We start from the raw sequence: 72,089 nt of genomic DNA on the forward strand, positions 1-72,089 counted from the left end.
CCATCCCACCTTGACGCTCCATAACTTGACTACCTTGGAGGCGTCCGCTGCAGATAGCCGAACCAATGCTACCTGCGTCCCTGCCGGACCTTTCCGTAGCTGAACGGCTGCGGTGGGCGTCTCCACTTCACACTGTCGCCGCAGTGCCGTGACGAGCTCTTCGACTTCAGTGATCTCGTCCAGGTCTTTAACCCTTAGATTCACCTCCGTCGTGAGTGCCCTCACCTTGACCGTCTCGCCTAGGACCTCCTCCGCCAACTTCTTGTAGGCGGCGCCCTTTTGCGAGACGCCCCGCTTCAGCTCGAGTATCATCTCGCCCATCCGGGTACGTCGGCGCCGAGTTCACCGAGCTTGACGTCACTCCTCATCGCCTTCAAAACATCCGAGTACTTAGCCTCGTCCGCCGTGATGACTAGGGCATCGCCCCTGGAGCGATTGGCGCCTACCCTAGACTTCTTGCTACCCTCATTCGCCTGGGCCTTCTTTTCGGCCCTTGACGTCTTCGGTTTCCTCTTGTTCTTGACCAGGGTCCAGGAGGCGTCATTCCTCTCTATTTCCCTGGTCTGGTGCGGCTGAGAACTTTCAGCCTGCCGTAACCCCTTACCACCGTCTTGCCTGAGTGGACGGACCTTTCCAGGTCCTTCCTCCCCCGGTTTTGGAGGTACCTGACCGGGGTTCAGCTTCCCAGCCCCACTACCCTTGTTCGGGGTAGTAACCCTCCGCGTTTTGGAGCGGCCCCCAGGTAGCTCATCCCCTGGAGACTGTCTCCCCCGTTTTTGTGTCTGCTCCGTTGGAGTAGTCACCCCCGACGTACCCGCAAATACTTGAGCCTCAGTCTGGGTAGACTTTGGCACCACCGTCTTAGCTGGCACGCCTTCGGTCGACTCGACCTTGCCCGAGTCCGCGAATCCTTGGGCCTCAGTCTGGGTAGACCTCGACTCCACCGATTTCACGGGTTTACACTTGGCCGTCCCGACCGCCCTCTCCAGCTTGGCGTCCAGCATCGACTTTCGAAGTTTCTGCAAGCTCCTCTTGAGGTCCTTGCTGATATTATGCTTCAATGACGCAAAGTCGATGATGGCGTCCAGCTGTTCCGTCGCCACCTCGAAGGCCGAAAGCCCATCGCGTTTGCGGTTCATCGCCTTCACAAGCCATGGGCCGTCAATAACCCCTTCCGGCGTTTTTATAGCCGAGAGGAAGGTTGAGTGACCCACGCTGGCGCTGCGCACTGAGCTGCCGACTATTGCCTCTGGCCTCCTAGGCGGAGACCTGAACAACCCACCTCTTGCGAAGGGGTTGTCGCCTACACTACTACCACTAATTGAAGAATTGACTTGGTTTTCCATTTTGGTCCCACGAGTTGCTCGGGAAAAGAGGTCCACCACGCCAGAGCCCAGCATAACGCGGTAAGGGACAATTACTGTGGAGGGTGCCCAGGTACCCCACAGGCTCCGTTAAAGGCCTAGCTTATGATTTCACCCCCCTGGCCATGCATCCCCTCGGCACGGGTCGCTTGACGCCTTGGGATTAGGGGTTAGGGACGATGGTCCCGGTCTAACTCGCAGTGGCCATGGGGAGGGGTCGTCAAGCCCTTGGACAAAGTCCCTGCTGCCCCATGTCTGTGTGTATGTGTGTGTGTGTATGTGTGTGCACAAAAGCTAACATTAGACAACTTTTCGCACAGTAATCCTTAACCGATTTTCTCGCAAGTTTCATTCGACAGAGGACAAAGCCTTGTTATTCACTATTGAATTTTATAACGATCGGTCATTGCGTTTAAAAGTTATGAAGAAAATGGTACATCGGACCATATAAACCCCATATAAGGTTTGTGTCTTAACTAAATGCGAGAAAGGCACCACCAACGCTAGGGGGATCAATCTGGGTTTTTTTAATAACTCAATTGTTTCAAAAGCTACAATCGTGATTATTGATTCTGGTACAAGATACAATCATCCTTTATCACACCAAACCATTACATCATTGACAAACTAGCGCAATTCAGTACAATAATAAAAAGAAGACATCAACAAAGAGAAATCGATCAATACAGTTACGCCCCTATGAAACTAAGCGCGATATATAGACTGCAAAGAAGTTAATAGAAATTCTAGTGTACATCACCTTTAAATGAGAGCCAGATAAACGGAATTTAAGTAATCAGAACGAACTTACAACTTTAGATGTCAAGAGACACGGAACCATCCTTATTGAGCTGCATGCCAGGCTGCCTTATAGGTGACAAACACAGAGTACATTGTAAACAAAAAACGCATAATGCGAATCCATATAGGTGACAATTTGTTGAAAAACTAAGAAACCAAATTTCAAAGACGAAACACAGAGTACACTGTGTTTTTTGTTTTTTTTTTTCGCATAATGCGAATCCATATAGGTGACAATTTGTTGAAAACTAAGTAAACACATATTCATAACCCCACCCTTATTTAACCTCAAGTTGAGATTGAATAAGAGTAGCCGATTATCTCGGAGAAGCAAAAGTTCAACTACGCCATAGCTCCGGTTAGCGTAGCGAGGGCTCAATACTGTGAAGGGTACTTTACAGGCTCCGTTTGCGGTAAGGTTCTTATTAGACCCCCCTAACCATTCATTCGTAGGCACGGTAGGCATAAAGCCGCATCACACCGAGAATTAAGGATCACCTGTATGGTGGACTTTTACCACTGGAACAGGCAATCCGTAATGTTATTCTTAGCCAGATAATCAGCTGCCGACACCGCACGGCTATCTAGGCTGTTCGTGGAGAGAAGTTGACATTGACTTTACATCAACTCGCAATGTGGCCGAACAGCCAATTCTAAGAGTAAATAAGGGCTAAGTATGTATTTAATTATTAGTTTTATTTCCAGAAGTTTTAAATAAGGGGTCGTTCAAAAATGATGTCACAGGTTTTAGGGGGGAGGGGTCTAAGATTTTGTGACAGTACATGTACCAGGTATACAAAAAAGCGTGACAGAGGGGGGGAGGCTGTCTACAAATCCCAAAAAGTAGTGGACGTAATACTTGAATCGCCCCTACATAAATTGCACAACTTTACATATGGTCAGTCATATGTCATGACTCGTACCCATCCTGGGATCATGTGGATTATGAAACCAATCACTTTTCGTGGATGAGCAGGCCAAATTTCTCTAATTTTATTCTTCTTCATCCATCACCGCTGCCCTCGCTGCCTCAGCCATCATCCGCCTCTAGCCGTGAACTCAGAACAATGCAATGGGCGAATGCATCCATCGCAACCGACACCACTGTATCCGACCATCATCAAGCACAGAATGACAAAAAAAAAGCGTGCACTTCTTTCGTACATATTCGCAGACCCACCAGCAGTTCTTTCTACCGCATACTGTGTAGGTTAACACAGCGAACGAACGAACGAAACGAAAAATGCGCGAGCAATAAGCACGTCAGTACGCGCTGCTGTCACAAATTGTAATGACTTGCATATGGCAAGCACTGCTTTTTTTTTATACATAAACAAAATCTTGCGGTGGACCCGAAGGACCGCAATTCTGATGTCCGTGTTAGGAATGCACGGGATTGGTTACATATGAAATTTTTGCTGGCTTTGACAAGAATTGAAATTTTCAATAGCTTATCGTTAATAATCTTATGTGTCAATAAAAATTGCTAGAGAGTGTCCGAGTCGATTGATATATAAATCTTCAAAATCCATAGAAAGATAAAGGCGCTAGAAACATTCGAAATCTTCCCTTTCAGCGTAACGCTCTCGATTTCCAAAAATCTCAATGACACCCAGTATAGTAAATAAAGAAGTAAGTCCTACGTAAAAAAAATGTACGCAGTTATTGATGCAAACTCTAACGTAAAATTAACCTCAAATCATCTATGTCTCGGGCATAACTTGATCATGGAAGGCGAAATGAATAAGAACTCGAGGGTGTATGCGGTAGTACAAAAATCATGTAAGATTTTTGGAGCACTGCGATATCGAGGTCCAGAATTGGAGACGGAAATGGATATAATCCAAAGACAAATTTTAACAGATATTGAGGAAGCAGGAGACTGTTTGGAAATGGACGAACAGTAGCCGCTACCTAGTATGGCTGCAGAGTTAGATATTCAGTCAGAAGATGCGTCTGAAGCGGAGTGCGTCCAACACTCAAAACACTGATTAACACGCTTAGGATCATTTTATTTTATTTGTAATGAAGCAAATTTCTTAACCTAAATAAGAGACCTCTTTTCCATCATCCCTAGTTTCATTTGCCTCTTTACGCCAATGAAACTAGGAATGATGGAGCAACTTAACCGTCGATTTCCTGTTACTGATCTAATTCTAACTTCAGCTCTTATTAATCCCCGGTTCAAGCATCAAAAGTGCACTGAATGGTCGTTCAATAACCAAAATTGAGTTCAATCAAAGTTAATTGCCTATATTCCGGGGATTAAACCACCCGACTTGGACAATTTACAATGTTGTGAAAACTTATATGTGAATATGTACATTATGTGGAAGATATTGATTTGAAAAATGTATTGGAGGTAACCACTTTCCCTTCGATGGGACCCGATCCTACGAACCTCAGTACGCTAGACTGGTGCTTTAACCCTTGAAGGCGCAAGGCGATTTTTTTTTGAAATCGTTGAAAATATTTCTAACGTAAACAACCATCAAAATCACTAACATTAAACGTATTTTCGGTTTGTTGTTTTAAAACAACTTTGTGCATTTATGGGTTAACCTTAACCAACTAAGCTACGAAGGACCTGAGGGTCGTGGGTTCGAGTCCCATCGAAGGGAAAGTGGTTACCGTAATCCCGGGGAACATTGATCATTTTTTAAATTGATTTGTAAATATTTTCCCCGTAAGCGAAATCATAGCCTTTTCCATATTTTTCAAACGAGTTCTGGATTACGAGTTTGGATTATATTTGATTATTTTAAACTTTTTAAAAATGTTTTTCGCCGAGTTCTTTAATTTTTCAATTTGGGGTAACTTTGATCAATCATTTCTCGCTTAACTTTTCAAAAGGTCCTAAGTAACATTTTTTCATGAATTAATTTGAATATTGCAATTAATAGCTTTCATGTTGTTCTGATGATTGCGCTATTCAAATTAATTCATGAAAAAAATGTTACTTAGGTCCTTTTGAAAAGTTATGCGAAATTTATCTATACACGCAAAAAAATATTCCAGTCGAAACTACCATTCCGAGGGTTATTTTAAAAACATGCACCGACGATTTTCAGCAGATAACAAACCCGTTTGATTTTACCATGCGCGCAGTAAAAATCAACTGTGGCCCATGCGGTATGTTGTCACATGAACTGAAACAGTGGTGAATTTCTCTGAAACCATGGTAAAATTTACTGAAATTTCATGGTAGTTTTAAAAAACAAGCGTAGTCTACAAAATAGTAGTTTTTACCACGGATTTTTTTTCTGTGTAGAGAAAGCGTATGCAAACGCCTTAAGGTAGGCAATTCTAGTTGGAATCTCTTACGCTGAAGAGATGTGCATTGATTGTTTCGAGAAAGATGACCGAGATGGCCGTCGCGTCGGTTTAAGGTCTGAGGGAAGGGTTTTCCGTTAAAAAAGCACGTGGTAGCACTCTCTAAGAGAGAAAATTGCCCATTTCAGCCCGCCAGAATGACGCTGTCAGTGTCGCCAAAATTATTTCGTCATTATGCAGTTAACAATTGCTTGAGAATTTGCCGTAAACGGAGAACAAAAGGAATTGGCAACAATGGGGAAGAAATTTATCACTCATGCAGTGGTTCGGCGAGAGAACAGCAACAGTGCCGACCGATCACGCAATGAAGAAATCAAAATAAACAAACTTCAGCTGGTTTTGGAAAATGAAAACATGAGCCGTTTCTAGAACTTACGCTATCAGCGAAGATATAGCGGAACGCAGTCTTGTTATTCGTGCTCCTGCTCCTCTTGTTAAGATAAGTCGTCATCATCCAGCGCTTCATGTTCTGCTCAGCGAATGTCAACCATATGTTTACGAAAAAATCACTGAAACCCTAACCTACATATATTGGAAGACTGATTTCGATGGAATGAATCATTTCTTATCTCGTGTTAAATGGAGCGAGATACTCGACGATTCGGATGCCAATGCTGCCGCAATGACTGTGTCAAATGTGTTGGTTTATGCCATTGATCAGTTCACTCCCAAAAGAGTACATCGTGCCCCGACTTTCCCTCCATGGTCTACGCGACACCTCAAACGTCTAAAAGCAGCTAAACGATCTGCTCTTAAGAAGTACTCGAAGTACCGAACAAATCTGCTAAAATGCCATTACATCTCTCTAAATAATAGCATAGCATAGCATAGCATAGTTACGGTGTACTTCGTAGATTGGACACTAGTGATACTCATGTTTTTCTTTTGAAATCCTTATTCAGATTGCTATCAGAAATCAAGGTGGGTTTGGTCCTTGATTTCAATCTAGGATAAAAATCACAAAAGCATGAGGATTACTACTCCTGGCCACGCCCATCTTCATCGTAACTTGGGAGGGGAAGGAAGTGTTGATGTAGTACTTACTTAACGAGAGGCCCCCGACTCAGCGACACTCTCATAAGTACCACGGAATGGGATATTGGGGAAGGTATTCGTTGGGTCAGGATTTGCCTGTAGCTGACAATGTGACCGTGGTAGATCTTACACCGTAACACACCACGCAAAGGTGTCTACCCAGCGTTACGGGGGGGCCATTACATCTCTCTAAATAATCGCTACAAACAGCTGAACGAATCGCTTTTTAGTTCTTATCGGCATCGCATCCAACGCTGTCTTAAAAACAACCCAAAACAGTTCTGGAATTACGTTAACGAGCAAAAACGTGAATCTGGTTTGCCCTCGTCTATGTCGCTCGGTGATGCTGAGGCTTCTTCTACGAAGGACATTTGTGAACTTTTCCGCAGGCAGTTCAGCAGTGTTTTTACTAACGAGATTCTTGATGAACAACAAGTATCTGCTGCAGCACTAAATGTACCCACTCTATCTACTTTTGGATCTCACCCTTTCATTGATGCCGAGACTGTTATGAATGCTTGTACGAAACTGAAACGCTCGACAAATCCTGGACCAGACGGAGTGCCTTCGCTGATCATTAAGAAGTGCTCAACTGCCCTATCTTCACCATTGGCTGCCATTTTCAACACATCTCTACGCTCTGGAGTTTTTCCAGCTGTTTGGAAAACATCCTACATCTTTCCAGTCTATAAAAAGGGAGACAAACGCGAAGTTTCAAATTACCGTGGGATCTCTTCTCTCTGCGCAATGGCGAAACTGCTCGAGGTTATTGTTCTAGCATTTTTAACACACAGCTGCAGTAATTATATTACTGAATCTCAACATGGATTCATCCCTAAGAGGTCCACATCCACAAACCTCGTATCGTACGTATCGTTTATAGCTCGCTCGCTACAGAATCGTCTTCAGGTTGACGCAGTATACACTGATCTATCAGCTGCCTTTGATAAAATTAATCATCAGATTGCGGTGTTCAAACTGCAGCGACTTGGTTTTCAGGGAAAAATCTTAGATTGGCTCAGTAGTTGGTCGTAAAATGTCTGTCAAAATCGGAAATAATATATCAACATCTTTCAACGTTACATCAGGCGTACCTCAAGGAAGCCATCTTGGACCATACCTTTTCTTATTATATCTAAACGATGTAAACTTCTCCATCGACTGCTTCAAAGTTTCGTATGCAGATGATTTCAAACTCTATTGTGTAATTCGTACCGTAACCGATGCTTTATACCTGCAATCTCAGTTGAACGCATTCGCCGAATGGTGTGTTGCCAACCGGATGGGTTTGAATGCCTCTAAATGTTCTGTTATAAGTTTTGCTCGTAAGCATTCAATCATAAATTTTGACTACAAAATCTTTGACATAACTTTAAGGAAGGATACAACCGTGAAAGACTTAGGGGTTATGCTTGACTGTAAGCTCTCATTCAAGGACCACATAGCGTACATTTCTTCAAAAGCGTCGAAAAGTCTTGGATTTCTATTTAGAGTTACAAAAAATTTCACAAGTGTGTACTGTTTAAAAGCGCTATACTGCTCCTTAGTTAGACCAATATTGGAATACGCAGCTGTAGTGTGGTCCCCGTATTACCAAAATGGCATCCAACGCATTGAGTCTATCCAGCACAAGTTTGTGCGTTTTGCGCTTCGTCTCTTGCCTTGGAACGATCCTCAAAACCTCCCAAGATACGAGGATCGTTGCCATTTCATTGGACTTGAACCGCTGTATTTACGACGTGATGTCGCTAAAGCTTCATTTATATCTGACCTTCTGCTCTCAAACATTGACTGTGGTTGTTTAGTCCGTCTTATAGATATTGATATTCGTCGTCGTGATCTTCGTTCCCACAATTTTATTCGTCTTCCTATGTCCCGTACAAATTATGGCCAAAATAAACCGATTAGTAGTATGTGTAGAATTTTCAATCAATGTTATAGTGTATTCGATTTTAATTTGTCGCGTTCTGCATTGAAAAAAAAATATTGTCGATATTTGTCCAACACTATGTAAGTCAAGTTTTTTGTTATGTTAGTCGTAGTGAAAATGTTCCAAAATTGTATCGTTAAAGTTAAGTTAGTTCTAAAAAAAACACCAAGAATGTATCATTTGGTTTGTAAACTGTTGATATGAAAAAACAAGAGGTTTTATGCCTACGGGAGAAGGAGTGAAATTCATTCTTAACTGCACTCCCGCTGGCTTTTCCCTCTCAATAAAAGATAAAAGATAAAAGAACAACATTAGAAAACATCATGAGAGAATTTCTGTACAAGGTTTCCACACAAGCTTTGAAAAGTATTTGGGTGATAACAGTAGTGCTGGTGTAAATAAGACAAATAGGGTAACCAACTTGATTTGGACCCCTACACATTTTGGACCCTCCTGGCGACATTTTTCTGATTTCTGAACTAAGAGAAATGCCGCTGCTAAATTCTCCCATTGGCTTCAGGAAATTACTATTGTTCAGCATCAGTTTCACTGGTTTCCCGTGCAAAAAAGCGATATTCAGATGAAATTTCGAGGAAATTAGATTGTTCAAGAAGGCGAGCGTTACAATGCGTTACGCTTAAAAGATACATCACTGAAAATCTCAGAACGTACACAATAAGTTTTTGTCGAAATTGTGAATATAAAACGCAGGAAGCTTCTCATTGATGCATGCCAATCAAAATATAAGACTTGGCTTCAACTCAATTGACTTGGGTAAATTAGAAATTCGACTTTGAAGAGATTAAATTGGGGGTGTCCAAAATGTGTACATTTGGGGGTCCAAAATATGTTGCACTGTCCAAAACGAAGAATATTTTCATTTCAGAAAATGGCAAATTTCAGTTATTTATCAATAACTGAAGCCCATTTCGAATTTCTATTTCATAAATAAGACTTTCATCTTTGAAATGGTGTCGTTTCCGCCCATATCGAACCTGTATTTCAATAGATATAAGCATATATTGGGATGCACTTCCTCTAGGGGTCCAAAATAGGACAGACAAATAAGATAAATAAGACAAATGAGACAAAGATGAAAAATAAAATAAAATCCTCCGGAAGTTCCTCCAGGAACTCCTCCGGAAGTTCCTTCAGAATTCCTGGAGGAACTGAAGGAAATTTCCCGGAGGAACTTCCGGAGGATTTCCTGGAGGAACTTCAGGAGTAACTCCTGAAGGAACTTCCGAAGGATGTCCTGGAGGAACTTCCGGAGGATTTCTTGGAGGAACTTCCGGAGGAATTCCTGCAGGACCTTCCGGAGGAATTCCTGGAGGAATTCCTGGAGGAACTTTCTTAGGAATTCCTGGAGGAACTTGCGGAGGAATTCCTGGAGGAACTTGCGGAGGAATTCCTGGAGGAACTTGCGGAGGAATTCCTGAAGGAACTTTCGGAGGAATTCCTGGAGGAACTTCCGGGAGGAATTGCTGGAGGAACTTCCGGGAGGAATTCCTGGAGGAACTTCCGGGAGGAATTGCTGGAAGAACTTTCGGGAGGAATTCCTGGAGGAACTTTCGGAGGAATTCCTGTGGAAACTTTTGTACGAACTTTCGATGGAATTCCTCGAGTAACTTCCGGAGGAATTCCTGGAGTATCTTCTTGTTTTATTTACCATCAATTATTTATCTCGTCCCATTCCTACATTTGATTTATATTTATTTATCTGGTATCTTCGTGTTTACAAATGGGAATACGCTTTTTTCCAGTGTCACGCTACATACAAAGTTGACGGACTTTCTATCGCTCTCATAGCTCCTTTCCTGCCGTGCGCCACAAGAAAATATGGTGTTGACTACTCTCCCAAAATGGTAATTTTTCTATGGACTTTGGAAAATTTGGTTGAAATAAAAAGAGCTTCCTGCAAAATTTATTGCGGTCACATATACTTTTTATTACATCAAAATGATCGTTGAAAAATTTCAAAACTTTTGTCAGTTGGGTTTTGCGAAATTCGGTTCCTTTATGCGTCAAATCATCGGAGAGAGGTACTGAGAAGCGAAAATTTTAGTTGTACAATAGTTTAGTATTTAGAGCTTAATTCAAATTAGGAAAATAGTTGGTCCACAAAATTTTCAAGGAACATTCCTTGATAAATTCCAAAGAGATTGTCAGTTGGGATAATCGTTCCCAATTCCGAGTTACAGACATTTTAGTATGAAAATAGCGCTCTACCGCGAGAAAGCTTCCCTCAGACCTTAACCTGAGACGAGACCTGCAAAGACAGCTTCTTTTTCCTTGTTTTGACCTATGTTCTTTTTTTCATCACAGTTGATCATCGATTCTCATCAGTTTCCTTGAGTGTTTCACATAAATCCCGGGTAGAATCTTCTGAGCACAATTAAAGTGTTTGCAATTTACGGATTTGTAAACTTACTTTTATTAAGATTTTGCTATCGGGAATAAAACACGTATTCATAACTGTTCAATATTAATGACCTGCCGGGGTCGACGCTCCCGGCATGTTGACGGCCGGTGATTACTCAATTGAGGATATCCTCAATGAAGCAGAGTCGCGATGGCGGTTGCTCACTGCTTCACCGGTAGTTTGTCAAACCGGCTGGTAGACTTCGTCCACGTACAGGTCCCCTGCCCCCCAATTTTGATTCAGAAATAATAACTACAAAAAAATATAAGAACTTTGAGCATGTTTGGGTGAAATCTAACATTGCAGGAGAAACCCATGTTTTCTCCTCTGTGTATTTCCCACCGGATCATGCGCAAACAACATCTTATGAAAGTTTTTTAAAAACTGCAGAAGAAATTTTATCGGGACTTCCACCTGAAGTCAAAGTACATATTTACGGAGACTTTAACCAACTTGACTTTATTCCGGATTCAGAGAACGAACAAATTCTACCTCCAGTCGCTGGGGAAAATGATACACTTATGTTTATATTTGACAGAACTGCTAGCTTAGGACTTAACCAAATCAATCACATTAAAAATCAACAGAACTGTTACCTTGATCTCCTACTTGACCAATATTCAAGAAGATTTCTGTGTGACTAAATCATTGAATCCCTTATGGAAAAACGAAACATTCCACACGGCAATCGAATACTCTGTGTTCGTTCATGAATATAAAAAACCTAGCGACTGTGACTTTGAAGAAGTCCTTGAATACAACAAAGCAAACTATGACAATATAAGACATAAGCTAAGTAGATTTAACTGGAAGCTAATTTTAGAGAATGAAGGTAATATTGAATCTTCCGTTGATGTCTTTTATAACATTGTTTTTGATATTATTATTGACGAGGTCCCAAAAAGAAGAAAACGACGGAGCGGAAATTCAAAATATCCAATTTGGTACAATAGGCAAATAAAAAATTTAAAGAATCGCAAACAAAAATTACATAAAACTTACAAGCTAGACAAGACGAATGAAAATTTGGAAAAATATTTGAACATCTGCGATCAATTAAAATTAGCAATTGATGTAGCATTTGAAGAACACAACACGAAAACAGAAAACGAAATAAAGTCATGTCCAAAGAACTTCTTCAATTACGTAAAATCAAAATTAAAATCAGACAATTTTCCGTCAACCATGTATTTAGACGAACGCGTCGGTAATTGCTCGGAAGATATCTGTAATCTTTTTGGAGATTTCTTCCAAGAAATATACTCCAACTTTTCGGAACAAGATCGCGACCTAGATTTTTTTTGCGCCTATCCCAGAATTCGCTAGGGATATCGGTGTTAATCAGATCATGGTGAACGATATTCTAAACGCTTTAAAAAACTTAGATGCATCTAAAGGCCCTGGTCCTGATGGTATTCCACCGATATTTATGAAGAGTCTGGCTAAAGAGCTGACTGCACCTTTGTTTTGGCTCTTCAGTTTGTCATTGGAATCCGGAAATTTTCCCAGGGTATGGAAAAGCTCCTATCTTGTGCCTATCTTCAAATCAGGCAAAAAATCTGACATTCGTAATTACCGTGGAATAGCCATTATCTCTTGCATTCCCAAACTTTTTGAATCCATTATCAATGAAAAATTATTTTCACAACTTAAAAACAGAATTACGAATAAGCAGCATGGATTTTTCAAAGGTCGCTCTACCGCTACAAATTTAATAGAATTCATTGACTATTCTCTTAATGCAATGGATAATGGTAACTACGTGGAAGCTCTATACACTGACTTTAGCAAGGCGTTTGATCGTATTGACATTCCAATGTTACTCTTCAAATTGCAAAAATTGGAATTGAGCCAGGACTCCTTAGATGGCTTGAATCTTATCTCACAGACCGGCAACAAATAATAAAATTTAACGGAAAGAAATCCAATCCCATTCAAGTCACTTCAGGAGTTCCACAAGGCTCTCATCTTGGCCCTCTTTTATTTATATTATATGTAAATGACATTACCTTCATTCTCAAAATATAAAGATTTTAATTTATGCCGATGACATAAAGCTATTTATGGAAATAAAAAATGAAGACGACATAATCATATTCCAGAATGAAATTCTCATGTTCTATACATGGTGCAGTAAAAGCCTATTGCAACTGAATGTTAAGAAATGCAACATAATATCATTCAGCAGAAAAAGAATAACACCAAATACACAAATTGTATTAGGGAACAATACTGTAGAAAGACACGAAAGAGTTAGGGATTTAGGAGTGATTTTAGATTCAAAACTAACTCTTGTTGATCACTATAACACAATCATCCACAAAGCTAATAATATGCTAGGCTTTATCAAGCGTTTTTGCTTCAACTTTCAGGATCCCTACACAATCAAAACACTATATATTTCATATGTACGATCTATACTGGAATATTGTAGCATTGTATGGTCGCCTTATACAACCACACATGAAGAAAGAATAGAGTCAGTACAAAAACAATTTCTATTATACGCTCTTCGTAAATTAGGTTGGACGTCATTTCCTCTTCCATCTTATGAAGCACGTTGCATGCTTATAAATATACAAACTTTGAAAGAGCGTCGAGAATGTGCAACGGTTTCATTTGTTAACGATATAGTTTCTCAACGTGTTGATTCAACTGAAATTTTATCGAAATTTAACTTTTACATACCTTCTCGGCTACTTCGACATAGAACATTATTTTTAACCAAACACTGCCGAACTAATTACGCCAAATTTGGGCCTCTCAACCGAATGATGGTTGTTTACAATCAACACTGCGAAACTATTGACTTAACAATGTCTCGGCATAACATTAGACAGTATTTCCAAAGAACAAACATTACAAATTCAGCAATATAAATTCAAAATCAAAATTATACATCACTTTACTAAAAAAAACCTATTATTTAATTATACTATAGCATTACAAAAACAAACATGTATATGTATATGTACTAGTCTACGTTGGTTGACGAAATAAAATAAATAAATAGACAGTGAACCGGTTTGTAGGCGGACCAATTCGCTTCCGACCTGGTGACGTTCCTCCATTGAGGATAAGCATCGTGCTTGGGTGAGGAAAGAAATCTGCGGGCGACTCAAGCCAACTTGTCTACACAAAACACATAAGCCCAATCGCAGTCACGTTTAGCACAAGTGGGCCCTCCTTAGCCGTGCGATAAGACGCACGGCTACAAAGCAAGACCATGCTGAGGGTGGCTGGGTTCGATTCTGTCAAGATCTGGATCGCCTTTGCGCACTACTGATCACTTCTCGTGCTTTTGTGTTCACCGATTAATCGATGGGATCCTATAGATTGTTGATGTTGTCGCCCATGTTGAATGCACTCAGCAGATACCAGTTTTCATAATTTGGGTATTCTCAGGTTGATGTTCAATTCATATTATTAATTTTGCTCGAAATACAGTGGTTCCAAATAACGATAGCTGAATTAACAGCCTCTCCCTCAAATTACCGTTTTACACATTTTTGTATTTTATAAAACCTTTGCCTTTATCGTTCAGTAATCAGATTTCAATTGCTATTAATCTTCAGTCATGTCTAATTGTGTCCTCAGCGACGCGAACCAATATATCTGTGAAGCCGACATGTGCATCAAGTTTTTGTCAGGAAACCCTATTTACACACAGCTCGTTTTTGCTGTCTACTCCGCGAGCCACAACGAACGAACTAATCGCGTATGTAAATTAATTGATCATTCAGTCACTCCGGCGATGCGACGGTTGCGAACCCATATCAGCCCTCATCTGGACTAGTAGTAACTGGGGCTCTCGGGTCCGCAAGGTTCCATTCCATTACAGATAGCATGTCGTAAATTCAATTACAAAAACCGTTGATAGATTTATGGCTCTCAGTACGATTGATACTGCCGGTACTCATATCATAACTCTCGCAATAATCATGAATTATTAAATGTTTGAAATTCTCCGTTCAGCAGAACAGGTACACGCATCATTGAGCGTGAGCGGATGGATGGACACTGCTGGGCTATGGCAGAATGCACTCCGGACCAGCAACTAGTAGGACCTATCGATAATACACGTAAGCCGATTAAGGAGTGGTGATAAATCATGCCCGAGCAGTAGTTCAATATTACAATGTCCAGCGGGGAATGTTTTGCTTAACCTTCGGAAAATTAGCATGATGGATTTCATTCGGGTGGTCACAGTTTTTAAAATGAAGAAAAAAAAGTTATACCTAAGGTCCATTTGTTAAAATATCATATCAAACCTAACAATCAAACAAAGCTATTTACCTCCCCATCTATCTATCCTTCTATCTTCCATATTTGTCTGTATGTACGAATTTAATTTTCATCTCTCTGTTTTAAAAATTCGGAAATGAGTTTTGTATGATACTTGTTATCCCACACCACACACCAATAATGACTATTTTATTGTTAGTCACGATAATTATTGCTAAGAATTCAGGAATTCAGTTGTGTAAAAAATGTAATTTCTGTGCATATTGAATGGAATCTGGTGCTGGAAGAATCGGCATCCAACAACACTTCCCACAATCGCAACACTACTGGTAGGGCTTCACTGCTCAAAAATAGAATAAAAGATAGATTTAAGAAAAAATGCCAAAATCGTAGGATCTGTACAAACGGTTTCTTGTATAACCAATACGGGTCCGTCTTTCTGAAGAACTCTTATACTCAACAAAAGCTTTTGAATGTTGAAAATTTTTGGCATTTTACAGATGTTCGAAGACTGATCTCAGCAATGTTATTTTTTATCATATGATCAGATTTAGAGATTCCCTGCTAGCTATTCAGGTTAACATTTAAATAGATTTTGCGGAAGCCCTCCTTAATATGCAACTATTTCTTTTAAAAGCATTTTGAACAGCATGAGTCGTACGTTACTGATTTTATTTAAAAAACAGTTGATGATTTTTTTAACAGTAGTGGATTCATCAATGACGACAGTATGTTGATCCGAACGAAAATATTTGAATATAGCGATTATTAGCAACTTTATCAGATTCAAGAAAGTCACAGACCTTCAACTTTATTGACACATGTTTTCCAAACTTATGTCCACATAATTATTAACAAGTTTTGTTACTTGTGCTGCTGAATGAGCAATTGTGCGTGACACCATGATGGAATATTTCGACATAAACCAACCAGAACTTTGTCCGACGACAAACTTTATCGTAACAACTTGGTTAGATTTCAACAACTTTTTAATTATAGTTGACAATTAAAAGCAATAAAAGTGAACTCTATAAATTTATTCGGTTTACCCTTTTACTGTCAACAACTGCTCGTTTATTTTGTTTGCTGCCTAGTTGTTTTATAGGCCGTTGCCTTTTCGCTTTTTTTCGATGTCGCACCAAGGGGCCCTCTCCCGCTCTGCATTGCCTTTAAAAACTATCTTTGTTCGTACAAGTCGAAGCAGCTTTAGATTCCGTGTCGGTTGGCATAGATGGAACTTTCAAATCGCGTGGGGGTGCTACTGCTTCATGTTCGCGGGGCAAGTTTAGATATTGTTGTCATTTAACTCGCATCACCCCTTCGTCCCCATACGCCTGACTTCCACGCTACCGATCGATTCTAAATTCGGCTTTTCTCAACGAGCCGGCCTGTAGAGACGTAGGTTTTGATTTTCCATTATAGATTTATGGTTGTTTATTCATTATAACTGTGGTAACAGGAGACACTTAATGTAATTTAGGAAGGCGACCGAATCGCGGAGGAAACAAGAGTTTTCCTCTCTTCGGGGCATTGCGTGACTGGGAACCACCGTGAAATTACGATTATTGTCATTGGTATTAAAAGGCGAAAGGGTTTCGGCGGTGCCTTTCGGTGCTGTATTAGAACAGATAAATGGTGGACGAGGTACAGGACCAACAAACTAGCAGTTTCGGGAGCTGCAAGAGTTTACTTCTTTATAGACACCGAGCGTGTGCAAGTGGAACCACGCAAGGCTTCCGTTCGGACCGTTGAAAAAATACAGTGATAATATGGCACGAAATGGTGGCAGTTTGTGGAAACGCGGGTGTCATCAAAGTTCCTTGACTCGAATCGGCTTTGACGTGGTATAAACTTTTAGCATACTAATAAGGTAGAAAGAGTGGAAAAGAGCAGTCAATTTTATGAACCTAATATATCATTGCAAGATGGTTATTTAAGTTATGGATTGTGATGTGGAAATAAACGCATTTATTCGAAATGGACTAAATATTTAGATGGAAGTGACATGCTTGAATAGTTTGGCGAAAGAAATATGGATAGAATTTTCTGATCTCACTTTTTTTAAAACAATTTTGTGTTCTTATGAAATTCATTCCCAACAAACAATTATACTGAATAAGCTAGACTATTTTTGGATTCAACTGCTATTGCTTGTTGGGTTGTCTATTTTCAAAGGAATTCCATTAGCATAAAGGTTTTCTATTTCTAATGAATTTGTTGTGTAGCTCTTCAACTTCGAAGCAATAATTAATTTATTTAAATTATCCAAATTTATTGATCAACCGTTAATCCATGGGGCTTTGATTCGTTTGAATATTAATCAGTTATGGGTAACCATACTCAGAGGGTAGGTATGTAGTAGGTAATTGTTATCAACTTTACCCTCAGAGTAATGAAAAAGTAATGAAAATAATTATTTTCTTTGTTATTTTTTGACGATAAGCAGGGTTCGGATTTCTTACTCACTCACGCGACAACAAATCACTCCATCATGCATTTTATCCGGATAAATTACAGTGCGAAAAACTCCGGCACAAGCGATGGTGCGAAAAATTGTTATCCTTATTCCCATGTTTCGCGAAAATCAAATTCTGCTTACTTTGCCTTTCCAAGCAGATTGGATCTGACGATGTGCCACGATAAGCAGAAGGTTAAATACAGCAGTTTTTTCCTTCGCTTTCAATCAATTCATGTGGTAGCGTGGTTATAGTGGGCGCTCTAAACATTTTAAAATTGGTTTGGGTTCGAATCCCGTTGCGGTTCTAAATTTTTGTAAAATATGTTTGTAAAATTTATCTGGTGAGGCGACGAGAAGAAAAATTTGTGGATTAAAATTAAATTATCCGGCGAGCCGGCGCTCACGAATTTATCACCCGCCATTCTATCCGGATAAAAATGTTGTGTGAGAATACTTTCTCACAGGGCAACATTAAAAATCACACTCCGCTTAATGGATTAATCGCAGGTTTTTATTCATATGAGTGAGAATTCCGAAGCCTGACGATAAGGATTACGTTCGTTTAGGAAGATAGGGGGGGAGGGGGGCATTCTACAGATTCAAATATGAGACCGTTACGGAAAGTTGTCAGGAAGAATGGGCCCATATCTCAGACATCTTTCAACCAAGATATCAGTATCAGTCGATCGTCGAACTCTTTAATATTTTGCCCAACTGTTCAAAACAATAATGGTTTAAAAGCGATAATCTATAGGAATATTGCATTTTGTCAGGCACTGTTACAAATCGGTAAACCAACCATTCGCGTATGTCCATCGCAACCACGGGCATCAAAATCGTGCAACTCGTTGGCTGAGCTCTAATCCTCGGTTCAATTAAGATTTCACGGAGAGCGGACATGAGGACTGCACAGTACTGCCGCAATCAGGACCATTTCGTTTGGTTGCTATTAGTGATTAGATAGGCTTATTGTGAAAAGAAATTATGTTCTTTTTAGGACCAACATTTTATGAGAAGAAAGGGTTAATTGCAAAATTGGCGTCGGGAAATCAGTGGAGGTACTGAAAATGTATTAAAATTTCCTTCAAGGTGCAAATCATAACCGGTTGGCGACGTCATAAAGAGACGCAGCAAACATGTATTCGCATTAGGGTGGTCTAACCGGTAATACCGAAACCGGTTAGCCCGGTATTACCGGCGAATGTTGGGTACCGAAAATACCGGTATTAGAGGCGAGAATACCGGTATTTTCGGTATTTAAAATTTTGCGGTCAGTATAAAAAATCTCAAATAATTTAAACCTACATATCTCTATATAGTTTACCTGCATCAGCTCAACTGTCTGTAATCGAATATCTGTCCCATATAAACAGGAAATCTAGCATAGATGGGACAAATATTCGGTTTCAAGCAGTAAAGGCTCATTGAGCAAAAAATACAACGAATTAATGCGCGCATGGGTAACTTTGTCTAAGTAAGCATCATTGGTTCACGCTACAACAAAAATCGATCAACATCGTCATTAATCATTCCTGTTGCTTCACTCTTCTAGCCATCTGTCGAACTGAGAATGACTTTGTCTTCAATGAACATTGTTGACATCAACGAGAATTTTCCTGCAATACATGAAATTGTGAAAAAGGTACGAGGCGTAGTAGTTCTTTTCCGGAGATAAATTGTGAAAAACGATTTTCTGTTCTTAATTCAGAATAAGTGGCTGATGCCAAGGCACGCTTGAATAACATGTTATCTAAGCTTAAACGCATCCATGGCTTTTTTTTCCAAATTCAACTTCAGTGGTGATTGTTTGGCGATTGGTGAAATAATTCAAGCCCTCGAACCTGCTCAAGCTGCTGTGGAACTACTGCTCTGAGAGTTTTGCACTCTATATGAAGCCGACGTGGCACTCCAATTTATTTTGGAACAATTATAATGCTTTGCAACAAAATGACAACTTTTGTAATAATTTTCAAAGGCTCTCATAGAAGAACAACTTGTGAATAGACTGTAGCTAACAAAACACTTGCGTTGCTGGTGGCAAATACGTTGACGCCAGGATCCTTGCATGCAATCCGTAAGGAATGCTCCTACTATTAATTGGAAGGTATTAAGGGCAAGTATTTGACACTGATTTTTGACCGTCTTGGAATCATTCATCCATCAGTTGAACCAGAGATGGCATTCTCAGTAGTTGACAACATTGCCAACAAAAGCCAATGCGGATTGGGAGATGAGTTGCTCAGTATGTAATGTCTACGTAAGTTTCGCTTTGCCCAGCTCAACATGCAATGATTTTAACATTTGAAGTTTGTGAACAAAAATATTGTTTTTCATCCAGACGAGCTCGGTGGTCTAGTGGCTACCGCTTCTGCCTTATAAGCAGAAGGTCGTGGGTTCAATTCCAGGCTCGTCCCTTTCCTACTTTGTATTTCTATCTTAGTTCTTTCTGTGTTTCCCGTTCTACCAAAACGATTCCTACTGTTATAACCTTCCACACAATCCCAAAACCTCCCGTGGCACCTATGAGAGGTCGTAGAGTTCTCTGCATCTTTCCTAAGTAGGTGTCCAACTAATCATCCTTCCCCTTCCTCAGCATTCGCAAGGACGTGGCCAGGACAGATCTCGACTATTGGAGAGTGCATTGCCTGCATCTAAGAGATAGTGATTAGTCCCAAATCAATATCTGAGGTAACGGATGAAAGTAATGCTACTCTCATACAATAGTGTTGGCTTGTACCACCTACGAATTTGTGCGAATTGCTCAATGCTAATGCTAATGCTAAAAATATTGTTTTTCATCCAAAAGTCCAAATCACAAGTTTTTAATTTAATACCTGGAATTTTCACAAAACCGGTATTCTACCGGTATTACCGGTATTGACTCCACCAAATACCGAATACCGGTATTTGTCAAAAATGGCCAATACCGACCACCCTAATTCGCATGGATGGTGTTTATCTGGTTTTGGCGGTAAGTCATCAAGTGGCAAACGTTACCGTCAGTAACAGTGAAGTCGATTTTTTTTCTAAATTATGATTTTCTGCGCGCGTGGTACGAAAATCCATTTTTTTGTGAGCGCGGCTGGGACCCTTTACGTTCTCGTTCACTTTGAGCTGGAGTGCTTAGTGATGGCATTGGTTCCCTTCGAGACAGTGTGCTTGGCCAGCTCGCCCGGCATCTGAAGGCAGACGGTCGGCTGAATCTCGCGGTTGATGATCGTTGAGGGTTTGCTGTAGTGCGCCAGACGGGAGGCGTCAGCAGCGATACGCATGAAGATATCCGGGATTCACCAGAAGTCGGAGACTTTTCACCACGATAGATGATGAAAATGCCAAGCGTAAGCGTCCCCTAGTTCTAGGAACCGGAAGCACTCACTCTCCGTCGATGGAAATCGCTACTGTTTCAATGGCTAGGCCTATGTTTTGGTTGTACCTGTCACGAATAGCAAGGGATGTGTCTGTCGGAAAGGTAGCGTTTTGGGACTGAAGATGTGAAAGTTACTCGACTAGTTGCCAAAAGAAAAGCCACCAGTACACTATCGTTCGTTTCCTTCAAAATCGGAATGGATTTCGAACTGAAAGCGAAAGCCCTGTCCTCATCTACATGGATTAGAGGAGTGTTATTCAGAGAGTACGTTGACGACAGAGTTGAAGAAAAATTTTAGCGTCCGAGGCCTGCTGCGGAATTCAACAAACCGCTGGATATTTCTTCAGACGAAGTTTTGCTGATGGAGTAAATTTTCTTCAATACCGGCGTCACTCCCCGGGACGCATACCTGCCACAATCCGTAAGGAAGTCCCTATCTCTCTCATCGTAGTCGAGCCTCCCCAGCCAGTCAGTCATCCCGGTCCTACGTTTGAGTTTGGAGACGGGATCTGCCGATCCCCCGTTACAGGCATGTATCGTGATCTTCCAAGCACTTTGTCTCTTGATTCATTCTTCGCTTTTAGTCTGCCGCATACATCTACTCACCGGGTTTCATAACAAACTTATGCTAACCGTACTGAGGAAATTTCCTTCGCCAATGCCTCCAGCTTGTCACCAGGACGCATAAGTGCCACAAGCACAGAGAAAGCCCCTAATCCACTCAACACAGTCGCGCCCTTCCTGCCTACGATCATCAGCCGTCCTGGTCCTGTGTTTGGGATTGGAGAAGGGGGCTTCCGCACTCCTCTCTTCGGCAAGTATCAACCATCAATGAACGCTTTTCTGTCTGAAAGTTCTCCGGTTTTTAGTGAAGCCATGGAAGATTCCGTTCTCCCGTCGGAACTGCAGATTAACTACACGTCTAGGATGCCAATAATCAACCGTTCACCGGGATGTACGCCTGCTAGCTCAATGGAAGCCCTCAATCCGCTCATTGCAGTCGAGCTGATCCTGCCAGCGCTCCGCAGTCATCCCGGTCCTGTAATTGAGTCTGGCAAGGAGAGCTTCCAAACCGTTATTGCAGGCAAGTAGAATATCGTCCCGAACAATTCTCTTCCGGTAACGTCTGTTACTTCCGGTATCCAGCCAGTTGACGCTGATTCAAACCCCGACCAGCCGAGCCTGCTATATCATCCAACGTTTCTAACGATAGCCTGCCGGTCAGAGGATCCGTTTTGCCTAGTGAATTACCTGCTCATGCCTTGCGCATCTACTACCAGAATCCGTACTAAGGTGGACTCTTGCTTTCTGGGTGCTAATAAATGTGACTACGACGTAATTGTTTTGACGGAAACTTGACTAGACGAACAAATCCTCGGCTTACAACTATTCGGTCCTAAGTTTGCTGTTTACCGTTTATATCGTAATTCAGCTAACAGTACTAAGTCTCGCGTAGGAGGAGTTTTGATAGCAGTCTCAATACGCTGGAATAGCAACGTTGACTCTACATTGACAAGCATAGCATTGGAGCAGTTATGGATTGGAATTTCTACGACAGATCGATTGGTTAGCATAGAAGTGTTATATCTACAATTAGACCGGCGTAGCGACATTAATTGCATTCGGGATCACATGAACTCTTAAAGCTCTATTAGTTCCAACCTTGACTTCAATGACTTCGTCTTGCAACTAGGAGACTATAATCAACCGAACTTGGAATGGGTTGCATTGGAAGATGGGTTTTTGCATATAAACCCCCAATCTGTTTTGTCGACCAGTAGCTCCGCATTGGAGACTCAACTCAATGGAGCTCCTAACAGAAATGGTCGGTTTCTGGATCTCGTCCTCGCCCACGATGCAGCTAAATCTACCATCACCGTTTCCGAAGCAATCGAACCCCTCATCTTCCTGGATGCTGACCAACCTGCTCTGGACATAGTCGTCAACCTTCCGGGCCTGTTTACGTTCGACGATGCTTCTGACGTTCACCAAATGTACGATCACCGCCGAGCTGATTATGATAGTATGTGATGTTATCTCATGTATTGACTGATAACCCATCGAGCTTGACCTTTGCGTAGATGATGCTGTTAATTATTTTACTCGCTAAATTCGTCGTATAATGGCGGAGCACGTGCCCCTGTGTCGTCCGAAGCCTAAGCCTCCCTGGTCGAACAGTCGTCTGCGTCGGCTAAAGCGAAGTAGGGCAAAAGCATTGCGACAGTACTGCAAGAATCGCACGCTGATTTCGAAGCAGGAGTTCAACCGTTCCAGTACTGCATATCGTGTATACAATCGATTCCTTTATCGTCGTTACGTGCTTCGAACGCAAACATCACTCCGTAGAAATCCCAAAAGTTTTTGGTCGTTTGATAACTGCAAACGAAAGGAAGACCTATAGGTCTGCCTTCGTGCTTGCATCTGAGAGAAGAAACCGCCGGTTCAGAGCTGGAAAAGTGTAATTTATTCGTTCGACATTTCCTAAGTACCTTCAATGCCACCAGGGCCACCGCCGATCAAATAGCTGTTGCAAATCAGTTCACGCCTAGAAATGTTTTGGATTTACATGCGTTTATAATCGATGAGCAGACCGTTCTGTCAGCCATCAGAAAATTGAAAAGCTCGTACACTGCCGGCCCGGATGGTATTCCGTCTTCTGTGCTCAAGAAATGTTCGAACTCGCTGGTTACCCACTTAGCCAGGATTTTCATACTGTCCCTCCAGGAGGGAAAGTTTCGTGATGTATGGAAGATGTCGCACATATTTTCCGTTTACAAAAAAGGCGACAAAAGGAATGTACAAAATTACCGAGGCATCACATCCTTATGTTCTTGCTCCAAAGTATTCGAGATAATCATGAATGACGTTTTATTCAGTGCCAGTAAAGCGTACATTTCTACTGCACAGCACGGCTTCTATCCAGAGCGCTCTGTAGAAATGAATTTAATAGAGTTTGTTTCGCTGTGTTTTCGTACCATGGACTCCGGTGGTCAAGTTGATGCAGTTTATACGGATTAAAAAGCAGCGTTCGACCGCGTCGACCATGGAATATTGCTTGCAAAGTTAGAACAACTTGGGGTTGGCAGGTTGCTTCAGTCGCTCTTGGTCGTACCGCGGCGGACGTCGCTACCGAACATTGTTGATGATGGATAGTGTTGGGCGCAGTTTAACCATCACAGGGGCTGCAAATCGATGGGTTGACATCAAGGAAGGAGCGCCCAACAGAGCTCTGGCCCCCACAAAGTCCTATCTCACGCTTCCACGGGTCGTCCGATGACAAAAGACCACCAGCTAAGGGTTATGTACCTGGGCACTGTTGTCGTTCTGACATCAGTTAGAGTGAGAAGGTACGTCTCGAGCGTCTGTTCACCAGGAGGTGCGGCTCAAATAACGTCTGTCTGGTACCCAGCGGCTGATTAACGAAATTCTGTATCGCGTCAGTTATACCTAAGGTGGCAGCCCTACCAGCGCGATGTGGGTAACGCGACCCCGATAAGGTAGTTTACTGAAGCCTCTCAAATACCACGAACAATGGAGATAGAAGAAAAAGAGAACGTTATTTATGATGACCGACCCAGCAACGAAATAAGGACTATGAAAACTCGGTACGTGGAATGTCAGGACCTTAAATGAACCTGGACGAGTGAGCCTTCTGGCTCGCGAATTACAGAATGTTGTAGTGAACGTGGCACGGCAAATGCTGGGTAAAGCGTACCATTGGTACATCGCGTACCTGAAGGAATAAAATAGACCCCATCTCGCGGTCCTTAGCCTCTTACCCAGCCACTCCTATCCCTACCTCCCCGCGGTGCTGGCCGGGATTCGAGCAACCTTAGGGAAGATCGGGTAACCAACCCCGGTGGGAACTATGGTCGTATGCTGAAAGGGAAGGGGGGTTTGCTCCTCTCCGGAGGTGCAAATCTTATTGAGCGTCTGTTCTCCATGTCAGGATCGGCTCACAACAGCGTCTGTTCTCCATGTTAGGGGCGGCTGATCATCGTCCGAGTGCCAGTGAGGGACTCTAAGTGAAACTGTGCACCATGGTCCACCGGAAATAAGGAGGAATGGTCCTCCGGAAATTTAGGGGGTTTGGTGTCAGGCCCTGCAAGCCAGCCAAAAAAAAAACTCAAGCAACGAACAATCAACAAGAGAGTACGGTCCGGAACCATCGGCGAAGACCACTGCGACGAAAAGGGACTAGCGATTGGAAACTCGGTTCGTGGAACTGCAAATCTCTCAACTTCATCGGGAGCACACGCATACTCGCCGATGTGCTCAAGGACCGTGGATTCGGCATCGTAGCGGTTTGTTGGAAGGGATCAATGGTGCGAACGTTTAGAGGTAATCATACCATCTACCAGAGCTGCGGCAACACACACGAGCTGGGAACAGCTTTCATAGTGATGGGCGATATGCAAAGGCGCGTGATCGGGTGGTGGCCGATCAATGAAAGAATGTGCAAGTTGAGGATCAAAGGTCGGTTCTTCAACTTCAGCATAATCAACGTCCATAGCCCACACTCCGGAAGCACAGATGATGATAAGGACGCATTCTACGCGCAGCTGGAACGTGAGTACGACAGCTGCCCAAGCCACAACGTCAAAATCATCATAGGAGATTTGAACGCTCAGGTTGGCCAAGAGGAGGAGTTTAGACCGACTTTTGGAAAGTTCAGCGCTCACCGGCTGACGAACGAAAACGGCCTACAACTTATTGATTTCGCCGCCTCCAAGAATATGGCCATTCGCAGCTTACTTACTTACTTATGGATCCTGTACACCTCCGGTGGTGCAAAGGGCCGACTTGAAAGATCTCCATCCTGAGCGATGCCCGGCTATCGCTTTAACCTGTTGCCAGGTTAGATTTCGGTCGACTTCTTTTATTTCTTTATTGAGGCTTCGCCGCCATGAGCCTCTGGGTCTGCCTCTGCTGCGATGTCCCGCTGGGTTCCAGTCTAATGCATGTTTACAAATTTGGTTTCCGCCCCTACGTAGAGTGTGGCCGACCCAGCCCCACTTCCGATCCCGAATTTCTGTTGTTATCGGCCTCTGGTGACAACGACGATGGAGCTCGTTGTTTGAGATCCAGTTGTGAGGCCACCAGGCCCGAATTATATACCGCAGGCATCTGTTAATGAACACCTGCAGCCGTTGAGTGTTCTCCACTGATACACACCATGTTTCGCTAGCGTATAACAGCACAGATTTCACGTTAGAGTTGAAAATTCGTATTTTGGTGCGTTCACTTATCTGCCTGTTTTTCCAGATATTTCTTAAACTCGCAAAGGCAGCCCTTGCTTTCTTGATCCGTGCGCCTATGTCGATCTTGGTACCGCCGTCTGACGCCATTTGGCTACCAAGATATTGGAAGCTTTCAACATTCTCCACTGGTTGCCCGGCTACTGTGAAACTGGAAGGAGTCACCGTGTTTACTTCCAACGATTTGGTTTTGTTGACGTTGATGACTAAACCTGCCGAGGAGGAGCGATCGGCAAGGTCGTTGAGCTTACTCTGCATATCAGAGCGCCGTTGCGCGAGTAGTGCAACGTCATCCGCCAATTCGAAGTCGTTTAGGTGCTCCATGGTTATAGGCTGCCATAACAGCCCGCGGTTTGGTTCACGGTCAATCGCATCTACCAGAATCTCATCGATTACGATGAGGAACAGTAACGGTGATAGAATACATCCTTGTCTCACACCAGCTACGACCCGGATAGGGTCGGACAGGACCCCATTGTGCAGCACTCTACACGAAAAGGCCTCGTACTGTGCTTCGATGAGGCCGATGATTTTCTCAGGAACCCCCTTGCGTCTCAGGGCGCCCCACATATTCTCGTGATTGAGACGGTCGAAAGGTTTTTCGTAGTCAATGAATACCAAGTAAAGGGACTCTTGGAATTCGTTGACTTGCTCCAAAATGATGCGGAGCGTGACAATATGGTCCACACAGGATCTTCCGGCACGGAATCCGGCTTGCTGCCGCCGGAGAGTCGCATCGATCTTCTCCTGAATCCGGGCTAGGATAATTTTGCACAGAACTTTGAGAACGGTACACAGCAACATAATGCCTCGCCAGTTATCGCATACAGTCAGGTCACCCTTTTTGGGCACCTTCACTAAGATACCTTGCATCCAGTCGACCGGGAAAGTTGCGGTGTCCCAGATATTACGAAATAAACGATGCGGTAGTTGAGCGGATGTCATGGGGTCAGCTTTGAGCATCTCGGCTGATATGCGGTCGACCCCTGGGGCTTTATTCGATTTCATGCTTTGGATGGCTGTTTGAATCTCTAGCAGTGATGGAGCTTCGGTATTGACGCGTGTTATACGTCGGATCCTAGGCAGGTCATGCCGAGGTGGTGATGGCCTGGCTGGCACTTGAAAAAGTTGTTCGAAGTGCTCGAACCAGCGTTTCAGCTGGTCAGTTGGGTCGGTCAATAACTGATCATTCGCGTCTTTCACAGGCATCGTTGCATTCATCTTTGCCCCGCTTAAGCGTCGTGAGATATCGTAGAGGAGGCGAATGTCCCCGGTTGCGGCGGCTCTCTCTCCTTCGTCGGCCAGAGAGTCTGCCCACGCTCGCTTGTCCCGTCGACATGAGCGTTTTACTTCCTTCTCAAGAGCCGTGTATCGTTGACGGGCTAAGACTTTGGCTCCTCTGGTTTTCGATCGCTCTATCGCGGCTTTGGCTTCTCTTCGCTCCTCTATCTTCCTCCAGGTCTCATCGGTGATCCATTGTTTTCTCTGGGTGCGTAGTTCGCCCAGATTGTTCTCGCTGGTGGTGATGAAGGCATTCTTGATGGCGGTCCATTGGTCTTCCACGCTGCCACCTTCCGGAATATCTGCAGCACGTATCTCCAGTTCTTCAACGAAGGACCGTTTCACCGTGGCATCTTCCAGTCGGCGTGTGTTGAATCGTCGTCCAACTCTTTCCTCCTGCCGACGAACCCGCGCAATGCGCAGGCGTATTTCGCCGATGAGGAGGTGATGATCAGACGCGATATCGGCACTACGTTTATTCCGTACATCAAGAAGGCTCCGTTTCCATTTTCGGCTGATGCAGATGTGGTCGATTTGATTTTCTGTAAAGCCGTCACGGGAGACCCACGTGACCTTATGAACCGGTCGATGAGGGAAGAGCGATCCCCCGATCACCATGTCGTTATTACCACAAAATTCTGCGAACAGCTCTCCGTTTTCGCTCATTTCTCCGAGACCATGGCGTCCCATAATGCGCTCATGGTTCGAGTTGTCGGATCCGATCTTCGCATTGAAGTCGCCCAAACAGATCTTGATATCACCCTTCGGAATTCTATCTACGACGGCATTGAGTTGACTGTAGAAGTTCTCTTTGTCTTGCAGATCGGCAGCATCGGTTGGCGCATAACATTGGATTATAGTAAGGTTTCGGACCCGTGTTCTAAATCTGGCAACGATTATCCTTTCACTTATAGGTTCCCACTTCATAAGCGCAGAGTGTGCCTGAGCGCTTAGTAGGAAGCCAACTCCGCGATGCCGGGGAGCGTGTTCACCTCGTAAACCAGAGTATAGCAGAACTTGTCCCGACGGCGTTCTGTGTTCTCCAAAGTTTGGCCAACGGACTTCACTCAGTCCCAGGATCTCAAGCTTCATGCGGCGTGCCTCATTGGCAAGTTGTGCCAATTTACCCTGCTGGGCTAGGGTTAAAACGTTCCATGTTCCTATTCGTGTCCGTTGTTTCGCGCTAAGAGTCGTCGCCGTAAAATCAGTCCGTATTCTTTCATTATCGGATTCTCGAACAAATTGATGTTTCGGGAACAGTAGGTTGTTGGCCCAAGGTTCCCTATCCACCGGGATGGGGCTGCCATCTTAGGTATAGCTTCCGGGGAATAGCATTTCATACTCAGCCGCTGGATGCCAGAACAGACGCTGTTGGAGCCGCACCTCCTTGGTGGACAGACGCTCGATCAGTCGGGTCAAATTTGTTTAAAGTCCCACCCAACACCAGGACTAGGCTAGTGCGCTTTGAGCGGCACACGGTCGCTTTGATAGGGCCTGCTTGGGGACACATGCAGCTTTTTATAGAAGTTCAACAGAGCCCACTGTCGAACCCCACCACATCCTAAGCAGACCCCACAGTACGCACCCTCTCACTCTAGCTGATGTCAGAAGGACAACAGTGCCCAGGCTGCACTACCAGCTAAGTACGCAACCCTTAGCTGGCGGTCAATTGTCATCGGAAGACCCGTGGAAGCGTGAGTATTGGAACTTGTGAGGACCAGAGCTATGTTAGGCGCCCCTTCCCGGATGTCAACTCACCATTTCGCAGCCCGGTCATTCGCAGCACCTACTTCCAACACAGCCTCCCGTATCGGTACACCTGGAGATCACCACTGCAGACAGAATCACAAATCGACCACGTTCTGATTGATGGACGGCACTTCTCCGACATTATCGACGTCAGGACATATCGTGGCGCTAACATCGACTCTGACCACTATCTGGTGATGGTTAAACTGCGCCCAAAACTATCCGTCATCAACAATGTTCGGTACCGACGACCGCCGCGGTACGACCTAGAGCGACTGAAGCAACCTGATGTCGCCACTGCATACGCGCAGCATCTCGAAGCAGCGTTGCCGGAAGAGGGTGAGCTCGATGGGGCCCCTCTTGAGGACTGCTGGAATACAGTCAAAGCAGCCATTAACGACGCAGCGGAGAACAACGTCGGATATATGGGTCGAAGTCGACGGAATGATTGGTTCGACGAAGAGTGCAGACAGATTCTGGAGGAGAAGGACGCAGCGCGGGCGGTCGCGCTGCAGCAAGGTACCCGGCAGAACGTGGAACGTTATGGACGGAAGCGGAGACAGCAGACCCGCCTTTTTCAGGAGAAGAAACGCCGCCTGGAAGAAGCGGAGTGCGAGGAGATGGAACAGCTGTGCCGTTCTCAAGATACACGCAAGTTCTATCAGAAGCTCAACGCATCCCGCAAAGGCTTCGTGCCGCGAACCGAAATGTGCCGGGATAAGGATGGGAGCATCTTGACGGACGAACGTGTGGTGATCGAAAGGTGGAAGCAGCACTACGAGGAACATCTGAATGGCGCTGAGAGTACAGGCAGTGAAAGTCAAGGCAGCGGAGGAGATGACTACGTCAGTTCAGCGGACGATGGAAGTCAACCAGCCCCTACCTTGAGGAAAGTTAAGGATGCCATTCAACAGCTAAAGACCAATAAAGCAGCTGGTAAGGATGGTATCGGAGCTGAGCTCATCAAGATGGGCCCGGAAAAGCTGGCGACTTGTCTGCACAAACTGATAGTCAGAATCTGGGAAACCGAACAGCTACCGGAGGAGTGGAAGCAAGGGGTTATATGCCCCATCTACAAGAAAGGCGACAAACTGGAGTGTGAGAATCTTCGAGCGATCACCATCCTTAATGCCGCCTACAAAGTGATATCCCAGATCATCTTCCGTCGTCTGTCACCATTAGTGAACGAGTTCGTGGGAAGTTATCAAGCCGGCTTCGTTGACGGCCGCTCGACAACGGACCAGATCTTTACTGTACGGCAAATCCTTCAAAAATGCCGTGAATACCAGGTCCCAACGCACCATCTGTTCGTTGATTTCAAGGCGGCATACGACAGTATAGACCGCGTAGAGCTATGGAAAATTATGGACGAGAACAGCTTTCCTGGGAAGCTTACCAGACTGATCAAAGCAACGGTGGATGGTGTGCAAAACTGTGTGAAGATTTCGGGCGAACACTCCAGTTCGTTCGAATCGCGCCGGGGACTAAGACAAGGTAATGGACTTTCGTGCCTGTTGTTCAACATTGCGCTAGAAGGTGTCATGCGGAGAGCCGGGTGTAACAGCCGGGGTACGATTTTCAACAGATCCAGTCAATTTATTTGCTTCACGGATGACATGGACATTGTCGGCCGAACATTTGCAAAGGTGGCAGAACTGTACACCCGCCTGAAACGTGAAGCAACAAAAGTTGGACTGGTGGTGAATGCGTCAAAGACAAAGTACATGCTTGTGGGCGGAACCGGGCGCGACAGGGCCCGCCTGGGAAGCAGTGTTACGATAGACGGGGATACCTTCGAGGTGGTCAAGGAATTCGTCTACCTCGGATCCTTGTTAACGGCTGACAACAACGTTAGTCGTGAAATACGGAGGCGCATCATCTGTGGAAGTCGGGCCTACTACGGGCTTCAGAAGAAACTGCGGTCGAAAAAGATTCGCCACCGCACCAAATGTGTCATGTACAAGACGCTTATAAGACCGGTTGTCCTCTACGGACATGAAACATGGACAATGCTCAAGGAGGACTTGCAAGCACTCGGAGTATTCGAGGAACGGGTACTTAGGACCATCTTTGGCGGTGTGCAAGAAGACGGTGTGTGGCGGCGAAGAATGAACCATGAGCTCGCCCAGCTCTACGGCGAACCCAGTATCCAGAAGGTAGCTAAAGCCGGAAGGGTACGATGGGCAGGACATGTTGCAAGAATGCCGGACAGCAACCCTGCAAAGATGGTATTCGCTTCCGATCCGGCAGGTACGAGACGGCGTGGAGCGCAGCGAGCGAGATGGGCAGACCAGGTGCAAAACGACCTGGCGAGCGTGGGGCGTATCCGAGGATGGAGAGATGCGGCCTCGAACCGTGTATTGTGGCGTCAAATTGTTGATTCAGTGTTATCTGTTTAGATGTAAACTAAATAAATGAAAAAAAAAATGGAGTGAACGTGGCCGCTATTCAAGAAGTCCGATGGCCTTGATCCGGAAAACGTGAATTCCGAGCCGGAGACCCCACGACCAACACTGCATTCAAGTATAACATCAAACACAGCGGCGGCGGAAAAGCAGAGCATGTAGTTGGTTCCGTAGTGATGGACAAGCAGATGAAGCGAGCGATGCGGTGGAAACCCATTAGCGAACGAATCTGGGTGTTGAGGATACGGGGCAAATTCTTCAATTACAGCTTAATCAACGTTTACGCACCGACAAACGATAAATCCGACGACATGAAGGACACGTTTTATGAATGTCTTGATAAACCCTATGGAGAGTGCCCAAAGCATGACGTGAAAATTGTTATCGGAGACGCTAACGCTCAGGTCGGTCGAGAGGACTTTTTCCGTCCCATAATTGGTAAAGAGAGCCTTCACTCCGCTACCAATGCCAACGGCCTACGACTAGTAAATTTCGCTGCTGCCAGAGGAATGGCCATCAGTAGCATCTACTTTGCTCGAAAGAACATCCGAAAGCACACCTGGAGACACCCAAATGGTGAAACTTGCAACCAGATAGACCATGTCCTGGTGGATGGGTGTCATTCCTCGGATGTTATCGATGTGCGGACATTCAGAGGTCCGAACATTGACTCTGACCACTACCTCGTTGTCAGTAAAATTCAACCGTTGTCAACTGTATCGAACGAAAGATCACAGCGAACGATGCGTTACAATATCCAGCGATTGTCGGCGGAAGGAGTATCGGCTGAGTACCGCCAAAAGCTCGACGAACGGATAAGTGCAATCAACGTTAGCGACAACATCAACGATCTTTGGGAATCGATCCTTGGAGCGGTGAGCACAACAGCACGAGAAGTGGTAGGCACTGCACAGAGGCGACCCAGGACGGGTAGGTTCGATGTGGAGTGTCAGAGAGTGACAGACGAGAAGAACGTTGCCAGAAGCCGGATGTTGGTGTCGGTTACCCGATCGAATAGAGATCGGTACAAGGAAGCAAGAGCAGCCGAAAAACGAACCCACCGCAGGAAGAAGAAATAATATGAAGAATAACTGATTAGCGAGGTGCAGGAAAAAAATGGAGCAGAACGATATGCGGAGGTTTTATGAGTCTGTCAATGGCATGCCGAGAAAGACAACGTCATCTCCCGTCATGTGCAACGACCAACAAGGGAATTTGCTGTTGGATAAAACCGAAGTGGCTGCCAGGTGGAAGCAACACTTCGAGACTTTGTTGAATAGTCGAAGGTGCATCGGTGAACAGAATAAATATTAGCGACGATGTACAAGCTGTGGAGTCGCCTACACTAGATGAGGTTAAGGTCACTCAAAAATAAAAATGACAGTTGTGCGTTGCTTTCGCTTCGAATGGTGTGCCCTTGAAAACGCGAGTACTTTGAAAATTGGATTCTGTCAGGAGTGACCTTAAAAAAGCTGTTAAAGAGCTGAAAAAACAATAAGGCTGCGGGGAAGGACCAGCTTCCGGCTGAATTTCTTAAACATGGCAGTGAACAACTTTATGAAGATCTGCACCATATTATATCGAAAATATGGGAAGACGCGAAAATGCCTGCTAGCTGGTTGGACGGCCTCATTTCTCCTTTCTTCAAGAAAGGGCACAGACTGGAGTGCGTCAATTACCAAGGAATAACTCTTCTTAATTCGGCGTACAAAATTATGTCCCGTATTCTGTTCAATAGATTGAGACCGCTTAAAAAGTCCTTCGTCGGCGAATACCAAGCAGGTTTTCGTGAAGGCCGATCAACGACGAATCAAATGTTTACCCTGAGACAAATCTTTGATAAATTCCGGGAGTACAACTTGCGGACACATAATCTGTTCATTGATTTCAAGGCGGCGTACGATTTAGTGAAACGGAATTAATTATGGCAAATTATGCTTGAACGTGGTTTTCCTGCGAAACTGATACGGCTGATTCGTATAACGTTGCACGGATCGAAATCAAGTGTAAGGGTTGCGGATTGAATATCGACGTCATTTGTTATCTTAGATGGATTAAAGCAGGGTGATGCGCTCTCGAATCTACTGTTCAATATAGCGCTCGAGGAAGCGATTAGGAGAGCTAGTGTGCAAAGAAGCGGTACCATTATCACAAGATCGCATATGTTCCTGGGATTTGCGGACGATATTGATATTATTGGGATTGATCGCCGTGCCGTGGAAAAGGCTTCTGTGCCTTTTAAGAGGGAGACAGCGAGGATTGGACTCACGATCAATACCAGCAAAACAAAGTACATGGTCGCTGGCAATTAACGTGGGTTCATTAGTGCTGGTGGTAGCGAAATTGTGCTGGATGGTGAAAAATTTGAAGTGGTAGAAGAATTTGTGTATTTTGGAACATTAGTGACGGGACGTGTTACCCGCGAGGTGAAAAGGCATATTGCAGCTGCAAATAGGGCTTATTACGGATTTCGTAACCAGCTTAAGTCCCGTAGTCTGCAAACGAAAACAAAACCCGCGCTGTAAACGCCTCCTAACATGGAGAACAGACGCTGTTGTGAGTCGGAAAACATGGTGTGTATCAGCGGATACTGGTGGTCTTACAAATAGATCTCAAACACCCAACTCCATTGTCGGTGTCACCAGAGGCCGATCGCAACTGGAATTCGGGATCGCAAGTGGGGCTGGATCGCCTACACCTCACGTAGAGGCGGAAGTGTAATCTGAAGGCGTTTGGTTGGAAACCGAAAATACAGAAAATTAATTACTTAAAAATATAAATCAATTAAAAAAACTATTTGCTCTACAAAATACATTCACCTTTCCTTCTAGTTTGAGGTATAATAACTTTTTCGAAATCCTGATGATTAGATCCGCTTCATCGTGGGAAGTACTATAGTGATTCACTTTCTTTGCACTCCAAACTTTTCTATGCATTGCTCAACATATGTTCCCAGCAAACGAACACTGGCGGACAGGGTGTCAACGGAATACTAAACGATGATTTGATCTAATCTGGTGTAGTCGGCCTCCCATTAGAAATAATACCAACTGCCACCGTCTAAACTGCTGGATTTCCTGTGCTGATTTTGAAATATAATTTCCAGTCATGCTTTGATAGTCATGTAAAACCAAGATAGAAAACAAGCTGTTGTGCACCCGAAAAATATTCATTTCAAATAGACCGCTGCGGGTGCTAAGCAATTAATTTATATGACACACCTCGGCTGTTCACATACTAGAAATGCTCATTGTCCATTAATGCAAATTTTGGTCAAATCTCGAGCATGTGTGACCAAGCCATTTGGCGCAGCGCAGGTAAATTCGCTGTAAATCGTCATCTAACGTGGCCTTATAGCAGCACTCAATACCGGCTTGACTAGTAGTTGGCCACCCTACCCTAGAAAACGCTAATCCGGTGACAAAACTAGTCCAAATTAGAATTCCTCTCGCGTTTTGCCACTTGATGTGAGCAGCTCTTTTGAAGCGAAAAGGTACCGCCTCTGTTTGATATTTTAAAGCTACACTTTTAGCCTTTATCGTGTTTTGCATTGACTTTAATGATGTACAAAACGTTTAACATCCCGATATAGTTATACAGCGGGAAGAGTCAAGCCTTCGTAAATGGTCTTTGCGGCTAATACTGTGCTGTGTGAGATGGGACTCACATTCTGCACAGACTTATGGGAAAGAAGATCGCAAGCATTCGATTAGATTCTTTGGTGATTTTCACTATTCCTTCATTCCCACAGTACAAATTGCCGTATAAAATGTGGGGGCACTGCCATCTATTTAATTGTACAAAACTGCTCATAGATTGGCGTTTGATGATGTTAAGTTGTTAATAGCGACTGTGCGTTCATTTCGTCTTGAAGTAGAAATTTGTTGCGAGTTTAGTCATCTCAATCCTGCTGTTTGACTTTCTAGCGATTAGCAAGTTATGTGGAAATGTGTGACTTGCCTCTTCAGAAACACTTGTCACATTAAGACCAAATGAAAGCTGACACAGAGTATCGGACCATTTGGGCAGCACCCCCGTTCCCGTCGGCAACGTTTATAACTCGGTCGCGCTCTATATATTTCGGTTCGGTCCTCACAAAAACATGCCTGGTATTCGCCGCCGAATGATTCTTCAAGCAGTCTCAATCTGTTGAACAGAATACTGGACATAATACGCCGAATTAAGGAGGGTTGTTTCACGGTGATTGGTGTACTCTTCTAATCTTCGTCATTTTCTTAGAGAATGGGCAAATGAGGCCGTCCAACCAGCTAGCAGAAAATTCCTCGCCTTCCCATATTTTCGACATAATATGGTGCAGAATTTTATAAAGGTGCTCACTGCAAGGTTTGAGAAGTTCAGCCGGGAGCTTATCCTTCCCCGCAGCCTTATTGTTTTTCAGCTCTTTAATGACTTTTCGAACCTCATCTAGTGTAGGCGACTCCACAGCTTGTCCATCGTCGCTAATATTTCTTCTGTTCACCGATGCACCGTAACTTCCTCCTTCTTCTTCTTATTGACATTACATCCTCACAGCTTAGTGTTCATTAAGCACTTCCACAGTTATTAACTGCGAGGTTTCTAAGCCAGGTTACCATTTTTGCATTCCTATATCATGAGGCTAACTCGATGATACTTTTATGCCCAGGGAAGTCGAGACAATTTCCAATCCGAAAATTGCCTAGACCGACTCCAGGAATCGAACCCAGCTACCCTCAGCATGGACCTACTTTGTAGCCGTGCATCTTACCGCACGGCTAAGGAGGGCCCGTCACTTCCACTATTCAAGAAAATCTCGAGCGGTGATGGTGCCTTTCTCGTGCAAATAAAAAAAGAATGTATTTTGTTCATTACTTCCGTGCCCATGGTCCAATGCTGCCAATTTTCACTAGGAATCAATGGGACAGAATTCCCAAGCAACCAAAAGTTCAGATTAGACTTGAGGAATGAACTAAGATCTTCACATTTAGTTCGAATATAGCTCCTTTGTTCATAAACCGAACTTAACTCGCAATTAATACTATTTATACTAATACTATAACTTGAAAGTTCAAAAAAGTCGCTTATTCCTCTTCATCTGAACTTTCAAGTTCACTTCATGCTACTTAAATTATTGTTCCGAACTTCTAACAAGATGTTCGGTTCAAGTACTAACCGAACTTCTATACAGCTTGAAAAATCAATATTATTCCGAACTAGAAAGTTCACACCACGCTACTTTGGAACTTGTTCCGATCTTCTAATATCAAGTTCCACGATAGCGCAAACTTAAGTTGTTGTCAGCACAAAGTACTACAAAGTACTTGTTGTCACTTCACAAGTACAAAAAGTTCTGATTAATACCTTGTACGAAGTTGCACACTGCTACAAAAGCAAAACAAAATGAAACGTCAAACTATTCAAAGCCGCCAATAAAGTCCACATGAACTTTTTATAAACTTTAAAGTTCAGAATCAAGTTCCATACGAACTTTTTGTGAAGTTTCCAATTCTGTTCAGTCAAATTCTTTCAGTTCGGCATATGAACTTTTTGTGACATAAAGTTCACATTTAGTGCCACCTTGACATTATACGAAGTTTCTACGTTATACGTTCACATTTTATCCTAATTGAACTTATGGTGAACTTTGACACAAGTGTCATATATGAAACCAACTCATGAAGTAAAATGTTGCCACATTACATGTCCGTCGTATGGAGCAGTGGTACGCATCCCGGATTATAAGAGGAGGACTAGAGCTCAGTACTTGTGGTAGGCGTATCGTCACGGGGAGTCTCGCATCCCAAATAAGGACGGTGTCAGTTAGTTGTTGGAAATGCGCATAGGAGAAAGAAAATTGGTTCTTCTCAGGACTAGCATTTTCTGAACAGAAAGGTTTAATTGCGAAAATAGACTGTTTCGGTGGCTGTATCTTTGACAAATTTAATTGTCGAAGCCAGAGGCATTGCAATTTCTAAATGTGAAATTAAATTCAACTCCATTATTATTGACGACGATTGATTGTTCGAAACCCTTTTGTAAATTAACGAAAATTCTCAAAAAACCTCAAAAGCCAATTCCAGCGCTTAAAGAGGGAAATAAAATTTTATTACCAAATGGTGAAAAAGCTCAAAACTTGCTCAGCAGTCTTTTTAGTCTAGGCCTCACTAGTCCACTTGACCCTTTGTTGGGAACTAATTTGAATGAAGTGAGATCTATTACTAGAAAATTTAAAAATATGAAAGCCCCGGGTGATGATGGTATTTTCTACATACTTATCAAAAAACTTCCTGAGAGCTCTTTATACTTTTTAGTAAATTTATTTAACAAATGTTTTCAATTTGCAGCTTGCTTTCTTCAATAAGCAAACTGTTTGAAAAAATTATTTTAAATAGAATGATGGTTCATATTAATGACAATTCTATTTCTGCTGATGAGCAATTTGGTTTTCGCCATGGGCTTTAGTTTTTAATTTTGTGTGATTCAGATAAGTGGACCGTCTAAGACTTCATTTAATTCCACCAATTTCGATATCTTTGCACTTGTTTGGGAAATATTTGGCTTCGCAGTTTTGGAGGGAATTGAAAACTATGTTTTTAATCTTTTCCCGACGTTTCGGTAAATTCAGGGCCTATTTCAAGGGGTCGATTTGTTAAAGTTTCTTCGTCAAATATGTTTCTGTGTAACATTCAATGTCATGTGAATCAAATGGTTCAAATTTGGTCCGAATGAATTCTTCATCGAACAATTTGGACGATTTCTTGCAAGAAATATAGTATATTTGACGAAGAAACTTTAACAAATCGACCCCTTGAAAAAGGCCCTAAATGGACCGAAACGTCGGGAAAAGATTAAAACCATAGTTTTCAATTCCCTCCTAGACTGCGAAGCCAAATATTTCCTAAATAAGCTCAATACTACAGTCGAGCGAAAAAAAATATATCTTTGCAGATACGTATTTCGACCACAACTGTGTGGTCGTCTTCAGTGTCTAGTACTTGACTCGACTTAGTCGAGTCAAGTTTTAGTTTTAGTCGAGTCAAGTTTTAGTTTTAGTCGAGTCAAGTACGAGACACTGAAGACGACCACACAGTTGTGGTCGAAATACGTATCTGCAAAGATATTGAACTTGGTGGAATTAAATGGAGTTACTTGAATACATTCCACTAAAAAGAGCTTATAATATTTTTTCAGATAGGTGGTCCAAAATAAAGCACGGTCCAAAATACAGCCGTTACCCTACGCATTTTTGCGACCTCTAGAACTCACTCAGTTTTGGAGAGGGGTTATTATGATTTTTTACCTTCAACAAAATTAAGATTGTAAATAGAGGAATCTATGACAAAAGATCGAAAGACAAAAGGTCGAAATGACAAAAGGCCGAAAGGGACATAAGGTCGAATGGATAAAAAGTCGAAAGAAACTAAAGGTCGAAAGGGACAGAAGGTCGCAAAGAACAAAAGGTTTAAAGAAAAGGTCGAGCAAGAACAAGTTGGTAACAAGTTGAGTGTATTCCAAAGGAATTTGTGAAATGCATTTTTTTCTGGAAGTAACACACTCATCTCATCAATCAAATTTGAAGAATGATCAAAGAAAGCAATATTGAAACAATATTTTGAAAATCTAGATAGTTCTGTTAGAGATAAAAAAGATTGTCGATTTAAAAACTTGTATTGTGCGAGATTGATTATCTTCGTTTCAGTTTCTTGTCTATTTTAACCTTTTGTCTCCTTCGACCTATTGTTTTTTTCGACCTACCGTCTCTTTCGACCTTTTATCCTTTCGACCTTTTGTTCATTTCGTCTTTTTGTGCTTTTCGACCATTTGTCTCTTCGACCTTTTGTCTTTCGATCTATTGTCTTTCGACCTTTCGTACCTAACCCTAAATATAGCACGACTGAATTAACATCTCGCAAATATAATCAGATCTCAAACTCTTACCGGTTCTGAAACATTCTAAAATAATATATAGCTACCTGTTGTTTATGCGAAACAAGATCGATATCTTAGAGAATTTGAAGTTAGCCTAGAGTTTCACGCAAAAAGATATATCAGGTAGGAAATTTAGAACTGGATGTAAAATTAGCATTTCACACATATTATTATGCAATGAATACAACTTGATTGTAATAATTCTCATAAAATGCAAAACTAATCCCAAATAGTAAATAAATAATAAGGAATTTTATTTATTTTTTCAATCCCTTATAAAATGCTTTATTGAGTGTTCTTGTTTCTAATATACCGTTATCCAATGCCACTTATTTGGTAGTGTTCGTTTTCAAATAGTTTTGTTATAATCTCAATTTTACTCTGAATATTGATCAACAAAAAGTACAAAAACTGTCATAACCTACACTTTCTATCTATTCTGCTCAGCTCTTAAACATTTTAATCTCGATTCTATTAAGCGCACTCCTCACGGAATCCAAATTCAAAAGTACTCGCGTTTTTGAGTGCACAACAGTCGACACGGAAGTAACACACAACTGTCATTTTTATTTTTTCACGCATGCTGCGACGCAGCAAAGATGAAATAACAAAAATTACAGTGGTGCGTTGCTTCCGTATCGTGTGGTGTGCCCTTGGAAATGCGAATACTTTTGAATTCGGATTTCGTGAGGAGTGCCCTTACCCGAGCAGCACAAGTCAGACAAAAATGGTTGCAGCAACTTGATTGTGACTGAATCTGGTCACATACAAGTTGCAGTAACTTATATGGAATATGTGTGCTGCTAGATCAAGGTGAATCCGACCACTACCTTGTTGCAGTATGCCTGCGCTCAAAGCTCTCGACGGTGTACAACTCGCGTTGAAGTCGGACGCCGCGGCTTAGCATTGGGCGGCTACAAGACGGTAGACTTGCCCAAGGATACGCGCAGCAGCTGGAAGTGGCACTCCCAACGAAAGAGCAGCTAGGCGCAGAATCTCTTGGAGATGGCTGGAGAGATATTCGATCCGCCATTGGTAGCACCGCAACCGCTGGATCTCCAGGAAATCCAGGAGGAGATTGGACGGCTGAAGAACAACAATGCCCATGGGGTTGAACACCTACCAGGAGAACTATTTAAATACGGTGGTGAGGCACTGTCTAAAGCGCTGCACTGGGTCATTACCCAGATTTGGGAGGAGGAAGTTTTGCCGCAGGAGTGGATGGAAGGTGTCGTGTGTCCCATCTACAAAAAGGGCGATAAGCTGGATTGTAGCAACTACCGCGCAATCACATTGCTGAACGCTGCCTACAAGGTACTCTCCCAAATTTTATGCCGTCGACTACCACCAACTGCAAGGGAGTTCGTGGGGCAGTACCAGGCGGGTTTTATGGACGAACGCTCCACCACGGACCAGGTGTTCGCCATTCGCCAAGTACTGCAGCAATACCACGAATACAACGTGCCCACGCATCATCTATTCACCAGCTATGGCAGCTAATGCACGAACCCAGATTTCCGGATAAACTGACACGGTTGATCAAAGAGACGATGGATCGGGTAATATGCGTAGTTTCAGGGGCATTCTCGAGTCCCTTCGAAACCCGTAGAGGGTTACGGCAAGGCGATGGTGATAGGAAGGGGTTCAAGAGAAGACAATGTGAGCCACCCACCACGAGTTTGCATCGGTGGTGACAAAATCGATGTGGTAGAAGAATTTGTGTACTTGGGCTCACTGGTGACTGCCGAAAATGATTCCAGCAGAGAAATTTGGAGACGTTTAGTGGCTGGAAATCGTACGTACTTTGGACTCCACAAGACGCTACGATCGAATAGAGTTCGCCGCCGTACCAAACTGACAATCTACAAAACACTCATTAGACCGGTAGTCCTATACGGACACGAGGCACGGACGATGCTCATGGAGGACAAACGCGCACTTGGAGTTTTCGAAAGGAAACTGGTGCGTATCATCTATGGTGGGGTGCAGATGGCAAACGGTACGCACGGTGCTCCCCTGAGCGTTATTAACAAAAAAAATTCTCCATCAAAACTAATACCCGGAGCTGAACTCTGGGGCTATGCTGCATCTCTGGACAAAATTTGAAAAAAATCGTAGGACCCGTTTTGGAGTTACGCCCTTTTTAAGACGTAACTGTAAGATATCGAAGAAAATCAGTATAATATCTCGTCTTATGCATATTTCTCAACTTCCATTGAGCCGTAAGCAATAAAAGTACACCCGATTCTTTTTTTACACGGAGGATGCGTTCCGCGTAAAAAAAGTTTTCAGTTAAAAATTTGAAAATCCATGTAAAAAAGTTTTATGATTTCTCGACGAATCATGCAAAATGGAGCAACTTTGCAAAAATTTTGTATGGGATTTTTTTTACACGACCGTGTAAAAACAGAATCGGGTGTAGTTTGCTGATATACCAGTTGCATACTACAATGATGTACCAGCTTTGATTCAATGTATTAAAAACAGTAGTCATATCATTGACGAAAATGTGTTTATTGAAAATGGTATCGATATCAATAATTCCAGATCAAACAAAAATTTCAAAACCTGGCGACAATCGGCTACAAGTGCTGTCTTTGTATCCACACTTATTACCTGGAAAATTCGAACCGTATTTATATGGAACAGTCAAATTGAACCATTTCTAGTACATTATTGCAGGTGACATTAAGATTATAAAGCTGATAATAGAAATAATGACTAATTGCGAAACCGAGAAAACTTGAGAGCGGCGTTTCCAGGACTATTGTAAATATTCAGCTACTAATAAAAATTGAAAAAGTCGGGCATGCTGCGAAAAATACATCTAATTCCCGACAAGGACAGTGATTCTATATTGATGAAGTGTCCTCCTCCCTCAATCCACGTGAACACTCTTTGTTCGTTAACGTTACATAAAAGCAGTGTTAAAACGAACTGGGCAGATATATGGTTTTAAGGTGTAGGGTTATGTCTGATACCTCAAAGGTATCTTAAGCATAAAAACGGCTTCACTGAGCATACCACGATCTTCTCGATGCTGCGCACATTTTTTAAAATAATGCGGATTTGAGAAAGTTTGTTGACGTATGTGTGGATGAAGCTTTAGTAAAGAACAGATGGGTTACTGCTCCTTGAATGCATGTACCCATACCGATATCAATCGAAAACATAGAATTGAAGTGCAAATTGCAAATGCAAATTGCGTTGCTCTCATTTTTGTTATTTTTTACAAGTATCAAGTTGAAATCAATAACTTTTATATAGAATAACTTTTGTCACGTGTTATGTACAATTGTGTTTTTATATAGCCAAGTAGCCCTTAATGGACCTTAAAACTTTTTTCTAATATGTCATTTCTCTAAATCTGAAATTGTTGGCAATATCGGAGCATGTTATCAATAGTGGTACAATTACCCTATAGGAATGACATCTGTGGTTTTTGTTTAAAGGTTTTGAAGCATTTTCATAATGTTTGCAACTCCTCATATAAACCTTCACCTGGATTCTATGTCGCAATTGATAAGTTCGTTGTCTCCTGGGAAAGTTAGAATCTTCCGAAGACCTCCAAATATCATATCACAAAGTTTCATCTAAAAGAATTTTTTTTAATACATTCGGCCATGGGCAGGGATGGCACAAAGAATATATATCGACATATACGCCGAAGTTGTGTAAAACCCATCTCTTGCGAGCTGAAATTTATTGCGAAAAGAGATATGTGTGCATTTTATATTGTCCATTTAATTTAAACATAAATAAAAAGGGTTAATCAAACGTAGTTGGCTAGAATTAAATGTAGACTTAAGATGAAGCTAATCTTATTTTTAAATGTTCTTAGAAAAATCTCATATTACTTATCGTCATAGTCAACAATTTTGTATAGAATTCTAATGGCTATAACAAAAAAATATTTTTTTATCGCTGACGATGCCTTGGAAGTTGAGAATTATGTATTTGATGATATGTTATACACAGAATTCTGTTTTTCACACGATTTTGTTTCGGTTGGATTTTTGATAGTGTGGCTTTAATTTATGACCGAAATCCATGCAACATGTTCCTAAAACCACTAATAATCCAGAGAAAAGTCAGATGATTATTTATATACGTTAATCATTTTAGATGGTGATACAACTTAGAAAATTTACATCGTGTTGAAACAGAATCCTGTGAATTTCTTCGTTATATATCAGTTACGTCTTAAAAAGGGCGTAACTCCAAAACGGGCCCTGCGATTTTTTTCAAATTTCGGCCAGAGATGCAGTATAGCCCCAGAATTCAGCTCCGGGTATTAGTTTTCATGGAGAATTTTTTTTGTTAATAACGGTCAGGGGAGCACCGTGGTACGTGGAGGAGGCGAATGAACCACGAGTTGCATGAGCTGCTGGAAGAACCATCCATCGTTCACACCACGAAAATCGGACGACTGCGGTGGGCCGGGCACGTAGCCAGAATGTCGGACAGTAACCCAGTGAAAATGGTTCTCGACAACGATCCGACGGGCACAAAAAGGCGAGGTGCGCAGCGGGCAAGGTGGATCGATCAGGTGGAAGATGGCTTGCGGACCCTCTGTAGACGACGGGGTTGGCGACGTGTAGCTATGGACCGAGCCGAATGGAGAAGTCTCTTATATACCGCACAGGCCACTTCGGCCTTAGTCGGAATAAATAATAAATAATCTATTAAGGTGGAACTGTGTACACCCAACCGGCGGTTGTTAGATTTTCTAACAATTCTGTATAAGAATCTACCAACACCTGTATAAGAATTGGGCATATGTGAAATTGTTAGATTCTTACTAGGAGAGATCGACTATGATGGTGATATTTGAGGTTATGGCTTTCAGTCTTCTTATGCTCAAAAACGGGTTTTACGTTTTTATCCGACGTTTCGGTTACATATATTGTACCTTTATCAAGGAGTTAACTAAGTCTTAGTTAACTCCTTGATAAATGTAACCGAAACGTCGGATAAAAACGTAAAACCTGTTTTTGAGCATAAGAAGACTGAAAGCCATAACCTCAAATATGTTAGATTCTTATACAAAAAATGTAAGAACAGCTTACAATATTGTTAGATTCTTATACAATATTTGTATGAGAATCTAGCAATTTCGCATATGCCCAGTTCTTATACAGGTTTTGGTAGATACTTATACAGAATTGTTAGAAAATCTAACAACCGCCGGTTGGGTATAGAATCCAAATAAATTATTCCTCGCGTTTTCAGAAGCACCAATCTCGATGAACAAGCAACGAATAACTATCATCTTTTTATTTTGGCTTTGCTGCGTCGCAGCATGCGTGGAATAAAAATATGACAGCTGCTCGTTGCTTCAATATTGAAACTGATACTCTTGAAAACGGGGGCCCTCCTTAGCCGTGCGGTCAGACGCGCGTCTACAAAGCAAGACCATGCTGAAAGTGGCTGGGTTCGATTCCCGGTGCCGGTCTAGGTAGTTTTCGGATTGGAAATTGTCTCGACATCCCTGGGCATAAAAGTATCATCATGATATACGAATGCAAAAATGGTAACCTGGCCTAGAACCCTTCTTTTGAATGGGTGCCCAATAGAGGTCAAGGGGGTTGTGAGTTCACGCTACGGTACTACGACCACACATTTTCTCGATTCCGTTTCGATTATTGTTGTAATTTTTTCAATATATTTTTGTTAGCCATCATCATACAGCATTGCTAGAACATTGCCTAAGCGATGAACTTATTTTAACATAAAATTCACTTCTATAAAGTTAGGGAGTGAGTGCTAGTAATGGACCCCTTAACGACGGAAACTTACTTCAATCGCTTCGCTAGAGCTGATGTTAATGTTAAATTGCCATTCTGCAGCACTAGATGACAAGCAACAGGTATCAGCATCGCGTTACGTACATAACACATGGTAAAATATTCATTTTTACTACTAAAATATCTATTTTAAAATTATGTAGCCAGGTTGCATATTATGGCCACCCCCGGGTCCATAATACGCAACATCGAGTTTGTTTACATACGTATTATGATCTCCCCATTTGATTTACATGTTCCATTTCCACATGGTCCTGTTGCCTATTACGGACCCCCCCTTCTGTGCTTGTAATGGATCCTCTAGCGCGTTTATATTCATAAATTAGTTAATATAACTAAATTTCAGTCTCCCAGTGCAAAAGAATTGTCTGGAACTACTACCCTGATAAGTGAAGCAACTTTATCCTATGGAAGTTTGCAGGAAATTGTAGATTCAAGCCTAAACTCTCGGTTTTTTGTTCAGGGGGTCCAGGCAGAATGGCAATTGGACATGAGTGTTACTCTAGCGAAGCGATTGAAGTAAGTTTCGGTCGTTAACGGGTCCATTATAAGCACTCACTCCCTAACACGGGTAAACTTTATGTCCAAAGGAGTTGAGAAAACTTCTTACTCAAAAATCTTCCATACCGAACCGGGAATCGAAAGCAGTCACTTTCAACATGGTCTTACTTAGTAGCAGCGAATCACGCCTAGATTTAATAGTATATGTGACAACAACTTGTTTCATAGGTTTGATCACAAAACGAGCGATCAACTCTACTAAAAGGGTTTCCTAATAGTTCTAGCAAAACAGACATCCACTGATAAAAATGATAAAGGTTGCCCTTTAGCTGCACTATTGACCGTTATTACGCACATACCAACCATGAACGTGAGCATATCATCAAACCATCGCAGACATGATCCTATAGTGGCTCGCAACTTTGTATTTCAAGGTCAGGATTTCCTGTCACTTTCACGGTGCTAGTTGGTAGCAGCGTCACCTTGCATAACATAACCTATGCGATACTTTTTTTGTTCCACAGACGACTATAGGACCGGGTGTGTGTCAGCTGACAGAGGCGGATTTGTTTGGCGGGAACAATTCCTCTTTTTCATTTCTTTTTTACCGGCACGAAGAAGATGCACCTATGCGCCAAGCCAAGAGCCTGGATCCCATTCTCGAACTGTTGCCTCGATCAGGTGTCTTCCCCGGTTGGAATTATTAAATTCTTTTATGTTCGTCCTTCAGGTCGTCATCGCCGGAGTCTCCTAGTGGCAGACGGCAGCATGGAAGATAAGACAGGACAAGAGCGAAAAAGTATACGTATATAAGGGAGTATGAACTTGGGAGCACCAGTTCCAACAAACATTTTTTTTCTGAAGCTTAGCAAATTTCCCAACTTATTTGTATATATAGTTGACTAGCTGATTATACATTTTTTACATAATGAACCTCAGATTATTTCATTACCGTCGTCGGGGGTGACAATGGGTCAAATTGGGGGTGAGAATGGGTCACTGTTTCAACTACTTAGAATGCTTGTAGAATGGATTGAATGTATCTGAGGGCAAGAAGACTAAAATATAAGAGACTTTTTTGAACGATTTTACTCTACGACCTCCAGGCTGCCGGTGAACGCGATGACCAATTCTCACCCCCCAGACCCATTGTCACCCCCGATGCTGGCATATAAGATCTTCCCTGCCTTTGATCTTGATATTATAATTATTAAAACGACCAGAAATCGTTCTCTCAAAATTGGTTTTAAATTGCAACGAGGATTCCATGATTAACTTTTGCTGTACTCATGTTATTCATTGATCATATCAATTTTATAGCATAGTAGAAATAATTCAGAAAAAAATTTAATTTTGTTTTGTGTATTATGTTATGAATATTGTGAAATTTGTTATTTTCGAAGCAAGGGTGCATTTTTAACCACACTCCGCTATATGCTGGGAACGACCAGCAAGGAAATACGGACAGTCGTGTTGCCCACGGGGCGATTGTAGAAAGGGTGTCCCCGGACCGGTACGGAGGACGGTTGAGAAGACGACGCAGTCATTTGATAGGCATTTTGTTGTTTATAAAGGAAATTAGTTTGATGGATCGTTGAGATAAGCGCCGTTTATTACTAGTTTTTCTACGAAATTAAGGTCACCGACGACGTTGAGCTGCGGAGTGACGTCGCCCCGATCGCGACATCAGGGTCGCGAGAAGGATACATTTCGGAATGCACCACCACCACTACTAGTGGACCACGAAGTCTAAACGGAAGAGAGTTTTAAACGAATTTTGTATTATATTATCAGTAATAAATGTCTTATCTTTATTATGCGTGTTGAACCTAGCGCATAAGATCGAATCGTAACCCATCGGTTCATAATCGGAAGATTTGTATTTCCTGAAATAATAATAAAAAAAACGTATCACAACAGTATTATTCCATAAAGTTTTGTTCATTCGCTGTAGGGTAGATGACTCAAACCTTGGCCCAATAAGATGTGGTCGAGCACATTTATCGTGGTTGTGTGCGCCGCCGCCACCGACATGTTTGCATCGACGCGCCACCGTTTAAAATTTGTCACGCAGGTGGTCTAGAGTTTTCCACGCTGATTCAAATTTGAACACCACGTTAGAACTCCAGAGGTTTATTAATACCAATGATTTTCTTCAAAATTCAATACAATTTCTCGTTAGGAAACTTCGAGTATAAGTTTCAAAGGATTTCCCGTTAAAATGCAAAAAAATACTTGTAGGAATAGCATTTTTTAACGGAGAAGAGTCTTTTGTCTGAAAGCCATTTTGTCGAAGGCCACAACCCAACAAACATTGGAGGCTAAAATTGTTTGTTGGTAAGGCTGAAAGTTGTTTGCCTAATATGTCCTTTGACCAAACAAGCCATTTGGCTGAAGCCCATCTAGCCTAAAATTATTTTGCCATTTTTGTGGTTTTTGGCTTTTCAGTCTGTGGGTTTTTTAGAACAACCGTTTAAGATCTGTCCCGGTTGTAAAAAACCCACAGACTGAAAAGCCAAAAGCCACAAAAATACTCAAACATTAGCAGTCGAACTCTCAATCTACTAATTATTTTGCCAAAAATGTCATTGAAACAGTTGGCCGAATAGCTCAATTGGCTGAAATGGTCGTGTGTCAGAAAAGGTCATTTGGACAAGATGGACAGTCGACCGAAAGTGTCGTTCTGCTGAATTCTGCCAAAAAAAGCCGTATAGCCGAATAGGTAATTTTGCAGAAAATACCGTTTTACCGAAATGATTGTTTTGCAGAAAGGACATTTCCGGGCCTGTAACAAGCGTAGCTTTTATTGATATCGAATAAAACTCTTATAAATTTATAAGACACACGAGCACTGCGACGCTGCTTATATCTAGCTAGCTGAGTAAGTGACATACCGTTTTATTGTTGGTCCCTAAGACAAATGAATGGAGGTGTGAGTAAGCGTTATATAATAGGGTTATAATTGATCATATTATTACACGCATTCTTTTCTTTTAAGATTAGTTCAAGAGATTTCTCCGAGTATTCAATAATTTGTTCATTGAGTCACCCATTCACCATAGCGTTTTGGAGGATTAACTGAACGACCACTTCGTGTTACACGAGGAGCGATGGGTGGTGAAGCATGTTGGAACGCATTCAGAGAATTTTGCGGAATCTGTGGTGAACGACAATGATCGTTCAACACTGTATGACCAATCGAAGAATCATTAGTTTCGATAGGAATATCAGTAGACTGCTTGTTAAGCTCAACATTTGAATTGGAAAGTCCGGGCGCGATCTCGGAGATGTTTTCATTTTCTTCAAGGTTCTGCGATAGGCTAGATGAGATATTGACAGCATTATGGTGATGAGAATTTGTTTCTTCATCTTCCACTAGTAAATCACTAGAGTTGTATGCATTATTCGAAGTATGGGTCATAAATCTACGGTTACGACGATAATGATTACCGAAGTTGTCTCTGATTACAAATGAATGACCGTTAACGTCACGTACCACCTGTCCATAGTGCCATTCTTTCGAGTTCTTCTTAAAGAGAACCCGATCACCCAATCTTACACATGGAAGTTGTTTTGCAGAACGGTCGTAATATTGCTTTTGCATGTTCCGTTTCACCTCCATCCTTTTCCGAATGACATGTTCCTCAATCCTTTCACGGATTAATAGCGTTTCGTCTATTGGTAAACGGGTCTTGAGTTGTCGTCCGAAGAATAATTGGCTGGGTGACATTTTCATGCTTGCGATTGGTGTGCAATTATATTCCAATAACCGGTATTGAAACTGATCGACCTCTCCTACTTCATAGCAACGCTTCAATATGTTCTTTGATATTGCTACTGCCTTTTCAGCAAGGTCGTTGCTTTGAGGATAACGAGGACTGGAAAATTCAAACCTGATGTTATTCTTGTTCGCATACTTCTCAGATTCAAGTGAATTAAACGGGACATTATCGCTTCGAACATTGGTTGGATATCCATAACAGACAAAGAACTTCTCGAGCAATTTGCAGACGCTGCTCATAGTCTTATCGTGTAACCTATCCGAGCAAATGAATCCTGAATAAGCGTCTACTACTACCAACCAATCATGTCCACCATACTCGTAGATATCCATTGATACTCTATGGAATGGATATTCAGGGATTTCATCCTGTACCAAAGGTTCTTTACAGTTATTACGTTTGAATTTCTCACAAATTGTACACGATGCAACTACTTCTGTTAGATCGTTGGTCATCCCTGGCCAGAAAAATTGAGTCCTGGCCTTAGCAAGAGTTTTCTCGATACCCAAGTGTGCGCCATGCAGCCATTTACAAATCAGGGATTGTAATGCAGTTGGTACAATCAAGCGATGGTTTTAAACAACAACCCGTTTTCATAGTGGAGTTCCTCTCGAACTTTATGGAACAGTTGACTGAGGTCGTCCAGTTTATGAAACGGAGGCCACCCGTTCTCAACATACTTCACTATTCGCATGTATCGTTCATCTGTGGCAAGGGTTTGCTTATACTGAACATAGTTTTCCTCTGACATACATGCGTTCCTAGTTAACGAGTGCACGACACTTTGAAGGTCTGCGGTTGATTCATCAACATCAGGCAACGATGCACGAGAAAGACAGTCCGCAACAACTACATCTTTTCCTGGGGTATATACAATTGAAAGTCCTGTGTATTTCAGAAGAACCATGAACATTCGCTGCAATCGAGGTGTGACGTCATCAATATCTCGTTTCACTAAGGTCTCGAGCGGCTTGTGGTCCGACTGTACTGTGAATTCTCGTCCGTATAAGAAATGGTGAAACCTTTGACACGCGAACACAACTGCCAGAAGTTCCTTTTCAATTTGGGCCCATTTCTGCTCACTACTGGTTAAAGTACGAGATGCGTACGCTACAGGACCATTATCCTGCAGAAGAACACAGCCTAGACCATCTTTTGAGCTATCTGACTGAACAATACACGGTTTACTCGGATCGTAAATAACAAGCGTTGGTTTCGTACTGATGGAAGAAAGCAAATCTCGTAATTCATGGTCATGCAGCTCAGTCCATTCCCATTTTGTACCTTGATGAGTTAATTTTCGTAGGTTTACTGTACGTTTGGATAGGTTTGGAATATACTTTGCAAGATACTTTAGAAGACCTAGCAACCTAGAGACGTCAGCAACACACGAAGGCTTTGGCATGTGCGTTATTGCACGAACGTCCTTATCCAGTGGATGGATTTCCCCATCGCCGATAATACTGCCCATAAAAGACACCTTGCTTTGACGAAACTGCAGTTTATCAGCATTAAATTTAACGTTATTCTGACGAGCTCGCTCAATAACTTGCGACAGTGCTCTGTCATGCTCATCTTCATCCTCGCCTGCTATCAGAACATCATCAAAATATACTTCAACCCCCGGAATATCACCAAATATTGCTACCATTTTACGTTGAAACATTTCAGGAGCGTTGTTCAAACCAAATGGCACTCGCTGCCATCTGTAGCGGCCAAATGGTGTCATAAACGTTGTTAAATCAGAACTATTACGGTCCAGTTCCATCTGCCAGAATCCGCTACTCAAATCCAGAACAGTGAAAACGTGTTTCCCTGATAGGCTGCTGAACAAATCCTGTTGAGTAGGGATGAGAAAATGTTCTCGCTTGATACACTTATTGAGTGGTTTCGGATCAATGCAAATGCGTAAGTCACCGTTCGTTTTTTCCACCAGTTGCATGTTACTAACCCAATCCGTTGGATAGTCCACAGGAGAGATTATATCTTCTTTCACCAGTCGTGCCAGTTCCGATTTCAAACGGTCATGGAGAGCTAATGGAACTCGCTTCCGGTAATGCAATGACGGAACAGAGTTTTCTTTCAAGATAATCGCACACTGTCCTGGAAATTTTCCTAGTCCTTCAAAAATGTCCCGAAAACATGTAATGAAATGTTTACTATCTTTGAAAAACTCGAAACGACCTTCTACCACACTGAGACGTTTTATTAAACCGAACTCAATACACGACTGTAATCCTAGTAGCGGTTCGAAGGAATTATCAACAACCAAAAAGGAGGCACTATATGAGCGATCACTGACAGTATCAAAACATGTTAACGTAACTTTCCCATGTACTTTTATTCTGTTAGAGCTATAGTCCAAAATCAAACCATCGTTGTACTCGTCCATTGAAAGGTGGAGTTTGCGAACAGTGCGTATTGGTACGCAGTTGACATCGGATCCAGTATCCAATTTGAACCAAACCTCTTGATCTGCTATGCGGAGAACTTTTCGCCATGGCTGGGGACCATTAGATTGCCCACTAACAGAATTTGTGCTCACTCTAAAAAAATTAGTGACCTTTTTTTTAACCTTACATGCATTGTCTACCTGATCTACACCTGATATCTTACCAGCGTCGCTCCAGTTAACAGACTGTACTATTTTATCGGTGACTCCGTTTCGCTTCGATGATTGCTGGCTGCTCCTCGTTGGCTTTGTTTTCTTGCGGCAGCACTTGCTGTAGTGACCGACCTCACCGCAAGAGTAACACTCGGCGTTCAGGGCCGGACAGACTCTCCGATGGTTCTGGTTGAACTGCCTTCCACAGCTGTAGCAACGATTGCGTGTGATTGTATCAACAGTTTTCACTTCCGGAACGACGTCTTCCTTCTTCGAAACCAGCTTCACTTCCAGAAGATTGCTTCTTCGATCCAGCAGTAGTTTTCTGATGCAGCTTCAAATACTTTACATGTTTCGACAATTTTGGTAAGGGGATCATCTCGGCCATCCAATAGTTTCAATTGTAGCTTTTTATCCTGGATTCCGATTATAATCCTGTCACGCAGCATACGGTCACTATACGGCGTTTGACATGTACCACAACTAAACTCGCAGTACTGAACTTGCGTTCTCAGCTCAGTCTCGAATTCGGCAAACGTCTGCTTCTCCTTCTGCGAAATGGAATTAAATTTGAAGGCCTCCATAGCGACATTTTTACGAGGAAGACAATAATCATCGAAGGCCGCGACGACCTGTGCTAGCGTGTGTGCAGCTGTTCCATCCTGGGCGTCTTCAAATCTATCACCTTCTTCTCCTGCTTCTTCTTCCTGTCCCGGATCACCGAACATAACCTCCGTGGTACTGTTGCTCGGGAATAAAGAGTTGAAAATTTCCACTCCACGCGGCCCAATCAACCACAAGAAAGTGGCGATTTTGTTGGTTTCTGACTCCTGCATTTTGTTATTGGCTCGAAGGTAAATGCCGAATAATTGCTTCCAACGTGGCCATTCTTTGGCCAGGTTGGCTGATCAAGCAGTTGTGGCAGACGATTATCAAAGCTTGACGCCATTTTATTTTCAACCGTACTGATTCACTTGCTCCGGAAATTTACGTTGGAAAGAATTGACCGGACTAATGACGCGAAGGCTTTCACGCACTACTACAATCCGGAAAGTGGTTCTGTGGCTCGGAACGCCACTTCTGACACCATGTAACAAGCGTAGCTTTTATTGATATCGAATAAAACTCTTATAAATTTATAAGACACACGAGCACTGCGACGCTGCTTATATCTAGCTAGCTGAGTAAGTGACATACCGTTTTATTGTTGGTCCCTAAGACAAATGCATGGAGGTGTGAGTAAGCGTTATATAATAGGGTTATAATTGATCATATTATTACAGGGCCAACTAGCTCTTTCTGCCACACGACGTTTCTACTAAACGGCACTTTCTGACAAATGATTTTTTTCGCCGACCGACCATTTCGGCCAAAAAATATTTTCGGAAAAATGAACTGTTAGGGCAAACAACCTCTCGGCGAATTCACCAGTTCAGCCGAATGTGCATTTCGACTACTTATCGCTTTCGGCTGAATTTCATTTTCGGTCAAACCATTTACTAATACCTAATACCTAATACCTACACCTAATACCGTTCCGGACAAACGATTGATTTGGCTTAATGGGCTTTGGCTTGATGACTTTCGGCCTAACGTTTTATTCAACCAAGTGGCATCTGGGCTGCAAAATGGTGGGTTGACATCAATGAAGGAGCGCCCAATAGAGCTCTGGTCCCCACAAGTTCCTATTGTCGTGACTCGCCATTGTCTTCTGTGGGATTTTCAAATAAAATTACACTTTTTTTGCACTACTGTAAAACACGTTTATTCCACTTGAAATTTTCCAACAAACTGATTCGATTTACCACGCCTGCTGCGATCATTCAATTTTTTTTACCCATGAGCATTCCTATTCAAATCCCGTTTTTCAAAAATATCCTACGCCTGCTGCGATTCGAGTTCCTTTTTTCATACCCATTTATTCAAACATTTTCAACTATTCCACGCCTACTGCAATCCACCCATTTCAATTAGCATGCCCGTTTATATTTGCCATGTCCACTGCGATCAATTCGTCATATTCGTTCATGAATGCTTTCTTTTTATATAATATTAGTTATCTGCTATTCATTAACTAGCATCTATTTAATTTAATTTATTCATACCCTTTTCTTCTTTGTTTTACGAAAGTTACTAATGTTATATTTTTTTTTTATATAGTTTTTATTCCAATCCCTAACCTTCCCTACATTCTCCTCCGCTCCTACTGTTTATGAAAAAATTTGATATAAAATCATGTCATTGAATTTGTTCGGTTTACGAGACATTCTCTTCGGTCTTTGATTAGTATCGCAATTGGAATATGCTTCAACGTTCCTATCGGTTCCATCGCCGGTGCTTTGTAACGTCTCCGCTCGAATGGGATCAGAATTATCCACTTCCGCATCTTCCAAGTTTTCTGTGAATTAAAAAAAGTTAATCGACGCCCTTATAAGATTGTACAAGTAGATATTTGTTGCATCACTATACCGGAGTTTTTGACTACATCATCCTCACCAGATTCTTGTCTACCTTCCGAAGCTCTTGTGTCACGCTTAACGTCTTGCACGTTCCTTGCTAATTGTACACCACTCTCGCTGCGTATAACAACCTTGGCTCCTTCTCTCGTCAAAACAGTATATCTTTCCTTGGAGAAAGTTGGGTCTGTTTTGTTACGTTGAAAAGTTGCGACTACTACTTTATCTCCCACGGCGATATCTGATTCTCTTGCCCCTCTATGCTGATCTGCGTATTTCTTGCTGTTGAGCTTCGCAAATGCGTCGTTCTCTCTAACATCTTCCCTATCAATTTTCACTGCTTTTTCTGAATCCCAGAGGCATGGAAAGGTTCCCTGTATTTCCACCCAACCATCAATTCAAAGGGGTGATAGATAGCCGCGAATGCTGTTTGAGTGTGTTGTGTGTTTGTGTGTAACACTCTAATGCGTCCCTCCAGTTCTTGCCATCCTCCTTTGCTCCTGCCATGGCCTTGATGATACCCTGGTTTTGGCGTTCGACGGATCCGTTACTTTGGGGACTTAGTGGAATGGATTTCCGTACCCTAACTCCTTTTGATTCCCAGTACTCGATAAACTCATTGCCTTCCATTGTCGCTTTGAATAATTAAAGGCAATCCCCATGTACAAAAAAATCACAAAGTGCTGCATTCTTATTTCTTGCATCAGTATGCTTCATCTCCTCGACATGAAGATACCTCGAATAGGTATCCACGACAACAAGAAAATGTCCTGTACCATATCCCTGGAGAGTTAAAAGTCGACCTGCAAGATCTCCCACGGACCGTGAGGCATCTCACGGCTGGACAAGGAATTGGCGGTTTTTCTTGAGATTAGCAAACAGGTTCCACATTTCTCGATGAATTCCTCTGCATCCTTACTCATGTTGGGCCACCAAAAATATTCGCGTAAAATTCTTTTTGTTGCCCCGCAGCCGATGTGTCCTTGATGGGCTGCATCTAATGCCTTGCTACGGAGACTTTTTAAAGAACTATTTTGTCACCCTTGAAGATCATTGGGTCCAATGTCCTCAGTTCTTTAGCTTGAGACTCATATCTACGTAAACGCTCCGGCCATAGATCTGTATCTATAGCTAATCGAACGGCTTCCAATTCTTCATCACCCTCAGACGCCAGTTGGATATCTGTCCACGAAATATTCATAGCTCCTGCATCCAAAGCGTAGAGAACATGCTTGTCGTTTTCTTCATCAAATGCCTCGTCAATTTGAGTCTTACTGATCAACCGTGACAGTGCATCAGCAATATTCGAATGGCCTGGTACTCTTTTTACAGTGAACTGATATGGAAGCAGCCGCAAGGCCCATGACTCCGCACGTGTCATTGCTCGCTTGCTGATCCGATGATTGCTACCAAAAATGAATTGATTAGCTTCAGAGTCCGTCCGGATTACGAAATTCTTGCTTGTGAGGTAGTACGCGAATCTCTCTACACCCCAGACCATAGCAAGCGCCTCCTTTTGGGTGTGAGGGTACTTTTGTTCTGCAAGAGTTAAAGTTTTCGAAGCACAGGCAATTATTCTGGGTACATCGTTTTTATCGTACTGCACGAGCACCGCTCCAAGGCCTATCGGAGATGCGTCCACATATAACTCCGTCTCGTCGACATAATTGAAGTAGCCCAACTTTTTTATCGATTTCAGTGCTTCGTCTTCTTCAGCTTGATTCCAATAGAATGAGTTTGATTTTGCCAGATACCTCAGCCTCTTTGTTTTGTCCGCCCTATTGCATATAAAACGTTCCGAAAAGTTTAATAATCCCAGAAAGCTCTTCACTTCTAAAAGAGTTTCAGGAGTGCGAAAATCACGGATGGCCTTCAGTTTGTCATCTTCTACGCTGATTCCGTCACGTGAAAAGCGGAAACCTATGAATTTCACTGATTCTTTTCCGAAATTGCATTTCTCCTTGTTCAGAACAACATTATGTTGGCGCAACCGATCTAGTACTTTCTCCAAGTTAGCATCATGTTCCTTCATAGTTTCACCGTGAACGAGTACATCATCCAAGTAGTTGCACGTTCCAGGGCACTCAGCCAGTACTACGGTTTGAAGAATCTCTTGAAAGATGTCGGGAGCGTTACATAAACCGAAAGGTAGTCTTTTGAAGCGGTATGTACAATTTCCGGCGAAGAAATTCGTAAGGTGCCTTGAATTTTCATGCAACTCAACATGAAAAAAGGCACTCGAAAGATCAATAGTTGAAAAGTAGGTCGCTCCATGTAGCTTAGAGAGAATCGATTCTAACGATGGCATTTTGAATGGCGTTCGTATGATACATTTATTAGGACCCCGAAGATCCACAACCAGTCTTATGTCGTTTTTTCCTTTCGGGACAACTAGAAGCGAGGAGCAGAATGATTTGTCCATAGTAACTGTAACCCGTTCGATGATTCCCGATGATAGTAATTCAGCAAGTCTTCGCTCTGTCTCTTCTTTGAAAGCAGGTGGAATGTTGGTAAAAACATTCCGTGATGGAGGCATTGTTTTGTCATATGCCAGGCTTACTGGGGGAACATTAAATTTTGGGAACTCACCATCAGAACCTAATGCAAAAATCTCGCATGGATATTGTTTGACTGTCTCTTGTATGGAACGATGCACTGGAAGATCAAGACCCAATTGCAATACACTGTATCTTAAAGCTGTACTCCTTCCTAGCAAAGATCGTGCACTGGGAACAACGTAAAATTTTTCCAAATACAGTGGGCGATCGTCGGATATGAAGAGTTCAGCGACGAACGAAGCGATGACACAAATTTCCCCGGGAGACGCATATGCTTTCAGTGATTTATCCGATCCACTTTTCAGATCATAAATCGTTTGACTCAACTGATCGCATTTTAATATCTCCTCAAACACATGTTCACTGACCGTGTTTACTTCGGCACCTGAATCGATGAGAAAATTCACAGCTAAACCCGCTACCAAACCTATGATGTTTTCGGAACTCATGGTAAAACTTGGATGATACGTCTTGTGCTCTTCCTGAAACATATCTCGTTTTTTGGATTAATACGAAAACGGGTAATGTAGAACTATCTGTCGGATCATTTAGAAGTGCGTTCGTGGTGTGCTGATTGATGCTATCCACCTGCTGAAAACCAAATAAATTTATTTCTTTATTTATTATTATTTTATTATTATTTTTTACTACGTGAGGTTACAGTGGTTTAAATGTATGTTTATTGTTTATGATAGTTTATGATAGTTATATTATTATTATTATTTTAGTTATAGTTGTGATACTACTGTATATGTGTGTATAATGATAATATATATTCACGGTGCACTCACAAATTCCTTTTCATCTTTGGTATCATCTTGATCTGGTTCACAAATAGTAGCGATCTTCCTTGTTTTTGCTGTGGACTTGTCTCCCTATCTTCTTGATTTGGTCGTTTCCTCGTAGTGGATTGTAGTTTCTGACTGCATGCTCGTTCTATGTGTCCGACCCGTTGGCAGTTACGACACACCTTGTCGATCGCATGACACTCATGAGGAAAATGGTAGGTGCCAGTACATCTCCAACATGTCCTCCGTCCAACCCCATTTGCTCGGTTCCATCCTCCGCGTGCGTTTACCTTTCCTCGGAAATGTCCTGTCCTTCTGGATTGATTGAACGTCGGTACCTGAGGTTTGTTATCAAATTTGAAAGAATGTTGCCCAGGATTGCGTTGTCCTGATGATACAGTCGCTATCTGCTGATCTTCGGATCGGAACTGTTGATGATTTTTTATGAATGTCTGTTCATTCAACTTTTCAATTTCATAGCCACGAATTTTGTCAAGAAATTCAATAAGTGTGCCACCTTTTCTCATCACTTTTCGTCCCGCTTCACGAATTTTCAAATTAAGTGCGTTGGATTGGACGACATCCGAAATATTTTCCATCAAATGGTCTTCGCCATAGTCACAAAGTTTAGCAACTGCTGCAACTCTCTTGACGTATTTTAGATCGGATTCATTTGCTTGCTGAGACATCGAGCGAAGTCTCTGCCGCTGTAGCAGAATATAGTCTCGCGAGTTAAAGTATCTTTTCAATCGGCTCATTACGTTTGAGTATGGGAACGTAATCATATTTGGATCATCATCACGAGAAGATGTACCGTCAAGTACCTCGATCAATTTCGGCCCAGCTTTGATTTTAAAGATACTCATTTTAGAAAACTCATCATTTACTTTTGCAAACTGCATTGAGGCTTCGAGGAGTTCTTTCCAGTTCTCGAAAGATCTTTTGTCGACATCCTCCTCACCGTCAATTGGTTTACACTCTCCAATGTTCAAGGAAGCAAATGACATTGATGTGAATATGGAAGCATCATTGATATTCGTTTGGGGTTTTCTTGTCTTGTAGAGTTTCCACTTAACCCGAACGAAAAATCATCGCTATCGTTTGGTTCTTCACTCCATTCGAAACAATGCTTTTTCTTTTACGAGACTGTTTTAATTGAGCTTCCAAAAAAGCATTACGCTGCCTTTCCATCGCCAGAGCTTTTGACAACTCTCTGTTTCTGGTGTTACTCGTTTTTCTAAATAAAACAACAAAATTATGTAATACTCTTATATATTTTGTTAAACTGCATTTTTCATTGCTATTCTCGCTTCAATGTTCGGATTCAAAATTAAGTAATAACTTACCTTCACAAAGACTTGTCTTCTTCGTATAAAATTAAAAATAAAATTGCACGTTATATTTGAGAATATTTTCTCAGGATAGGACTGACATATCATTTTAGCTTTTCCTCTCAGGGGTTAAGTTTCTATTAGATACATACGTACTTCAGGGTTCCATGACATGGAACAAGCTACTTTAGGTACAACATCCTTCAGATGAATGAGCTATTTTCAAGTCAATTTTCTTCCTCGTTTAGTTGATACTCTCCAAAATGTTTATTTAGGGGATTATACAACAAAGCCACAAATCGGTCATATTGGAAACCTCGTGCTTTTTCTAGAATTTTTCAAGCACGAGTTCAAGCAGCCATAACGCGCATACCGTTAAAATCAATGATAGATTCTTTGCTTACTTATGCTGAACAATCGACTTCAATTTCAGCACTGTAGGAACATAATAATAATTAGATTCGTTTTTTCAGAATGGGAGCAGCAAAAGAAGTGGTGAACTTCTAATTCACCACGAGATTAATTGTTTAATCACCTTAGCCCATTTTATACCTTTTTTTTTAAATGTCTACGAATTCATCCCTATCACTTTAACCCATCCATTAATTTATAGTATTGCTTACCCTCTCAGGGGACTCGGTCCTGTTTCATTTGGCTATCTTTGGATTTTTTTTGTTTACTTTTCTAGTAGACCCACTCATGAGACTCGCTTCTATCTAATTCACCCTTTCAGGGGACTTTTGTATTGCTTATCCTCTTAGGGGACTCGCTTTATTTTCCAATTCTTCAGCTCACCCTCTCAGGGGACTTGCTTTCGAGAATTAGCTCACCCTCTCAGGGGACTTGCTTTCGAGAATCAGCTTACCCTCTCAGGGGACTTGCTCTCCAGTTTTAGCTTACCCTCTCAGGGGACTTTTCTAGCTGACCCTCTCAGGGGACTCGCTTTCTATTTAATTGACCCTCTCAGGGGACTTTTAGGGAGCTTCTGTATTGCTTATCCTCTCAGGGATCTCGCTTTATTTTCCAATTCTTCAGCTCACCCTCTCAGGGGACTTGCTTTTAAGACTTAGCTAACCCTCTCGGGGGACTTGCTCTTCAGAATTAGATTACCCTCTCAGGGGACTTCAGAATTAGTTTACCTTTCAGGGGACTTTCGTTGTTTTGCAGACCCTCTCAGGGGACCTTTTTATTTACCCTCTCAAGGGACTTTTGTATTGCTTACCCTCTCAGGGGACTCACTTCTTTCTATGTGGCTATTCTTCCAGAGGATTTCGAATTGCCTTACATCTCAGAGACCCTCTTACTTTTTATTTTTTTTTTATATATATAAAAAATATTTTATTTCAAAGCTTTCCCTTAAATATTCCCTAGCGAACCATTACGTTCATTTTAGAAAATGTATCCCCTTGTTGCTTGTTGTTTCGGTTTGGCCTACTGAATAGAACTTAGAAAGTAAAATTGAAGAGTTATGTTTGAGCTAAAAAAATTACTAAAACTTAACTGTTCTTTTAAGGCGATCTTACCCTCTCAAGGGACTTAATGTAGGGAAACTGCTCCTTGAATTCATACCATGTACCTGTGAAACTTAAAAGATTTTATTTCCCGATTATTCAGCTCACCCTCGGTATTTTTTTTTATTAATGCCCAGTATTTTCCTCCTACCATGACGGTCGTCTTCCTTTTTTTTTTTTTTAGGGCCTTTTTTGTAATACTCTCATGTAGAGAGTATTTTTGCATTTTGTTGCATTCCTCTCAGGACATAAGGACAGAACTGTAATATTCATATTATTTATCATATACCTATCATACAATACCCTTGAGAAAAACACATCCTATATAAACTTTATATACACGGTAAGTCAATTAGATACACGCATGTACATAAGAGAGAGAAAAAAATCTTGTTTCATGCAATTGTAATCCGATACATTTACTTCCTTTTATTAGCTTTTTGATAAGTATCTTAAAGGGATGGCGTGAAAATTGATGCAATATTTATTTGACATAAGTTCTTAATGATGCTTGGAATATAAACAGTTTATCTCGGGATGTAATATGGATATGTATCTTTCTATAAGAGCAATATCTAGCATGTGTGTTATGTGTTTATTTCACAGGTTACATCAGTTTCCTTGTGAGCCGACCCATGTAGAATTAGAAAAGTAATATCCATATACATAAATAATAGAATAGTATGAATCATAGGTAGGGTGAGAAAAAAACGTCGATCACTTCATGATACTTTTGACATCAAAGCTGAATAATTAATAGATCGCAATCAATCTTTAATCAATATTTATCCCTTTCCGTAAGAGGCCTCTTGCTATTGTAAAGAATATTAAATAAATTGTGTACTTATCTTGACATTGGGTCCGACGATATTGGGTTCGTCCATAGTGTCATCAGGGCGATTCACAAACACTGAACAATCTGCTTTGCTTGCTGTACAACTTCATAAATTATCAATATTAGTATATAAACTTTTATTATTTCACTCATTGTAGAATCATCATTCAAATCATCTTTTGACCAAAGAATTAAAATTTATCACTATGCCAATGAAGTTCTCAAGGACTCTCGATAACAACAGGAGCACTGTCAACACGATATATCACGAAACATTTTGCACCGTCACTGATTATTAGTAAATCCCTTCTTCACTATATGAACCATAACGACATACTATATGAGTAACGGTATACATTATACTGCTTTTCCTAACGGAATCAAACCTTTCACGCACAGCGCCATTCAATTTTTTTTTTTATTGATTGATTCGGTAACTACCACAGAATAACTTGAAAGTGTATGAGTGCGATTTTTCAGGAGCCACATTTTTTAATGACGTTCACAGTACTCACACTAATATGCATTGTCTCACGTTTGAAACCACGAAAAATATGCTTACATTATTCTTGCCCATTGCGGAGTACGAAAATTATAACACGAACTTGTATGAATTTCTGAGCACGATTTACTCGATTTTCAACGCGTATTGTTATAAAACGGAACAGTACGACAACGATTTCTACGACGCACGACGGCAGTATAAAATCGAAACAAAACAACACTCACTTGTTTGGTCTAATACGATAATGAACAACCGAACCTGAGACAGGAGCTTCAATGAAAACCAAATAAAATATGTAACTACATATGTATTAGTGTAAGTGAATTAATACTGCGTTTCTCAATGATGTCAATGACGGCAATGAATGAACTCAAAACTGTATTTAAATACTAGTGTTGGTAGAGTGTTTTTTTGTTTGCTTTCGCTGAGTTTAGAGCTCGGCGTGCTTTGAGACCGTTACTTGAGACTGTGGAGCATGTTTGATAATGAACGTAGAATAAAAATCAAGCAAAGGCCATTCTAGCAGTTAAAATTGCTAATTGTAGCAGTGCAGCAAGGTGCTCATCCCCATCTGAATGCGTATGCCGTTATTTCGCAAAGCCACATGTATATTTGATGAAAATGCCAATCAAAACGCCATTCAATGTTTTACCTAACTCTAACATACAATCAATGTGCATTGCAAAGTTTCTGCACTTATGTCCAATTTTGAAATCTAGTGGATTTTATAAGAAAACGGATCTAGAACATCAAGCGAGAATGGCAATTTTGAATTTATTTGTTTTAAATCAATCACTGCACTTACTTCTTTTCCAATCCCTCGAGAGCTCTTGCGCCAATGTCGTGACTCGCCATTGTCTTCTGTGGGATTTTCAAATAAAATTACACTTTTTTGCACTACTGTAAAACACGTTTATTCCACTTGAAATTTTCCAACAAACTGATTCGATTCTCGACGCCTGCTGCGATCATTAAATTTTTGCACCCATGAGCATTCCTATTCAAATCCCGTTTTTCAAAAATATCCTACGCCTGCTGCGATTCGAGTTCCTTTTTTCATACCCATTTATTCAAACTTTTTCAACTATTCCACGCCTACTGCAATCCACCCATTTCAATTAGCATGCCCGTTTATATTTGCCATGTCCACTGCGATCAATTCGTCATATTCGTTCATGAATGCTTTCTTTTTATATAATATTAGTTATCTGCTATTCATTAACTAGCATCTATTTAATTTAATTTATTCATACCCTTTTCTTCTTTGTTTTACGAAAGTTACTAATGTTATATTTTTTTTTTATATAGTTTTTATTCCAATCCCTAACCTTCCCTACACCTATCTCACGCTTCCACGGGTCGTCCGATGACAAAAGACCGCCAGCTAAGGGTTGTGTATGTACTTAGCTGGTAGTGCAGCCTGAGCACTATTGTCCTTTTGACATCAGCTAGAGTGAGAAGGTACGCCTCGAGAGTCTGTTTACCAGGAGGTGCAGCTCAAACAGCGTCTGCCTGGAACCCAGGGGCTGATCAACGAAATGCTGTATCGCGTCAGCTATACCTAAGGTGGCAGCCCCACCAGCGCGATGTAAGTAGCGCGACCCCGGTAAGGTAGCTTACTGAAGCCTCCCAAATACCACGAAAAATGGAGATAGAAGAGAAACAGAATGTTATTTTTGGCAATTGACCGGGCAACGAAATAAGGACTATGATTGGAAACTCGGCACCTGGAATGTCAGGAGTCAGGACCCTAAATGAACCCTGACGAGTGAGCCTTCTGGCTCGCGAACTGCAGAAGGTTGGAGTGAACGTGGCCGCTATTCAAGAAGTCCGATGACCTAGATTCGGAGAACGTGAATTTCGAACCGTGGACCCCACGACCAACACTGCATTCAAGTATAACATCAAACATAGCGGCGGCAGAAAAGCAGAGCATGTAGTTGATGGGCAAGCAGATGAAGCGAGTGATGCGGTGGAAACCCATTAGCGAACGAATCTGTGTGTTGAGGATATGGAGAAAATTCGTCAATTACAGCCTAATCAACGTTTACGCACGGAAAAACAATAAATCCGACGACGTGAAGTACACGTTTTATGAATGGCGTGGAAATTGTTATCGGTGACGCACACGCTCAGGTCGGTAGAGTGGATTCTTTCCGTTCCATAATTGGTAGGGAGAGCCTTCACTCCGCTACCAATGACAACGGCCTACGGCTAGTAAATTTCGCCGCTTCCAGAGGGATGGCCATCAGTAGCACCTATCTTGCACGAAAGAATATCCGAAAGCACACCTGGAGACACCCAAATGGTGAAACTTGCAACCAGATAGACCATGTTCTGGTGGATGGGCGCCATTGATCACTACCTCGTTGTCAGTAAAATTCGATAACGGTTGTCAACTGTATCGAACGAAAGATAACAGCGAACTATACTTTACAATATCCAGCGATTGTCGGCGGAAGGAGTATCGGCTGAGTACCGCCAGAAGCTCGACGAACGGATAAGTGCAATCAACGTTAGCGACAACATCAACGATCTATGGGAGTCGATCCATGGAGCGATGAGCACAACAGCACGAACAGTGGTAGGCACTGCACAGAGGCGACCCAGGACGGGTTGGTTCGATACGGAGTGTCAGAGAGTGACAGACGAGAAGCACGTTGCCAGAAGCCGGATGTTGGTGTCGGGTACCCGATCGAATAAAGATCGGTACAAGGAAGCAAGAGCAGCCGAAAAACGAACCCACCGGAGGAAGAAGAAAGAATATGAAGAACAAGTGATTAGCGATGTGCAGGAAAAAATCCAGGTTTTATGAGTCTGTCAATGGCATGCGGAGAAAGACAGCGCCATCTCCCGTCATGTGCAACGACCAACAAGGGAATTTGCTGACAAATAAAACCGAAGTGACTGCCAGGTGAAAGCAACACTTCGAGACTTTGTTGAATGGAGGAAGTGACGGTGCATCGGTGAACAGAATAAAAATTAGCGACGATGGACAAGCTGTGGAGTCGCCTACACTAGATGAGGTTAAAAAAAGCTGTTAAAGAGCCGGAAAACAATAAGGCTGTGGGGAAGGACCAGCTCCCGGCTAAACTTCTCAAACATGGCATGGAGCAGCTTTATGAAGTTCTGCGCCATATTATCACAGACAAACGGACATAACACATTGGACATTCACTCATCAAACTCGTCGTCGTTTAACCACTAACTACATCTGTTGATTTCAGTTAGTTGGGCAAATCACGAACCAGATGCCGGTAGTGAACAAACGTCAAACTAAAACAAATACTGAAAAAATTGAATACTGAAAAAACTGGTAAAAAACTGAACGATGGAAATTTGACGAGTGTTATGTCTGTTTGTCTGTGATATTATGTCGAAAATATGGAAAGACGAGGAAATGCCTGCCAGCTGGTTGGACGGCCTCATTTACCCTCTCTTTAAGAAAAGGCACATACTGGAGTGCGCCAATTACCGAGGAATAACCCTCCTTAATTCGGCGTACAAAATTATGTTCCGTATTCTGTTCAACAGATTGTGACCGTTTGAAGAGTCCTTCGTCGGCGTATACCAAGTAGGTTTTCGTGAGAGCCGTGAGACAAATCCTTGATAAATTCCGGGAGTACAACTTGCAGACACATTATATGTTTATTGATTTCGAGGTGGCGTACGATTCAGTGAAACGGAATTAATTATGGCAAATTATGCTTGAGCATGGTTTTCCAGCGAAACTGATACGGCTGATTCGTTGGACGGATCGAAAGCAAGTGTAAGGGTTGCGGATGAAATATAGAAGAACTAAATGGTAAAGAGTTAACCAAGGTACTGAAACGTGCCTGCGACGTGGCGATGCCTAAGAGGACCAAACCTCCTGGCAATCGACATCCTATTTACTAGTGGACGATAACGATCGCAGATCTACGTAGAACCAGTCTTAGAGCTAAAAAAGGTTGCGACATGCTAGAACCGACGCTGAAAGGGTTGATATATAATCAACAAATGGCATAAACACATAGGGCACTACGAGACGAGCCAGCCTAGGGCTTAAAGTCTCGCTAATAAAGACAAAAAACATGAGGCCCTGCACGAACAAATCTCTTTCTCTTTCGTTCCTCATGCAAGCTAGAAGACAACAAGGCCAGTAACTTTTTTTTTTAGTTTTTGTTAGTGAGACTTTCAGCCCGAGGCTGGCTCGTCTCGTAGTGGCCAGTTATTTCAAATTTTGACAGTTATTTACTACAAAGGGCATGTTCCACATTTGAACGGGCCGATAGATCTAAGGTTACGTATGTGAACCATAAGGCATTTTTTTCAGGGATTTCTTGGATTACCATGAATATGATTGAGAAAGGAAAAAAGAATTTCAAATCACAGAATCAAAGAAGTCTAATGAATACAAGTTGAACAACTTGAACAACAAGTTGAAAAAACATCTATTCCGGTTTTTCAAGAAAATTGTAAAATAAACATTATATACAGGTAATGTTTAAAAGATCTTATGTTAGATAGTAAGAGTTTAAATCAACGTCAGCAGAACAAATCTGACAATATTGATGTTTGTTCAAATTGCGATTGTTTCTTTGGTACATGAACAAATGTTAATTTCGTGTGTAGTATCGAGAACGTCCTCCCAGGTAAAACTAGATCTATAGATTAACTAAACAATTTGTAACTGCCGGTGACGTCCACACGTCCCAAACTAGCTCACCTTTTGGGGAATTGTACTCAGGGTCGGCTTACTACCTGCTTAAGGGACACTCAGACCAAGATGTAGCTGAAGTGGACGGTACAGGGAAACCAACGGACTTGCATGCACCAAGAACCTTTCAATGATCAGAAAAAAGGAATGAGATGTACATTTTATACTTTTTTTTATTTTATCATTTTAGTTTATTAAAGTTAGTGTTTTAGGATTAAGAGCTGAGCAGAATGGATACGTTTGCGTACGTTTTGACAGTTTTCCCATGGAAAAACTGTCAAAACGCACGCAAACGTATCCATTCTGCTCAGCTCTTTAGTATAGCGTTGCGGCAGATAGATGGTGTTGTTTTGGGCTGTCGTGGACAAGCGACATACCTTTGGATGTTGGGATTACACTTCGGGCGGGGTAGGATTTGTAGCATTGCCCTCGGCATTGCTGATCTTCGGTGCTGTCGCTGAACTGTCGATGAATAGTGCGGATAGTATCCGGAGGGAGCGCGCCGTAGATCGATAGTCCTCTTCGGCTCCCCTCCGCGATGTTGAACTGGACTGTCTGGGATTGGACGATGATTCGGTACCCTTAGGGTGAGTTCCGTCCGGCGGAAGCGGGCAGCGGGCTGGTAACGTTCTTAGCGTCTACTTCCACAACGATGAAAATGAACGGTCGACGATACGACGACGAATGCTTGGTAACCTCGTGGAATTGGGTAGGAATGGCTTGACTTGATGTGTGGTACTCGCCGATGAATCCGGTGTCGACGATCCGTACCTCCAAGCGTTTTGCCTCCTTGCACTGCGGTTCTTCCGGACAAACGAACTTGCGCCTCGTGGTTTCCGAGGTGTCGAAGCAATGGCGGCTATCCCCGTGCAGAAACCGGTTTAACAGTTCGAAGGCTACTTATCTCCGATCAAATGGCTCCGCTTCCCAGTACGAACTATCTAATTTGGGACCCAGCGGGCCGTGCCCCGTATGGGGAGTTCAAGGAAACGGCCACTCACAGCTCACAGCTTTCCCAGGGTAGGGAATAGGTAGGGTAGTGCACACCTAGATCTCACGGCAAAACTACCGGCAGCTGCCGTGCGTCTCACGCTCGGGTTCAAAGCCACCACTTCCTCGGCCAAATTTTAGTAAAACGTGCCGACATCGGGAAAAAACTTTCTAGGGAACTTGCTCTCTACGGAAAAAAGGTCTTTCTTCTTCAGTATCTTTCCCACGACTCCCCGTATTTTTTTTCCCACTCTTCTCGTGCTCTCTTTTCTCCTACATTTCTTGCTTCACCAGACAGGGTGCCATCGTTATGTTCGAGGTCGAGATGTGAGCCATACGATGCATTTTAGTATTTACACGATTAAGGTAGAATAGGCATTATAAGTATTTCACTTAATACCTATTCTACCTTTGGGGTACTTCATGCAATAGATTCACAATGTTTTTTGTATAAAACTGTATATTACCTCTTCCTTGGCGTATTTCCTTCAAGGAACTTTGTGATAATGCCTAGTATTAAAAAAGTAATGTATTATGAACATATTGTTTCCAACTTGGAATAACTTCTGGATTTCTGTCAAAGAATCTTCAAATATTTTTCATAGATCACTTAGAAAATTCCGTCAGATCCTCCAATAAATTGTGTCATATATACATACATAAAGATGCTAACTTATAAGTTATGGCAAAAATTTATTCGAAAATACTAACACAAATCATTAAGCCAGTAGTAGGAGGTAGAAGTAAGAAAGTGGGAAGCGTCGTCCGGTGTTTGAGGACGGACGCGAGAAGGAAGAAAGAAGTAGGACGTCAAGGAGAAAAATAAAATGCACTTAAATTAAAGTGGGAGTTTTTCACAACTCGAGTTTTTTTACTATTGCGGTGTGTCACGAGCGTAGAGCCGACCCTGAGGCTTGTTGAAGGGGGTCTCACCAGTGCTGGGAGTAACACGGCCCTGGCCCCAGTAAGTTACAGACCTCATCGTACACTTACGTAAAGTTTTTTATTGTATGTTGTTAAAGAAATAATTTTCTCGAAATTGAAGGGACCATCGATGTAGGGAGAGATCGAATAATGGAGGAATCATCAAAATGGGTACTAGACAAAAAAAAGCCCGTTACTATGAAAAATTACAGTTTTTGATATGTTTGATATTGCCCAAAGGTGTAGTAGATGTCTAGTAGCTTAAAAATTAGAGAGAGAATGCACCTTGAACAAAATATGACATCGAGATGGCGAGATAGTGGAGATAATAGATGCAGAAAGCAAAACTGTATGAGTATTGAAGGGACCGCGTTAAATATCGACATAAGTAGAGATATCAAGATGTAGAGAGTGGACGGTTGAGGTTTTCTACTTTCCAGTTCCTGCAAACCCTGGAGAGACATGTGACAAGATGTCAATAGTCATACAGCATGTTGGTCTTGGATTTCTTTCAAACTGCCTGCTTGAGGCGAATCATGAGTCGGGATTTTCAATTTTTTAATCATAATATTTTTAATTTATTTCTTAAAATAGTTTGTTTTTCATAAATTTACTTTTCAATTATTGCTCTTTTGCGACTTACAAAAATAGTCTAGATTTTGTTCATTTTATTTCTTGTGTTTTGTGTTGGTGATTGCAAGCAGGTCGAGGCCCGCCACAATTAACTGATTCGAACCGATTCGTTCAGTGGATGTGGTTTGAATCCCGGTTTTGTTCAATAACGCGCAAAGGAAGGTTCTGAAACAATCTCTGGTTTATCGGTAGTATTGCTTTAACATAAGTAAAACTGAAGAGGTTTTCGTATCACTTCTGGGAACTTAGTCTCTTCCGAATGACGGCTATAATAAAACAAATGAAAACTATTAATCAATAAATTATCACACTTTTGTTGTTTTTTCAGTTTAGCAATTAATAACTAAAGTCATACTCTGGGTCTATCTGTAATTGATTGCTGCTATCGTTCTTCTTTCTTTCTTAACTACAATATATTCCTGCGGTTAGTTGCTTGCTTTTCTTTAATGTTTTGTTTGACTTATTACGCTAGAAATTCGCTGAATGGAAAATAAATTTTCGCTAACATAGGAGTGGGCTTCTAAGGCGTCGTAGGATAGATTTTGAGATTCTAAACGATAATGCTGTCCAATGAGAGCTTGAAGTAGCTTGAAGTTTCTCCCTGTCCTGCTCATGCCCATTTGTTGACAAAAAAGAACGAGCAGGACGGGAACAACTTCGAGCTACTTCGAGCTGCTCATTGGACAGCACTGATATGACCTAAGGAAACGCTCGAGAGGGACAACAAAATAAATAACTGAGCAGCTCTATGGTAAACTCACGAAGAGGAGGGATTGATCAATACACAAAAAAAAGAACTAAAGTGGTTCATAACTCTGGATCATTCCCACGCGATTGCGCGACACTCGCTTTGAGCGAGGCTTCCATGTGTTTATTTGTTTTGCGGGCCTTTCGAGTTGTATGTGTGTGTGTATGTTTGTATGTGTTATGTTTTACCGGTTGCACTCTGTTTCCTATGAGAAATTGATTTGTTTTGTTCTGCTTTGTGTTGGATTGCGATTTTTGCTGTTTTGTTTTAAAATGATTCAATTCTACGGCTTTATTTGCTTTTGTGAGTTTAAATGGATGATAAATTCATAAATTCATGTATGATACTTTGTTTGTAGTTTTAACTATTCAATGAAGTTGTCTTGCTCTGAGAAAAAAGATCAAACGCCAATATTATACCATTCAATATGTTTTAACTTTTTTTTTCTTCTGTAGTTTAAAATGATAAGATATAATAACTATACATAATGTACAACGTTTGATTCAATTGAGTGACATTTGTAGATTTATTTGCAACTGATTGAAGGATAGGAAAATTTCAGATACGAACGGCTTGTTTAGAATTGGTAAAAAAAAAAATTGGTAGGGGAAATGACGGCTTTGGAAGGTTTTGTACTATCATCGTCGGGGTGTTAATGACCAAATTTTATGAAATTTGGGCACAATATTCTTTGATATACAAAGAATGTTTAGACCAAATTTAAATTTAAAATAGTAGAACAAAACCTGCCGAAGCCGTCATTTTCCCTATCTAAATCAATCGAAGTGCTAATTTCTTCCAAACAATAGGCGTCAATTGAAAAATTTACGTTTTCATTGGAAGACAATACTTTATTAACTTTTGCCTGTTGATTGTAGCCGTGACGCTACACAGATAAAAATATGTTGTGATTTTAAATGTATTTTCATGCACATATTTGGAGCATGTATATAAACGCAAAATTCAATCAAATTCAATTGAGTATCGAATGTTTATTCGTTTGTTGGGACCAGCTGCAGTTTTACACGACGTTGAATTTTCAAAATTATTAGCTGTGTACCATATTGTGGGATACGAGCGGTTTAGTAAGTGAGATGTGAACAGTCAATGTATTCAAATATGTATCATCATCTGCATCGCAGTAGGTGATGGTCTTAATAACGTTGTTACCTAGCCATTCATCCAAATCCAACCCATATCCGACCATTTAGGGCCGATGTTTGCAATGCGGGTTTTTCAGCTGCGTTCACGCCGCGTACAGGCAAGGTATTGGCCCTAGAATTCTTTTATAAATTTCTCTTATTTTTTTTCTGGAATTCCTCCAGAAATTTCCTCAAAAATTCATCTAGACTTTCTTCCAGAAACTTCTGAAGCAATTGATTCGTGAATATTTTAAGAATGAGTGTGAATATGTGAAGGAAATCCATAAGAATTTCCAGAATGATTTCATTTCACCGGAAAAACGCACCAATCATCTTTGACTATGTCCTGTCTGGACGATCGCTCACTCGCGTTCAGCACATTAAGGATCTTGGCGTTATCCTGGATAGCGGATTTACATACAGACCTCACTACGATGACATTGTAGCCCGAGCTAATCGTCAATTGGGTTTTATTTTCAAAATTGCCGGTGAATTTCGTGATCCGTTATGGTTTAGATCACTGTACTGTTCCCTTGTGCGATCAATACTGGAATCTTCCTCTGTTGTTTGTTGCTCTTTCCAGACCACATGGATCGCTAGAATCGAAGCCGTTCAACGGAAGTTTCTAAGATACGCTTTTCGATCCCTAAGGTGGCGTGATCCGACGAACTTGCCACCGCACCGTACGAGGAGCGGTGCCGGTTTAATAGCATCGAAC

Source organism: Armigeres subalbatus, chromosome 3 (assembly GCF_024139115.2).
Source record: "Armigeres subalbatus isolate Guangzhou_Male chromosome 3, GZ_Asu_2, whole genome shotgun sequence".
NCBI lineage: Eukaryota > Metazoa > Arthropoda > Insecta > Diptera > Culicidae > Armigeres > Armigeres subalbatus.